Source organism: Gymnodraco acuticeps, unplaced genomic scaffold, assembly GCF_902827175.1.
Source record: "Gymnodraco acuticeps unplaced genomic scaffold, fGymAcu1.1, whole genome shotgun sequence".
NCBI lineage: Eukaryota > Metazoa > Chordata > Actinopteri > Perciformes > Bathydraconidae > Gymnodraco > Gymnodraco acuticeps.
Genome location: NW_022990631.1, coordinates 4,998 through 77,086, shown reverse-complemented (window position 1 = coordinate 77,086; position 72,089 = coordinate 4,998). Strand labels below are relative to the sequence as shown.

At 41.3% G+C, this 72,089-nt stretch overlaps 1 protein-coding gene across 1 annotated transcript; it reads left to right on the top strand.

Annotated features, from left to right (window-relative positions):
* Positions 1–17,296: 17,296 nt before the first annotated feature.
* LOC117554709 (gamma-aminobutyric acid receptor subunit alpha-2-like) lies at positions 17,297–59,943 on the top strand. Its single transcript, XM_034229194.1, is given in 13 exon segments — positions 17,297–19,026; positions 19,399–19,504; positions 21,690–21,805; positions 32,112–32,179; positions 41,727–41,869; positions 41,871–41,926; positions 41,929–41,944; positions 43,088–43,170; positions 43,979–44,025; positions 44,027–44,123; positions 54,520–54,672; positions 56,031–56,233; positions 56,986–59,943. Coding segments are annotated over 12 exon segments (1,362 nt in total). The 5' UTR covers positions 17,297–19,026; positions 19,399–19,433; the 3' UTR covers positions 57,295–59,943.
* The last annotated feature ends 12,146 nt before the right edge of the window (positions 59,944–72,089 follow it).

The window sequence follows — 72,089 nt, the reverse complement described above, 5'->3', positions numbered from 1 at the left end:
ATTACTCGTTTCCATTCATGTCAATTGCAGATACATGTTTAGTCTTCTCAAGCACCAACTATCAAATATCTCTCCTGATTGTTGGCACTTGACAATCACCTTCCCTGAATTTTACTCAGGTGTAACTAAAGTCTGATTTAAGGGTTGTTTATAATTCACATCATTAATCAGAATCTGCAAAGTAACTCAAATAAATGTAGTGGAGTAAAAATACCAGGTTAACCTCTGAATTGTAGTGGAGTAGAATTACAAAGTAACAATGAGCTGTCATGTGTGTATATTAATGCTGCACATTATGGACACAAGCGATTTTCACCCATTTATTAATTATATGTTTTACATTACACCAATGTGTTTAATACTGGCAACTTCTAATTGTGGGAAAAAACGAAAACGTTCAGTAGAGACGTCCCATAGAACATTTTGCGAAACACAATAGCCAGCATGTGTAGTTCTGGGGGGGCGTTCGATTCCAGTTTTGGATAGTCTGGCGTGGTTTCGTTCCATTTCAAACAGCTGTTTGACGCTCAGCGTAACATTGGCGCACTGCCACTCCAACATCCAATCTGAGAGCTTGAAGATTAATCACGGGGACAGTAGTCCTAAATGATAGCTGGGGATTATGGGTAGTGTAGTTTTTCGGCCATCCTAAACTCAGAAATGTTTTTCGGATTTGATATTGCATTAACACCATATCCCTACATGCATTGCGGCTAAAACATCCAATCAGCGAGCTTAAACCATAGCTGAGGATCTTGGGTAATCAGTTCAGTGGCTGTGTATCGCAATGATACGTCTGTTTCCGGTTATTTTTATTTTGAAATTCAGTTCCTGACGGACGCCAAAAAAGCCAGAGATTATGGAATTAAACAAATAAATAAAAACAAGGATAATTGTGTGTTATTGGTGAGTAAATAACAGTGTGTTATTTAGAAAAGAATAACAAATTAGAAGGAAAAAAAGATTTTAAAAATACAGATTTCAGTATTCTGAGGCTCTGAGCCCCATTTATTTTCCTCACTGATGGCAAAAAAAGTCCGACATTATACATTAAAAACAATAATCGTGGCTTGATATTAAGTAAGAACATGTTTTTATGAACCCCACAGCTTCCGGTCTTCCAAGACCCGAACGGACAGAAAGACGTGCTGCAGGCACGAAACATACTACCAATAGAAATACATCCATCCATCCATCCATCCATCTTCTCCCGCTTATCCGTGGTCGGGTCGCGGGGGTAGCAGTTCCAGCAGAGAGCCCCAAACTTTCTTTTCCCTGGCGACATCAACCAGCTCTGACTGGGGGATCCCAAGGCGCTCCCAGGCCAGCAAAGAGATATAATCCCTCCACCTGAAAAATACATTGCTTTTGAAATTGTTCTGTGTGACACGAAAAAAGGGGGAAAATTGTGTTGGTGAACACGAATCAATAGATTAAATGTCGTGACTATAACACGAAATGCCATGAGACTGGGTTGGAGTATCTGAGGTTTTTCTTAAGGTAAACACAAAAGCTTTGGATCGGTTTATAATGAGATGCATCTAATTTGTATTATACTTTCAAACATGTGTGAGTCAATTAGTTTGAACTCAAATCAAACACAAACAGCGCAGACACTTTGAATGCAAATAGCCTTGTGAAATGACATAATATTTGTGTACTCCTTAACAATGCCACGTTGAGTTTATATAAAGGCTGAGAAAAAACTATGGTACTAACTTTACGTTGTCTCGACTTGAACTGGTTGTCATCCTCTCAAGTTGTTACAGTTACAATATTTGCTGATGATAGTATTTTTGAACGATATATTTAATTAGTCCTTATCCAATGCATTGTTTTAAAGAAACATAATCAAACAGTTTAAACAAATCCTTGTTTTACGTTGTTCATTTGGAAACAAATGTACTGCAGACATATGGGAGCCCATTTCCACAATGTTAAAAATATCCTGTTAGTCATTATAACGATGTTGTATCTCAATAAAACAAATGAATATCCCGAAATAACGACTTACTTCAAAAATAATGACTAAGTACCTCAAAAGTCATTATTTTTAGATATCGAGTCATTATTTTTAGATAATGCATCATCATAGTAATGAATAACCAGATCTTTATTTGTCACATTGGCAAAAATGAGCTTCCAAAGATTTCTATATGTCACAAGCAGGAGACGCATACCAGGTGTGTGTATGTAAAAGTTATTCTCTGGTCTGTTTAAGTTAGCTAACATGTTAGCAAACAGTTGCTAACTACACTCATACAGCAGACACTGAAAAACGATATCATTCTTGGGTTTCTTAAAGTGGCTCTTGAACGTTTAATATGTATTCTCCCTTTATCTCTAAATGCTACAGTAAATGTTCGCTTCGTTTATCAGCGCTAACTTACTCCGTCTACTGTTTGTTGTTCGGCAGCTAGCATACATTTAGCTTGTTTTCATCAGCTAAATCTTTGCTAACATATCGAGTTTGCTCGGCAAATAAACGTTTAAATAATTAATTAAAAGTATATCAAAATGACAATTAAGTCTGATGGTTATAGAAGACTAGCATATCCATAGAACTTTGAGGGAAACTGCAGCGTTGGGTCATACATCTTTATAGACAGTTATATCTCTCAGAGGCTCCGCCCTCTACTGGACTCTATGGGTACTACCTTATCATGCAAGCATTCACCTACTGAGATTTCTATGGACGTAGCCGGCCCCGGGGCATGCCTACCTGAATGTGTGCGCATCTCACTTCCGTATAAAAGGAGGCCTCGCCTCCTGACCACCATCCCTTACTCTTCAGCGAGCGGAGGTGATAGCCTGGGGAGAGTGAGGCGAGAACGTTTGGCAGTCATCCTGGTAGCACCGGATCGCGTCGGGGCTCCGTGGTACTCAGAAATGACGCAGATGAAGGTGGGCCAGCCCTGGGCGATTCCCCAGTTCTGGGGGGCGATGTCTCAAGAGGCAGGTGCAATCGGGGCGTTACCCACTCTGGGCCGTCCTCTCCAGGCTTGGCTCCTCAGAGGGACAGGCTGAGACAGGGTGGATTGTCTGATAGCGTTATTCAGTCTATCCAGGCAGCTAGAGCAGGATCCACCACAGCCTGTTATAGGCCAGGCCAAAGTGGCTGGGATTCCAGCGATGGTGTGAGGAGCGGAAAATAGAGCCCCTATCTTGTGAGTTAGGCTCTATTTTGTCCTTCTTACAGTTATTGGTGGACAGAGGACTTGCTCATTCTACTATAAAAGTGTATGCAGCAGCCATCTCGTCCTGTCATGAGGGATTCAACGGCAGGTCAGCCTTTTCTCATCCACTGATGTTGCGGTTTTTACAGGGGGTCAGGAGGCTGCGCCCAGTAGTGTGCGCCTCCACCCCACAGTGGGACCTGCCGCTGGTGCTCGAGGCTTTGGTCACAGAACCATTTAAGCCTCTGGAGCTCTCCTCCCTGAAAGCACTGTCGTGGAAGACAGCATTGCTACTTGCCTTAACGTCAGCCAAAAGAGTGTCCGAGTTAACCGCTCTGTCGGTGCACCCGAGCTGTTTACCGATTCGGGGTGACCGGAGCGGGGCGACACTCAGACCGAACCCCTTCTTTGTGCCCAAGAGCCTAAAAAGTGCATTCAGGTCGAGGGCTATTCAGTTGGGGGGATTTAGTCTTCCCCCCCATGGTGGGGCCAGGGAAGCTAAATTACACCTCCTCTGCCCGGTGCGCGCGTTAGCATGTTATGTAGAGCGCACAGCTACCCTGAGACGCACTGAACAGCTGTTTGTGTGCTTCGGGGGTGGGGTGACTGGAAAAGCTCTGTCCAAGAAACGCCTGGCAGGCTGGCTTTGCGAAGGCATTGCACACGCCTACGAGCAGGCAGGGAGAGCCTGTCCCACGGGGGTCCGTGCGCACTCCACACGAGCTGTGGCTGCATCAACAGCCTTATTCAACGGTGCGAGTGTGGAGGATATATGCACGGTGGCGTCTTGGTCAACGCCAGGTCCCTTCATAAAGTGTTATCTCTTGGATATGTCTGGCTCTTTCTCAACATCTGTGCTTGCTGGGGCAACACAGGACTGGTGAGGAGGGGGGGGGCTGTTGGTCTGTGGGCATCTGACCCTCTCCCCGGGCGTAAAATGCCCTTACGTTTCTCCGGACCCCTGGATGGTCGCGGGGGACGTGGGGTGCTCTGGGCCCTTTTCAGGGCTGGAGGGCTCCCCTCGCCTGCCTGGGGGCAGGAGAGGGAGAGCCCTCCATACTATAGTCCCTACACACTCTGCACAGGGTCAGTGTTTGAGTGTGGGGACATAGGGGGCACTTGCATTCTCCCCGTGCTCTTTAGGGACTCAGGAGGGAGAGTGCATAGTGAACCCATACAGGGCTGTTTTTTCCCCCCTGTCTGCCTATAGGTGGACGCAGGGGAGCCCTCAGCACTGTTTTTTTCGAGCACACTTTTTTTTGCGAGGCAAGCGCGTCAGGGTGTGCTCTATCGGCCGCAGCCCAGACTTCTCCACGGTTACAACCAAGGGAGAGGTGAGTGAGGCGCAGTGGCTGCTAAAGCCGGTCAGGGACAGTGAGGTGGAACGGTGTGCTGGACGACAGTGCGTGCATACATCGGGGCTCCGCCCACTGTACCCATAGAGTCCAGTAGAGGGCGGAGCCTGTGAGAGATATAACGTTGGGTTACGTATTGTAACCCTTGTTATATTAGCACAGGCGGAGCCCTCTACCTTGGGGCACTGTCTGTCCTATACCGCTCGCTGAAGAGGGGTGTAGGATGGTGGTCAGGAGGCGAGGCCTCCTTTTATACGGAAGTGAGATGCGCACGCATTCAGGTAGGCCCACCCCGGGGCCGGCTACGTCCATAGAAATCTCAGTAGGTGAATGCTTGCATGATAAGGTAGTCTTATTAGGTGTGCTAATATAACAAGGGTTACAATACGTAACCCGACGTTTCATTACTTTAAAGATCCCTTTTCACATTAGGCTACATTACAGTGTGATTTAATATACATTTGATTATTAGTTTATCTTTAGAGTTGACACTTGAGAGAGTGTCATATCAAATGATCATTAGGAACTCCAGAAATTATTTTGCTTGAGAGAAATATCCACCATATGAATCTCCAGCCTGCTGCATTCAGGAGTGTCTCAGCAGAAAGTAGTCATCTGAAAATGTGCCAGCAATGTTAGTGAGACAGCTGGAAGCTCCGTGTCATCATATAGTGATTACATTAAACTATTGGCTGCTCTGCAAGAACAACCGTCAGATAAGCTGCTTGCTGCATTTAGCTAAAAGCATGCAGGATAGAGGGCTAATCTGATAAGTGTTCACAGGGAAGAACAAGTGCAGATGTAAACGGAGTTAAATGCCTTTCTTTTGAAAGTTGATTTCCTTACTCAGGTGGTGTTAGGGTTCACATGGAAGGCAGCAAAGCTTTCAGAGGTCAAAGGGGCTACATATGTCAAATTGTACTTGACAGTAGGCCTATATGTACACACAGCTAACATGGCCACTTAGAATTACGTATTTTTTTGGCCTCGTTCTCAGCATAAGTGCTAAGCAACAATGTTTTCTCCATCGATCAAAGTCTCAAAATGCAAAATCGAGACAGAAATGTTAATAGCAAAATATAAAAGTGGACGGCAAGATGAGAAGTCTCTCCTTCCCCCTTCTCTGCCATATGTTCATGGAAAATAGCAACTGGTGGGTTTAGTTATCTTGCCAGTTTTGTGTCACAGCTCATCACATGTGAGGCTGGTGACGACTGTTGGCTTCCTGCCGGTAAAATCTGCATAATGAAGAAACCTAGCTTTAATATCTGTCTTGTGACAAATGGTTATGTTAATCAAAGATCACATTAAAGGGGTAGGACATACTGGACTCAACAATTAGACTACATTTAAGCAGCTCATTGATGTATTTGCGCTAACAAAAGATGGCGTGAAGGAGAGGAGAATTATCATCCGTCTTTGTTGTTTAAGTATCTCTCTTTGTTTTGGCATGCATATTTACTGCTTTGGTTCACTCTTTCTGCTCTTACCAAAAAGCCAAAAATAAACCCACTGTACACACTGCATGCTCTGGACCAAACTGAAGACGTACAAAGTTAGAAGATAGCTGGTAAACAGAGGAGAGTGTTTGACAATTAAAGAGCCAGATATTTCCCTCAGGAGCTGGAGGAGATTTCCCTCATGCAAAACCAAGCTAAATGGAGATTGAATATTGGACTTCATCTAATAGATGTATCAGGTATAGCCTACAGAAATGTGGCTCCAAATGACTCTTGTGTTGCTCTTTCAGCCTAATGTGTATCGGGCAAATATCTGCTAACACATTAGCAGCAACAACCTTGCAAAGGGATAATATGTACATGTGGGTGTTTACAGCTTGTTTATCTTCTCAGATGCAATGTTACTGCTTCTTATCGACATTTCCATAACATAGAGGAGTAGATCAAGTCAAACATTTGTGAGTAAAAACTGCTTATTGTAAATAAATCAGCAAATCAACTGCTAGTTGGTCATTATAGATACATTGGTCTGAAATGCAGTTCAAGACACTTTTGTCAGCATTTTTAGCTTTATTAGTTGGATGTTTATGTTTGTATCAAGTGGTTTTCTGAAAAGCTCATACAGATGCAGACGTTTTCACAGCACAGGTGTAAATATCCAAATTGGAATATAAACTGTTCTCATTGTTGTTGACTGACCAATTTTCTATGCAAATACAAATATGTTTTGTATTTGAGAAATATTAAATCAGCCAAATTATAGTTGTAATTAAGATCTGTTTAAATTTCAATTAAGCCCTATTGGATGGGAGTTGTACATTATGGAAAATATCACTAACTGATACATAGAATAGTAGAAAATATTAGAACAATTATTTTCATAAATATAGCATTTTACAATAAAAGTGGGAAGACTTGACATCTTTTTTTTAATGCTTTGATTTTCTGGTTTTCTTGTATTTATTACAACATCCTTTGATGACAAGGGAATTACACATATAACGCTTTAATTTATAAGACATTAATCATTCTTTACACTGCATTAGAAGGATGGAAAAACAATAATATAACAGGCAGAAACAAATGAGAAAACCAGGTAAAGAGTGAGAAAACGTCAATAAAAGGAGGTCACAGGTCACAGAGGTCAACAGACATGCTTTGTATTGATGGCATGACCATCAATGAAATAAGGATGATTGAAATCAGAGATGGATGATTGAAGAAAAAAAGTGTGCTTAAATAAAAACACATACACAGTAAGCGGTGCATTTACTGTGCTTATTTAGAAGCACAGTAAATTAAACAAAACCAGTGTGTTAAACCTTCTGTGCCATCTAGTGGCTGTTTAGACTGTACAGCAGCAAATGGCAAGATACTTTAAACCTCTACTATTAATATTCCTACTACTACTACCACTGTTATGTATCCTTCATCTTCATCCCCCTCGGAAGTGTTTAAGTGCTGAATAACAGTAAATGTTGAAAAATTCATACTATTATTTTCCTTAACTTTTTGTGTTCGTATACATATCTTTATTTTGATGTATTATTTATATTCTGATTATTTAAATTTCCTTCCTAAAATGGAGCAACTGTCACAAAACCCATTTCGTCTGGAATAAGCATTCTGATTCTAATTCTGGATCATAGTCAGTATTGTAGAAAAAACTCAAGTTATTCATCTTTTTTGTTTTTGTTCAATAACTTCTCATTTATATGCATAGGAAAAAGTCAAAGCATGATTGCCATCATAAAGGCTCTAGAATTGAAACCCGTAACTAGAACATTTTGATTTTGTGTTGGCACTTTGAAAGTAGTCAAAAGAGTGTTTTAAGTTTAAGACGCAAGAATGCTAACGTTGCTCCGTGTCTGCTGTATGCAAGGGTGTAACTTTGGTTTGAGAAGTGGGGGGGGACAAAACAGGGGGTCCTTTTATTTGTTGGTGGACCTCACATCCTCTAGGGGGGCCCGGGGGCCTGCACCCCCGGGAAGATGTTTTTCTTTAAATTGAAGTTAAATGCATCAATCTGGTGCATTCACTTTAAATACCATTCATTAAAGAAAAGCACACACACTGTTTCCTCTGCTCTCCCTCTTCTGCATCGTGACAGTGATCATGTGACAGCGAGCAGCAGGAAGCAGGTGTGAGCCCACGGTTCATCTCTCTGCTGTTTGTACACTGGATCGGCGGTTAAATATAGCCGTGGATAAAAAGGGAATTATTGTAGAAACTCAAGAGCTGAAGATGGCAGACGAACCAGCCAAACACGGAGCACTGCCGAACAGCACTCGCTTTAGTTTCCTTGGTAACCTGAGGGTAAATTAGCAACAGCGTGTGTGCAGAATACTCCGACTACACAAATAGCATTGGCAACGGTCAGAAAAGCGACCTTTTAATTATTATAAGCTAAATGCACCTGTGATTCATCTATTGAGTTATATAAGAGTGGAAGAAAGGTAGAAGAAAATATGTGTTTTGTAACAGTGAGATCATCTGGCAGCTGATACCATGAACTCTAAGTGAACTTTTATTTGTCTCAATGTGTGCCGCTCGGGGGGCCAAGAGCTGAGGTGTTCCTGAGCTGTCTGCACCTGTCAATCAAACTCAGGTCTTCTACTTCCTGCTGACAGGTTTGAAGTTTCTGTTTGTGCCATGTTTTGGCTGTCAGTTGAATTTCTTATTCATTTTTGTATCTCTTTTTTAACCAGAAGGTCCCTATTTAGATGCAATGTGTCTTCGGCCAAGGAGCCGTATACGCTAACATTGCTGTTGTGTTTCTATGGAGAGAGCTGTGCCGACCAATCAGGCGGAAGCGCTACCCTCGGCGTCGCACATTTCTCAAATTGTCACAGAGCGCTGCGCTCAAAGTTCTAATTATTTTAACTTTGACCTTATCTACCGATGACCTTTCGACAAAACCCAATAAGATGACATCCGTATGTAGCATCTCAAGCTAGCAAGGGAGGTAACCATAGAAACAAAACTCATCTAGTTGTTTCTACTGCAAGACTCTGGCGGTGAGCAGATTGTGTATCATGTGAATGCAACTAAAGCTTATTCTAAGATTCTGGACATGAAAGAAAATGTCAGATTTACCCAGCTTTGTTTGAGAGTTAATTTGAAGGTTGATGCTAAAGTCCTTTCTTTTTATAAATGTAATTCTAAACCTCACATTCTTAAACATGTTGGGACTGTCTTCACAGAGGTATGGAAGACATATCTTTAATATGAAATGTTGGTTGAACTGTCAAATGTTATATCGGAAATAGCGACCAAATAGGATGGCCATTTGTTGGGGTTGAATTTCAAAATAAATGTAAAGTCAAAAAGTGTATTTTCATAAGAAATATGTATTTATATTTCCCTTTTTATTACATTACATTACATTACATTGCATTTAGCTGACGCTTTTATCCAAAGCGACTTACAATAAGTACATTCGACCAGGAAGACACAACCTTGAAGAAAACAGAATCATATAAGTACATCAGGTTTCATAGAGCCAAACATTTCAAGTGCTACTCAACTGGCTTTAGATAAGCCAGTCCTTTATTAGTATATAAGTGCTTTGTTAATAGTTCTAACGCTCGAAGTGGAGTTGAAAGAGATGAGTTTTCAGTTTGCGCCGGAAGATGTGCAAGCTATCTGCCGTCCTGATGTCAATGGGGAGCTCATTCCACCATCTTGGAGCCAGGACAGCAAACCCACGTGTTTTCGCCGATGGGAACTTGGGTCCCCCTCGCAGCGAGGGCGCAGCGGGTCGTTTGGCTGATGCAGAGCGTAGTGCACACGCTGGGGTGTACGGTTTAACCATGTCCTGGATGTAGGAAGGGCCAGATCCATTCGCAGCATGGTAAGCAAGTACCATTGTCTTGAAGTGGATTCTAGCAGTTACCGGAAGCCAGTGAAGGCAGCGGAGGAGCGGAGTGGTGTGGGAGAATTTAGGAAGGTTGAAGACCAGACGAGCCGCTGCATTCTGGATGAGCTGCAGAGGTCGGATGGCACATGCAGGTAGACCAGCCAGGAGGGAGTTACAGTAGTCTAGGCGTGAGATGACGAGAGCCTGGACCAGAACCTGAGTCGCTTTCTGAGTCAGCTGGGGACGTATCTTCCTGATGTTGTAAAGCGTGTATCTGCAGCAACGGGTTGTAGCAGCGATGTTTGCAGTGAAGGACAGGTTGTTATCTAGGGTCACACCCAGATTCCTTGCAGTCTGAGTCGGGGAAACAACTGAGGTGCCGATGTTGATTGTTAGGTCAAGAGTGGGACAATCTTTTCCCGGAAGGAAGAGCAGCTCAGTCTTGTCAAGGTTGAGCTTGAGGTGGTGAGCAGACATCCACTGAGAGATGTCAGCTAGACAAGCAGAGATGCGTGCAACGACCTGGGTCTCTGAACGGGGAAAGGACAGAATTAATTGGGTGTCATCAGCGTAGCAGTGGTAAGAAAAACCATGCGGGCTAATGACTGATCCGAGCGAGTTTGTGTACAAGGAGAAGAGGAGGGGACCAAGAACAGAGTCCTGAGGGACCCCTGTAGTTAATTGACAAGGGTCGGACTCAGACCCTCTCCAAGTCACCCTGTAGGTACGGTCTTTCAGGTATGAGGTGAGGAGGGAAAGTGCAGAGCCTGAAACTCCAAGTTCTTGGAGAGTGCGAAGGAGGATCTGATGATTCACCGTGTCGAATGCAGCAGACAGGTACAACAGGATGATGACAGAGGAGAGGGATGCAGTTTTGGCAGTGTGCAGTTCCTCCGTGACAGCAATGAGAGCAGTTTCTGTGGAGTGACCTGCCTTGAAACCAGACTGGTGCGGATCCAGAAGGTTGTTCTGATTGAGATAACAGGAGAGTTGTTTAAAGACAGCGCGTTAAAGTGATTTAGACAGGAACGGGAGGAGAGAGACAGGCCTGTAGTTTATAACATCAGACGGGTTGAGAGTAGGTTTCTTTAGGAGAGGGTTTACTCTTGCCTCCTTGAGACTGTTTGGAAAGTGACCAGAAGTTAGAGAAGTGTTGGGTGAGAAACGGTAGAATATCAGGAGCGATAGTCTGAAGGAGGTTTGAAGGGATAGGGTCCAGAGGACAGGTGGTAGGGCGGGCAGAGGTAATGAGGGTAAGAACCTCACTTGGAGAGAGAGGGGAAAAGGAGGTAAGTGTGTTGGTGGAAGGAGGGTCTGGTGACCCAGCGGTGAGTAAAGGTGAGTCAGAAAAAGAAGAGCGAATATCATCAACCTTTTTTTCAAAGTGGGTAACAAAGTCGCTTGACAGAAGTGAGGAGGGGGGAGGAACTTTTGGAGGGTCCAAGAGGGTGGAGAAGATGGAAAATAGTTTTTTAGGATTGGAATAGGAAGATTGGATCTTATCTTGAAAGAAAGTGCTTTTTGCCTGAAAGATCGAAGCAGAGAAAGAGGAGAGGAGAGCTTGATAGGTTAGGAGGTCATCATGGTGTTTGGATTTCCACCGTTTCCACTCTGCTGCCCTAAGGACGGTTCTATTAGCACGCAGTGCGTCATTTAGCCAGGGAGCAGGAGGGGACTGACGAGCCTGCCGAGATGTGAGAGGACAGAGCGAGTCCAGAGTGGATGAGAGAGTAGAGAGGAGAGTTTCTGCAGCAGAGTTTGGAGGCAGGAGATGGAACGAATCAGAGGAAGGGAGGGCTGAGAGCACCGACGAGGCAAAGCTAGAGGGGGAGAGGGAGCGAAGGTTACGGCGGACAAGTGCAGGATGGGAAGAGATTAGTTTGTTATGTTTGGAAAGGGATAGAGAGAATGAAATGAAGAAGTGATCGGATGTGTGGAGCGGGTTTACAGAGAGGTTAGAAGTAGCGCAGTTCCTTGAGAATATGAGATCAAGGACATTGCCAGCTTTATGAGTCGGTGGGGACGGAGACAGTGAGAAAGCAAAGGCGGTTAACAGAGATGTTAGTTCGTCTATCTTCCCCGTCTGGAGGTTGAAGTCTCCGAGAAGTACAGCGGGAGGGCCAGTTTCAGGGATGTGTGAGAGGAGATTATCTAATTCCTCCAAGAAGTCCCCCAAGGCACCTGGTGGACGGTAGAGAACAACAATGGTTAACTGTATAGGATGGGTTACTGTGACGGCATGGAATTCAAAGGTGGAAGGAGTGAAGTTAGGTAGCTTGAAGAGGGAAAAGCTCCATTTGGGAGAGAGCAGGAGACCAGTGCCACCTCCTCTGCCAGTGGGTCTGGGTGTATGGGAGAAGGAATATGCAGTGGAGAGAGCTGCTTTTATAATCCTTCTTCTTCTCTTTCATTGATCTTCTTACAGTTGTTCAGGTTCAGGAGTGGTTTTGATGGTGACTGTATGAGTAAGAGTTTAAAGAGAGTGCTCAGTGCTGTCGTATATGAAGGCTATGCTTTGGGCCAAAACACATGTTTTGTCAATCTACTAGTGGAAGTAATACAATTGATCAAGAATAATGAAGTCCAAGCAATCCTTTCTTCCTTTTGACTTATTTATCTGGATCTGTTCTGGGGAAAGAAACACATTGTATAATCATGTTTTTGGTTTCACCCACTTTACTCTGCTGTACGCACTGTATTTCAACCTGCCTAAATCATTCATTGCAATCCCATTTTGATGCAACCTGGCACTTTAGACCTTTTATGTTTTTTGTCATTGTGCTTTTACGGTTTGTAAGACATTTTGTCAGTTCTCAAATATATTTTCATGAATATACCAATGTAATACCTAACTTGAACTTTATCACAATATCTAAGAAGTAAACATGTTTAAATGATCACACGCTACTTTATGACACAAACCAACTCTTGTTGTTCTGGATACTCTCCTTGGTACACTGCATGTAGTGCACTGTGGACACTGCTGTGTCCTCCACAGAAATGACAATTGCTGCTGTTAGCTAGCTAGCTAGCCGGCTGTAATGATTTGCATCGTTCGTTGTAGCAAATCATCCCAGACCGCTCAATCACACCAGTGAAATTATAAATGCTTTCGCTTTTAAACTATAGTGGTCCGTGTATCAAATATAGAAAACACACATGTAACTTTAATTTGTAAAGTGTTGTGTTCTCCAGAGAAACCGCAATCGCAGCTGGTAGCACAACTTTTGTTGCGTAGCCAGGATGGCAGGGTCAGTGTTAGAGAGGCACTTGCCCCTGTTAGCCCTCCCCGCTAGAACCGCCCATGATGGGCAGAAGTGCCCAGTGTTCAACACTCAAGGTTTTGACCGTTATGAGTGCATCAGGGTACTCATAGCACAGAATTACGCAAATGAGATACAGCAATCGTCTTTTGTTAATGTTCAGATTTTGAGACCCCTACTGGCAGAACCCTGTCTCTTGACTGGTTAAATGTAACATAGCCATTGTTAGTGTAATTAGCTACCTGTGCTTCTTTGTGTTTTCCCTTTATAATAATAATAATAATAATGTATTACATTTTTAATTAGAGCGCTTTTACAGGTGCTGAAAGCGCTTTACAAGTACATATTACACATATTAGACATGTAAATGTCAATACTGTGGACATTACCCACAGGAGCAAATGCGGGTAGAGTGTCTTGCTCAAGGACACAACGGCCTGACGCAGTGGCGGCCGAGGCGGGTTTCGAACTGGAATTCACCATCGCTCCTTGATCTGATGATCAACGCTCTAACCACTGAGCCAAAACCTCCCCATATAAATATAAATATAATATAAATATAAATATATATATTTATAAATATAAATTATATAAATTAGATCACCTGGCTAACATTTTAAGAAGCAGATAAAGAAAAAACAGTATATTCAAAATATGAATATTTGACTGACATGTTAAATGTGGGTCCCCTTAGAAGGGAATACAGTCAATTGAGCTTTTGTTATCAAGAATACAATTGGAGGCGGGCCATAAGGGTTCGATCTGCAGAGTTTGTGTCAGTGTGTGTCTGTGTGTTTTCAGCAAAAGGATTTTTTAAGGGGTGACCTATCACTTTAAGAGTGTCAGAGCTCCTCGATGGGCTCCTCATCTTTTTTTTCTCTCTCACAACATCGTTCTTCTGCCATGCATGGCTTGTTGCCGAGGTAACAGGCCTGAGACTGGTTTAGCATTTCCAGCATTGCCTGGTGAATCAACTCACATGCAACTGACAACAGCAAGCTGCATGACTGGATCAGGTATTATTTTCGCCCCAAAATGTCAGTGGAGTCAACAACCAGCTGGTGCTGCACTCTTATATCAGGAGCAAGTATCTTCTCAGAGAAATCTGAGAAGATACTTTGAGTGTATTTGTGTGCTGATACTGTCATCTGTTTCCAAATCTACAAGGAGCCAGTTTCTGTGTTTCTCCAGCAGAGGACACTGTGTGTGTGTGTGTGTGTGTGTGTGTGTGTGTGTGTGTGTGTGTGTGTGTGTGTGTGTGTGTGTGTGTGTGTGTGTGTGTGTGTGTGTGTATTTGTGTGTTTGCATGGCTATTTATGCATCCATGTGACTCATATCACCCCACATGTCTGTCAACCATTTTTATTCTGATGTATTTCATTCTATAACAAGCAAAGCATTTTTTGCTCGGGCTATAGTTAGATGCACATATTTCATATTTATTCTGACAAGGAAAATAATTCAATCAGCGCCGCTGAAGCAGCAGCAGCACACTTTCCTGTTAGCTTTTTTTTTGTTGATCGACCAGATCCTTATTGAGCTGCACCCCCACTGAATGAAAGCACATCTGTCAATTCCCGCCTGTCTGAATCTGCATTTGTATTGCTCCTTTGGTATTTCTGGCCTCTTGCAGGTAATGTGGTCAAATTAACGCCAGATTGGAATTGCCATACAAATGGAGAATTACTTTGCATATTTAGACTGCACTATCCTTGAAAGTGACATGAATCACATTATTGTAACATTTACAGTCTTAACACGAGTTTAACATGTTTCCCTTCCACACGTGACTTCTATATGATACTAAACCAGGAGTGACAGTGATAAAGGGTTTTCATTTGTCATTTTAATTAAATATTAACGCTACCTTTCAACCTTGAATCATACCTACCTCCACATGGACCTGATCAATATGCATTGTCACTCATTGTGCCCAACTGGGACACACTCAGGCCTGGCAGTGGAGTCTGATGCAACATCTTGCAATAAGCATTGTGCTGTAAGAGTGTGTAACTCGGAGGCTAACAGCCCGAGTTTAACCCGAGTTTAGCGGGAAACTAAACGTGCACACACAGATTTACAGAATAAAGGAGGGTAGATTTTGTCCTCGATGCCCTTGCTTTTCCGCCTGCAGGCTGCTTCCTACCTGCTTTGTTGGACTTGATGGCCCAGGGGTCAGCGTTATTGAGATGACCTGGCTCATCGATCACCTGTCACTGGTATAGATTAAAGCCGAGATCAATGGGGCAGCCTGTCTGAAGTATAGCAAAGGAAGGCAACGGCTGCTTGATAATGGACCGACCCCTGAGGTCCAGCAGCCTGTTTTGATCCGTGTGTGTGTGTGTGTGTGTGTGTGTGTGTGTGTGTGTGTGTGTGTGTGTGTGTGTGTGTGTGTGTGTGTGTGTGTGTGTGTGTGAGAGAGAAAGAGATTACTCACTTTCTCTGCTGCCTCTTAAATCAGGTCTCCTTAATGCTTTTTGTCCATTTGACCAACCTGTCTCCGCCTCTGCAGCAGTTACATGATTTAAAGCACAGTTACGTTTATTTATATAGCACACTTTATACAACAGGGTGCATTTAAAATATCATTATTGTTATTATGATTTATTTTATCTTCTTTTTATTTCATTGGCATAACACAAATAGTATGGATAAAGTACAAAAATAGAAAAAAAGGATAAAGTCCATGTACGGACAAACCCCCCAAAAAAGGAAAAACACACATAAACATATAAGATAAGAACATATGAAATAAAAATATATGAGAATACATTTTATTATTGAAAAGGTAATTAAAAAAGAATGATTTTAAAATATAGTAATATGTTTTACCCATTAACCACACACTTTAAACCTAACTAAATCCTTGACATATTTGTTTCTGCTTTTACGAATAAACACTGTTTATGATGTAACACTTGCAAATACTACAAATATAACACCTGAAGTGACCATTGGGTGGTTTAAAAATAAATTCTAGGCATTGCAACGAGACGTTTACTTGATGTTCCAAACACACACACATTTTATCTATTTAACACAGCTGTAGATTCATACACTTGAATAATTCATGGCCATATTAACCTGTTAAGAGGCTCTGGGGCAGAAAGTGCCTGCCTGGCTTTCACTCATCTCCTATTGCACACATCTTTTGAAATAAGCACCATCTGAACACAATATTAACTAAAATGATGAAAGTATCTTTTTTTTGTGACCAACTTTTTATTGTTTTTTTTTTATTTGTTGTCCTCACAAATGAAGGGACTTATCTACACAGATACAAATGATATAGACAATAATACACAAATTTAAATAAAAGACAAATACAAAAATATAGGGAATCCCTTTCCCATGCCACCCCGTCCCTCCCCCTTCCCACCCATCTTGCCATTTCACAGACAATCCTACCTGATGTTTGTTAGCATTTGAGTTCATCTATCAATTATATTATATATATTATTTATATTATAGCATAACAATGTATCCACATAAAATACATTCATACCTTTTTTTTCCACATAACATTTCATCTGTTTAAACTGAATTGAGATTGACTCCTAATAATCTACAATTGCACCAATGTGTGCGTATATGTACAAACATAATTTACATGAATGATATTACCCGATCAGCAGCTCTTTGAATAGCCTTTAAAAGTGTTTGTATCGTATTTTCACAAAGCACCCCAACATCACCAAAAACAGAGTGACCATGTTGGTTTTTGGGGACCTGCTGCCACCTTGCCTAGTTGGTAATCTGGTCAAGAAAGGGTTAACAATCCATTACATTTTTTCCAAATTTCAAAGATTTGTTTCCCCCCTGAAAAATATACACTTTTCCTGCAAGAATTCATTTGACGTCTTCCGTTCAATGTCGTTTTTTTATATCACAGAATGACATTCCAAAGGAATGTTTTGGGAATTTGTAGACTTTCTGTTTGTTGGTCTATTTCATAGAAAGTGCATATATATATATAAACATTATTATATTAGGATAAACCAATGGATCCCACACTGCTGTTGCATTTAGAAATGTTGTCATAGACAGAAAAACTAGTTACATGTTAGATGATGTTACAATGATCCAATGTAGGCCATGCAGCGTGTGGTGCTGAAAGAACAGCTCCCAAAGCTCTACATTAAAGCCGGTGACATCATTGTAAGGAAAAGCAGCACGAAGGAAACTAATCTACAATATAATAAGGTGTTTTTTTGCTATTTGTCAGTTTATGATTTGAGGCTCACAAGAGAAATTAGTCTACATGCTGTAAACATTGCAACTACAATAACTGTTAGAAAAAGGATAACAATTTATACCACAACAACAACTGTCCTAGCAACAGCAGTGTCAAGAGGGCCATCCATTCTCTATGTTTCACACACACATAAAACACACAACGAGAACAACGGGTCATCACTTTGTATTTTGGCATTTCATTTGGACTATAGTAAAAAGAAAACACCTTGCCCACTTTAGTATTTTCCTAATTTCACCAAAAGTAATTTGCCTCATTTACGAACTGTAATGTCATTGTTGCCAGCAAAACAAAAACATATATTTCATAGTGATAACAGTTACATATGATACCCTTTTCACCCACAGTTTCTTAAAGAGGTCCTAATAAGCTTTTGGGGGTTTTCCCTTTCCTGTAGTGACTTGTTGTGCATCGTCTCTAAAGGCTACACTCACTGTGTTCCTCCCCCATTCCCCCCTGCCTGAAGCCTTTCCATTGGACTCCTTTTTTTAACTTCTGGACATAGTGACATCACTATGTAACACTTGCACTTATTTTGGCTAGCTCTCCAAAACATTATACTGTACGTGATAGGCTAAGGGACGGGACATCTCTAAGCTGTCGACCAATCACAACAGAGCCGGAGTGCTAACCAATCAGAGCAGAAAAGAGGTGCTGCAGCTCAGGCAGTATGAGAAACATTAAAGCATGGAGACATGTCACAGTAGAGGCACAACATACAAATATGAACCTGAACATTATCATAATAGGGCCCCTTCAAATCCAATCAACGTATACACCAATATTGGCCAATTTGGATAGTATATCAGTGTATACTGACCACAGCTACACAAATAGGTCAACCAAGAATATGTAAGTCAGATAATGATACAAAACCATCATTAATCAGTATTTCAGTGGCGCGTTTTAGTGTCCCGTGGTTCAATAGCTGTGTTGAAGGCTTTTCCATCACCTTAAGTACACATGATAATTAGCAGACCTTTGAGAATGAAATGAAAAGAAACCCAAGGCTCATGAGCAGTTGGTGACACACAAAACAGACCAAAATGGCTGAACCCATGGACTCCATTTCCAAAGGTGCAATTTCCATCGCAACCATGCAACAAAGCCTGGCTGTTTTGCATAATCAATATGGCACTATACATTGGCTGTGAGTGGAAACAACATTCATTAACATCCTCACTGGTCTGCATGCATACCAAACCGTCTCTAGGACCCAGTGGGTCTCCTCCTCAGCCTTTGTAGTTTTTCTGTGGAGAGATGAGGGAGACTGAGATGTGCTTCTTGCTTATCACGATTCACATCGAGCTTTTTTTTTAACCAGCTGAGGGGGGAAGCTGAACAGGGGCAATTTAAAACATCAGGATCATCTCCCGCAACTGCTGCTTTTTTTTATTTATGTTTTACATTTAATTTCCTACCATCTCATTGTTATCATTTTTTCCCATTTTAGTTTTGGGAGGGGGGACACTATGAAAGCCTGTGCATTTCGGGTGCATTCCTGCTGCTGGCTGGGACTATGATTTATCAATGCTCGCAGCTTTGTTCTCATGACACACTTGAACTCATTCAGTCGCATCAAAACAGGAGAGAGCGGTGATTTAACTTTCTTGCATCTTCGACGAATCCAGCTGCAGCAGGTACTTTCTGCACTTGAGGTGAGTGTTTTTTTGTATCTATGTTTTTGTAAATCCCCCTCTCAGACACAAAGGAAACGTTTATTTTGTATTATGGAAAAGATCTTGATCCCACATTGCCTCTCATATTATTGATTATGTTCTGCATGTAATGATTTGTAATCGTCTAAATACTTCTTCAGATCGTTCTCTGCAATCTTTTTGGGTATGTTCAGTGAGTGGAGGCGTGGGACGTGTCAGTGAATACTAATTGCAGCCTGCTTCTTCTTCTCTTATTTTGTTGTGAGCTGAAGGGAATCCCCAGATATAAGTGTTGGATATCATGTCTGCATGTTATATAAAGAAATCCACTTGCATGTCAAGCCGGTTAATTTGCGCGTCCATTCCTTGCAGCGGCTGCCCTGCTGTGTGTAGGTGTTGAAGCAGCCATGTGGAGCAGAGAGAGCGCTCCTCCACTTCTCCTCTGCCTGCTGGCGCTCACTGTTCTCTGGAAAACCAGGTGAGTGCTTTGAATGGGGGGAGACGCCTTGAAGCGATGATAGTGCACGAGCTGAATGCCGGGGATCACTCACCCACTGAGTCTCTGGGGACTGGGGGTCTCCATTTATCAAGTTTTTTAAAATGTTATTATCACGCAGGGCTCATTGTCAGTGGGCACTCAATGCGCAGGAGGCAGGAGAGGCAGTTTACCGCCTTCATATCCTCAGTCTGACCATAAAAATAACCCTTAGGGCATGTGGGTAATTATCTAGCCTATAATACAATTTATAATCCATAGGCTACTGGTTTCCAAGGTTATTTGATATTGCACATTCCAAAGAGCAGCTTGAGTTTTATTATTTAACAGTTATTTGAATGGCCCATTCTAATATGGGATAATTGCTACAGCAAATACAAACCTTGCATTGTAATTGTGTAGCCTTTTTCTCAAAGGGAATACAAAATAGTAGCTTATTAAAAGAAAAATATAGGCCAATACAACAATATACAGTACACTATAAGGTCTAATTAGTTTAAATTATTAAGTCTGATATATGTAGCTTTCATTTTGACTGTTGCCAAGCTCCTACAGTGTTATCAGAGGACATCTCACATTGACACCTCAGGTGTAAAGGTGTCTGTGGATAGCCCATTGGGAGTGACAGTTTGGTTAATTTGAGCGCTCACTAGAGGACAGTTGACAAAAGGGAAAAACTGTCAATGTCACAAGCATGACAGGTAATTTAAATAATCCATTATTCAATAGGCCTGTGTCCCCACTACTGTTGCCTACTAGATTTAAGAAACCTTGCCTGGGGCGGCCACATTGTCCATGCTAGGCTGTAGGCCTTTTTCATGGCAGACATTTTCACATGTTACAGTTAATGCAAAGGTGTAGAAAATACAATGAATCATGTCAGAATCAGATTAATGGATACATTAGTGTATTATATAGACCAAAATGATGGCTCAATGTCACAATCTGGGACACCTGAGTAGAGCATCATTGTGTGATTACAAGACAAAATGTCTGCTGTGAAACATGGGAAGACAAGGAAAACCTTAAACCAAACTTTATTTGTTAACAGGATAAATATGATAACAGTGTTGTGCTTTTCTTATATTAGCTTTTGTGGCTTCGAAGCCATTTTGCTAAAAGTTATTGTCTTAAATTGTGAGGTTTTCAACTTTATCAAACAGGAAGCTACAACACAACATTACAGAGCTTAGTTAACTTCCACAAAAGTGCATACAAGTATCTTTAATAGTTATGTAAGAGCTGAAATTGTTCTTCTTTAGAGAGAAACATGACTATTTCTTAGTTAACTTAGAAGGCTAACTTCCAAGCAAACCTTGAAATCAGCTAGCTTACTCAGCTAGCTTACTCAGACAGCTAACGTTAGCAAGCAAATGTTAACACTGAAGAATACAAATGAATTGAAAAGATATGAATGAACAGTTTCTGGGATAAATGTAAAGGTTCGCTCTATAAAATCCTCCACCTTGTGTTTTCTACACATGCTAATGCAGATTGATGATTTATGAATTGGATATGCTAGCAGAGTTTTAAAGTGGGCTAGCGGTTCTAACCAGTAGATTTAAACTGTGGTAAAGTAGCCTAGCCTACTGTTGCTAACATACTGTACTTAAAGATAAGAAATACATTATTCCTAGTCTATTAGGTTATCACATAAGAAGTTGGCTACATTAACACTTTCTCAGATGTTAATGAGAGAAATATGATAACAGAAATCACCCAGATGTGTAAAATGATGACTATTGTAGACATTCCTGCTTAAATTGAATAAGCCTCAAAACCTGTTTGTTACATCACTAGAGCTGTTGGCAATGGTGAATATGTCAAGCTTTAATGTAGGCCCTTATCTGAATTTATTTACAATGAATCTCTAGCTCTGATTAGATTTGCATATTCAGTTGTGTTTTGGCTTCAAGATCAGATGGCTCACAAATGTTCTGCCTTGAACTGGGTCATCCATGTGGATGAGAAACAATGTGTATGTGTGTGCGTCTGTGTGGGCATGTGTGAAATCTCTGCCAGATAATAACGACCCCTTTTTATTCCCCATAAATCAGGCCTCTGTGGAACACAGAGTTATGACTCTGAATAGCTTTAACATTTAATCAAACAAATTCTTGCTTGTTGAAGTGTCTGCTCATGTTCTTGTTGTTTTTCCGGCACCCAGGTCAGTGAGCTGCGATGCCCAATCCGATGCCTTTAAAACCAACATCACCCTGTTCACGCGCATCCTGGACAGCCTGCTGGATGGATATGACAACCGTCTACGGCCAGGTCTTGGAGGTAAGGAAATCATCTTCTATCTCTAGATGTACAGAACATTATCATTTCACTTTCAATCCAAAAGTATGTTTATCATCCAACATAATCATTGTACATGCTTAGAGCTTCGACTTGTAATGATATAGCACAGTTGATGGCTCATTTGGAGTGAAAACACTTAAACATCAGATTTGTAGTGCCTTTAGCAACAATTCCCTCAGGAATAAATTGACAAACACACTTTTTGAACAAAAAAAAAGTTATATAATGCTCACTTCACTTCCTGGAAAGTCACAGCAGCCAAACTGTCCACATTTAACTCCGCAGAGGGTTATATCCTTGCTTACATTTTTTTGGGAAAACGCCTGCTGAATGAGTGGGCGTAGTGTCAGTTCAGTTGTGCTGCATGGTGAACTTTTGGAGAATCTAACTGGATCTGGATCGCTCTAACATCCTGGATCCATCCCTTCTTGGATGATACATCTTTAAAAGAGCACTTTGAGTGAAATGTGGCATTCAGTAGATTTTATTTTACAATAAGATATGACCAGATAATACTGTAGCAATTGAAATATTTGTCTAGTAGAGATGTTTGCACTTTCAGGTCTGAAAGCCATAGCGTGTCTGTCATTACTGGCATGATGGTTAATGTTGATTCAATGGAAATCTGCCAAGCCACCACTACACTCTAAATCATCTGTGTCAGTCTCAATTTCACTAAGTGCCATACTCAGAGATGAGGATCACATGAAAGTCCAGCCATACACTATAGTTTATTGACATGCTTTTAATCGCAAGAAAATAGCTTTCATTATTTTGTTCGTTGTCCTGTAAGGTCTTCTCTAATACAATTTTGTCCAAATAAAAATGTAAAAAGTTTCTTCGCCATCGTAGTATGTAATCAAGCTAAGAGAAAGACTATGATTATATTTCTACATGTGGTTGACAAGCCAATGGTTGTTTGTGAAATCAAACAAAAATAAAAACAGCTCTTAGTTCATGTTATTCACAATTCTTAACAGACAAGCTTCTGGCATGTAGTGTTAATTTCGTCAGCTATTTTTTTATTTAGTTTTAGTCTAAGTCCTGTGTTAAATTTCCTTTTTAGTTTTAGTCATATTTAGTCACCTTCATCCTGTTTTTATTTAGTCAAGTTTTAGTCGACTAAAAGTCTGAGCATTTTAGTCTTATTTTAGTCAAAGAAAACTAATTATTTTAGTCTACTTTTTGTCAATGAAAACTGTTGAGTCTTTTTTAGTCATCAGATTATATAGAACATTTCAGTCAAACTGGTCTAGCCAAAACCAATAATTTGTCATTTTAGTCAAACGTATTTCACAATAAGATTATATCTTGTCCTTATTTGATGAAAAACACAGGTTGAATGATTAAGAAAGCAGCTTTGCAGAGAGTATCTGGTCAGGTTTGTGGTGTTTTTACCAGCTGTGTTATGGCCACATTGCTTCCCTTCTGATAAAACAATGCATTCGCTTTTTTTCTCCGCCTCATTGTAGCGAAAATGGGCCCAAATATCACATCGTTTCTTTCTCCCAAGCAGTGGTGGCTTTAGACTTTTTCGTTGTCAGTCATTTTGACGGACAGGATCGTAACATTTCCGTCATAATCCATTATTATCCGTCGAGTGCACAATTTATCACTCACTCGCGCTGACTGTATTCGGTTAACGCGAGTGCGACCACTGCTCCCAAGCCCTGTTGTTGCCATTTTATTTTCTGTTAAATAAGGTTAGTTAGACCATGAGTTAGAGCCGAGTCTTCCTGACAGTTCATATTGTGCCGCTGCCCGGTGTAATTCAAATCTACCGCCGCGCGCACCACAGACACACAGCTGCTGCCCAGCCGCAGCACCGGAAATGGAACTGCTGGGAGAAAAACTGACTATCAGAGATGTAACGTTATCTTTGATAATATTTCGTCTCCTCATTTTTCGTCAACGAAAGTAAAGAGAGATTTTGGCATAGTTTTTATTTAGTAAACTACATTTTCGTCTCGTCACTTTTCGTCAACGATATTGCATGATGATTTCGTTACAGTTATTGTTTACTGCCGTCGGTGCCGTCTCGTCATCGTCTCGTTTTCGTCATGGAAAAAAAGGTCGTTGACGAACATATTTCGTCATAGTTTTAGTCAACGAAATTAACACTACTGGCATGCAATCGTCTGCATATTAAACCCTTAACCCAAAACTTCCTTATAGCCTACTTCAAATAATTAAATATAATAATATATAATAATAATAATACATTTATTTTGGGGGGTGCCTTTCATAACATCCAAGGACACCTTACAGGGCATAGGGGCAATATAGGGAACAATTAAAACAGTGGATTTAGTGAAGTATATGACAAATAAGAAATATGACAAATCAATGGATGAATGCTATTTAATCTCATATATTTTCACACATCCCCTGACATATTATATCTGATGCAAGTTGAAGTTTATCAATTCTTCTTCAGGTCCAAAAAGGCAGGGCCAACATTCATTAAGGACCTAAATTCATATTTTATAAATCAAAATGTGGCTTGAAGTACTTTGAATATCACACATGTGCTTTAAGTGGTCAGAGAATGTTATTGCACACCTCAAGCTAGACAAATGTAACTAGCAGTAAGCAGAATTTGAAAATAATTATATTTTTTGTTTTGGTATTATGTGTTTTAATATGAATATATCTACAAGTTTGAAAAGTGAATTATAAATAAATAATAAAATATATATATATATAACCATTATTTAATATAATATATAATATTGAAAAGCATTTTCCTCAGCTTTTGCGAGTTATGACACATTTCCAGCCATGTCATCACGATAGGCTTCAATATGTATCCCTCTCAGCAGAAGACATGTTGTGCCTTCTGTGTGTCTTCTCTTGCGGCCACAGCCTTCCCTCTCCATCCTCACCTCTCTCATTTCCAGCTGGCCCCTCACCCCAAAGCTGAGCTCCTCCCTCAGGATTTGGTCCCATTTGAATTTCCAATTCCTGGGGCCATCAGCCGGAGCTGCCATATGGGGAACAGATCTCCTTTAGCCTGGCAGCACTCAGCCTGTACCACTGGACCTATAATGGTGCAGCTATCTTATGTAGACTGTTGCGTAAGTAAAGCATAAATGTTCAAATAAAAGACATTTCAGTCAGACAACTCACGTGTTTCTTTAGCATGTTTATTAGAAGCAGCATATAGTTGAGTTTGGCGTCTAGGCTCGGGCCTCATCCCTCCACAGATATACATAGCACGATGAGTGATGATTAAATAACTAACCCCCCAGCCTACAGGTGGAAGCTGGGGTGCTGGTGGGGCAGGCAAGCAGCAGTGACGTGGAAGTAGCTGCAGCGATAGCAGCAGCAAGCAATGCACGGAGAGAGATCTGGCAGGTTAAATAGAGCGGCATATTAAGGAGACTCTGTTTGGTTGGTTGTAGAGTGGAAAGGGGCGTTATGTATGAATGCAGCATAAGTGCTCAAGTTGCCTGAACTAGCTCGCAGGCTTCACCCCATTTCTGTACATTAAGACCCATACTGTACCCATGAATGTACACATGGGCTACTTCATGGAGCAGTCACAGTGACATCAGATGGAGTTTTCCACATTGTAGACACGTTACAGCTTCATGTCTCATCTGTGGGAGAAACACGTTAACGCTTAACTGAACCTAAGTTTATAACATGTTGTTTGTAATGCATGGAAAAGCACCTCAACACAGCTGCAGGAGGGTGTTCACTGAGACATACAGTATATTCTGGTAAACAAAATGTGTCCCTTTTATAGTTTTCACGGTTCAAGTAGCATGTGTCTAAAATATATTGTATGCCATAGTCTCTCTCTGTGAACCCTGAAATAGTCAGTCTTTTATTTACAGCATCATTACACATTGCCTTCATACATACAGTGTATTTTGAAATATATTTAACCCGATAGTCATTGGACTTTCCTTCATGATAATCTGAGACATTTTTTAAAATTCCCTCCGAAGAAAAGAGCAGTTCAACACGGCTTTGCAAAATGGACAAAATAACAGGAACACCTGTGTAATGTAATGCAGTAAATCCACTAACAACTGCGAACTATAGCCTAAAATTATCTTATACAACATATATTTCCAATTAAAACATTACAAAAAAGCTTAGGGTAAAATCAGTAACCGAGCTGTAACCATTGACTGTAAAGGAAATGGTAGTTCTCCTATATCAAAGTGGAACATTGAGATATTGTTTAGATTCCTTTTCTCAAGGTGCGGGACATCTGTAACTTATCCTTCTGTGTCAACAAGAGATGAAACAGTTTACCGCTCCGATTGATAATCAAATGATAAAGAAGAGAAATATGAATCTAGGGCAGAGGTTTTCAAGATGATCCCACGTGTTCCCTCGAGGCTACTAGGTTTCAGGGGAGATAGAAAAAAAAACAGCTGCTGTAATCATTTCTACAATGAATGAATTTCCTTGTGGGCTTAGGGTGCACATTTCTCTTTAATTTATTTATAGAGAATAGAGTATAACCACAGAAATGGCTGTCTATACATGGCTATTGGTTTTTGAAGCACACACATACCTTGCTCCTTTAAAGAGCCCATCATGTAAAGACTGTGGACTGATATGTAACCCTACCTTGTTTTTATCCAGCATTTCTTTACTCTTAAGTGTGGAAGTAATACCAAGCTGCTTTAAAATATAGCATCTGGTTTTATTTCACTTTCACATGAAATCTAGCCAGGCTGCAGAGTGGATGAAAGCACAGTAGCTCCCACATCACCATTAGTGTGAGTGTGAGGCAGCTCACTTCTGCTCATATTCACACTACTGCTACTCATTTGTTTTCCAAACCAAAAACATGTCATCTTACTACAACTTCACCCTCAGAGCAATGCATTATGTTCCAGCTTTAAAGCAACATCTTTTATGTCAAAATGTAACGGATGTCGGAGTTGTTGGGAGCTTTGAAAGTTGTTGGCTAAGGTTACTTTTCCAATGTGAGCTGACAACTAGAGAGCTTTGAGAGAAAAAGGTACTCATGTCTTAAAGCATTCCAGGATATCATGGTTATTACATCCATCCGCCTTGACAGGAAACAGTTTTATATAACCCTTAAATAGTAAATATTTAAACTGTAATTATTACATTTTTGGTCAAATATGAGTAGATGTTATCTAATTGACACAAAACAACCTAAAAAAAGCGCATTTTACTACATTAGGTTTTTAGTAAAGGTTCTTGGTATTGCTTAAGCATAGGTCAGATTATACGTAACATTTTAAAATAAAACAATGTTGATGTTGAGTTTGATGCTTGTTATTATTGGCGATCAAAATCCACAGAAATGGTAACAGCTGCTAGAAAAAATATACAATGCAAGACAAAACAGACAGATTTAGAGATAGATGGGTTCCAATTTTGAAATGATTCATGATTCTTCCAAAAAGACCTGCTTTCCTGAAAATCACAACACAGCCGTAAATGTATTATGCATCCCATAGTATAAATAAACCTGAAGCGGAAGCTAAACTTTATCATTGTGTCACGATTGGTAGGAATTTGGTTGGATTGGTTACCTCTGATAGTTGACCACATAAGGACGGGTGTGTCCAGGGGGTAATTGGCCTCTACCAATCAGAGGGTCAGTGGTTTGATTCCCAGTAGTTCAAATGTCGAAGTGTCCTTGGAAGATACCTGACCCCAAATTGCTCCAGTAGGCTGTCTAGGATAATGAATTATGACATATAATGTAATGTCAGAATGTTGGTTGTTGTGGAAATTCAAATTCCCTGAAAAGAAACTGATAAATGATTAATGGACGAAGTTGTTGTATTTAATAAAGTAATAAAGAAAGTCAAATACAATTCAAATTGATCTCAAATGCAAAACAGAGCAACTTCATCCTCAGAGGTTCTGCACACCGAACACAGCTTACTATATAGTACAAAGAAAACAGCCAACTGGTACTTCCTATACATTCTCTTAGGCAATTCTAAACATCCCATTAAACCATAAAACCATTCACCGTTTGCATATCCACCTTTAACACTTCCTTTTGCCCTCCTGGAAAGTAAATCCTAAACATATGTCTCTGTTAAACACATGCACGACTACAAATACAATTTAACAAAGTAAAAGGCAATCAGAGTATAAGACATACGTTCATATATTTTAAATGATTATATGACACAACATTGGTATGCTGCTCATACAATAAGATGAAAGAGCTAGCTAAGCTAACTATACACAAACATCAAAGCCATTCACCGACAGCACAAGACATCAGGTGTAAAGACATTTCCTCTGGAGTTATTTCCTTCACTGTCCCTGTCCCATCCAGCAGTGCAACTTCTTCTTCTTGCGGATGCTTTTGGTCTGAAGCTGACCTTTGTGTAGTCGCACGGCAGGATGCGCTGCCCCTTAAAGAAGAGAGGTTTTTTTGTCTGACCAATTAAACATGGTTCAGCAGGCCCATCTGCACCATGTGATGCTGAGTACAAGAGCACATGTTTCTGGCCGTTCTTGCTGAATAAATGAACTTTGGGTATTGTCCTCGTTCCTTTAAATAAGTGTCCTGACGTCCTGGGGCAATAAATGCACTCTGGATATTTTTAAATAGAAAACACGGACTTTCCCCGAGGGCTGTGCTTTCCTAGGTTTTCTGCTGCGAGGATGCATCATTTGTGCAAATACGGTTAGCTTTGCCTGTGAGTTTGCTCCACTCATGCAATGCAAATGGACTCGGAACTTCATTGTTGTGGGTTCTTTTCATTGATACTGATTGTTTCTGCTGGCTGCAATATCACAAAAAATAATCCTGAACACGGTCGACAGTGGTGGATAAACTAATGTCAACAAACCTGCATTAACTGTACATAATATCTCATATTACATGTTAAACGCTTTTATCCAAAGCGACTTACATACTCAATACTGTGGACAATCCCCACAGGAGCAATTTGGGGTGAAGTGTCTCAGGGACACAACGACATGCTGACTGCCGTGGGGCTCGAACCTGTGCTCCCTGATACGAACACAAACGCACTAAACCACTGCGCCACACGCCTCCCTCATATACTGTATACACACAAAAAACAGCTAGCCCATGCAGTAAAAGGCCTTTCTGTCAGGGTGTGTGGAAAATGGGACCAAAGTGCAGTTTAAACAAGGACTAAAAAAGGTAAGGTAACAAAAAGCGAGCTTTATTAACAAAAGCCGAAGGCAGGAAAAAACAAGAAACTAATTACCAGAAACTAAACCGGGGAGAACGACAGACAGGAACAAACTTACGACGGGAACAGGCAGGAGACACGGACAAGCATAGGTGACAGGGACATGAAATGACGACGAACAGACTGGAGCACAGGGGAAGACAAGACTAAATACACAGAAGGGTAATCACAGGACAAGACACAGCTGGCAGTGGAGGCAGAAACACAAGGGCAACAGGTGAACACAATGAGGCACAATCAGACACAGGAGGGAAACTAACGACAGGAAGTCAAATCAGACAGACACAAGGATGAAAACATGTCAAAACAAAAAGGTGGAAAATTAAAACAAAAATCCAAAACCATGACACTTTCAAGTCAATTCCCTCCAAAAGATCCAACAAAAATGTATAAATAAGTATCCAGTTAAAGTAAACTAAACAACATTTTAAAACATCAACTTTAAATATCCAAAAAGAGCTAACAGTGCAATTCTAATTTGAATGTAAAGAATACAAATAAAAAAAGTATAAATGTGCTGTACAATAAGAAGCAAAATACAATCAATATTTGTTAAAAAACATAGGAAATCTGGACGAAGCTTCTCAAAAAATACAACTACAAAAAAAAGTTGTTCTGATAATTGACGACACCATACAATAATACTTTATGGGTAGATCAAGTCTGAAATTGTTCTTCCATCACAGCAGCTCCATTTGCAACATCAACATGACACATTTGTAAGACAAGATACGAGGGAACAGCCATTTCACTTTACATCACAAGACCCTCTACACATTTGACCGTGGATTTATCTCTGAATCTATAGGATTGACTGGTGCACCAAAGAATGCTTCAGTCTAACCAGATTAAATCCTGGGAGCCTGTACCTCTGATTTGATGGTAACAATTCATTTTCGCTGTTCAGGACATGGTTGGGGTCAGGGATAATGTTGTTTGCCTGCCTCAACATGTAATTGTTGCAGGTTTTCCTCTCTAAGGTTGACCTTCATTCAATCTTTGAGCAGATTTTCGACTGGCGGAGCAGTGTGTCTTTAAAGTGGTGGACAGAGACTTGTATCATGTGGTATTGCAGTACTGCTGAACAATCAGAATCACACAGAATTTGTCTGCCCTGAAAGACCTAAGAGACAAATAAATCATTTGATTTAAGAAATGTCCAAAACACGATACAATGGACTGTTAAAAAGAACCCATTTCAGTTCCCCGTATGAACCTCCAGAACACCACAAAGTATCTTTCTACAAGAAGAAGCAGTGCAGTGTGACAGCGTTTATTCTCCAACACGGCTTATACCGAGATGCTGTTTCACATGTGCATCCACAAAGAGCATCTCCCTTTAAAGAAATCAAACTAACTAACTAACTGTGACTCACAGTAAAACATCATTTGAAATCAGCCTGATTCACATACACAAGTCTGGTTTACATAAATAAATGCGCCCTGGCTGCATGTCTTGCTAAATGGATTGCACCTATTTCCCGCCGACCTGCCACTTCCTCCTGATTTACATGACCTTATAAATAAGAAAGCATTTTCATAATATGGGGCTTGAATGGCGGCGCCACCTTGCCATGCAGAAGAGCACTTTACCGGGGAGTAATAATCTCTTTAGATCTTGTGTGAGATGCTGCTGGCCGTGTAGTACAGAGTGTAGAGTAAAACGTGAAAGCTTTTTGAATTGACTGAGCATGAGAGATGGAGCTTCAGTAATTATTGAAAGACACAGAGTGTAGAGAAAGCAAATGGACCTGATGCTGCGGCGCGGGCACACGTTGCACATCGCCACTTAAACAGGAGGCATACAGTATGAGAGTGTTGCTTTTCCTATCTATCACATCACTGTGAACATTTAAAACAAATGTATACGCTTGAAATCACATCTTGCACGTGACTGTGGCATAATAAATCTTACAAGAGTTTCCTGTGAATTGGCAGGTCGCGTAAAGGTGAGCTGAGTCTGTGCACAGTTCATCCTCGGGATTTATCAGCAACACGCATCGTTGAACCGTATGTGACCTTAGGAACAAAATGACATCTTTGAATGTGAAGAGCTGTTGGTGTATAATCAGAACATGATGTATCAAGTCACATTTATACGTTCTAGAGACATCTGTTTCTCTTTGTTATTAAACAATACTGAGCTACGGAGGCCAGGGGTGGCCATAGAGAGAAAGAGAAATCTATCAAGGCCACAATTGAAAAAGAATTCTGCACAAGATACAATTTGTCACTTAAATGAAATCAAATTGATCCCACCTTTTGATGAATTTGCCAGCACAAATTAAACGTCACATAGTCTTGTTAGCGCACAAGGCCAAGTCATCCAGCTTGAGGCTCTGTACAGTAATAACTCTTTACTTTAAAATGAGCCTGTTTATCAAGACATGCTGACAACACTTGCTCTGCGAGGGAATACTGCTAGTTAAAGGCAATAAACAAGGATATCGTGAGCAATATGCTGACTCGGAAAATGTTATTGACTTTATAGTCGGTCTATTGGAAGACCCTGTAAATCCCGCATGACTTACAATTTAATCAAAGCTTCAACAATCAGAGAGCAACGTTATTTGCTGCATCGTCTAAACGTCTTGTTTTGTAGGCTCATTTTGAAAGAAAGATTGCTGTCAGCGTTTATGCCAAATACATTGCCTTTCCTTTGATTGCTTCACAATAAAAGCCTCCCTGTGTTTTGCCAGTTGAATGTAGGTTAATTTTCATTAACAGTACCGTATCACAGCTCTAATAAGGTTGTAGGACAGTAAAGTCAGTCGTGCGTAGGTAATGTGAATGGCTGACACTAAAAATGAAATTACAATTCATTAAATGGCTGTTGCAAAAAAAAGAAATGACGACCAAAGCTCTTTTATGCTCATAGTAATACTCTTAAATTATTGTTGTTTTCTCCTTAAAACAACACAACAATTAAGCCTTTCATTTATAATGTTCAGTTTTCTTGTTTATACTAAGCATCTGACAGGTCTGAGGAAACATCAAAAACATCACATATTCTCCACTTCAACGACTTTTAACTTTTCTTTTTAACATTGTTTTGATGTCTTAAGTGTTTTGACGCCTTGTTTTTCTCTCTTATTCAGACAGGATAACAGAGGTGAAGACAAACATCTACGTCACCAGCTTCGGACCAGTTTCAGACACAGACATGGTGAGAGCAGACATGTCTTTTATTTAGTTTAAAGGGGCCCTATGATGCTCATTTTCAGGTTCATATTCATGTCTCTACTGTGACATGTTGCCATGCTCTAATGTTCACAAAGCTCTTTATTTCTCTCATACTGCCTGTGCTGCAGCACCTCTTTTCACCCTCTGTCTGAAACCAGAGCCAAGTCTGCTCTAATTGGTTAGCTGGCTGGCTCTGTTGTGATTGGTCAACCACTTAAGCTAAGGGGCGGAACATCTCTATCATGAAAATGTGTTGTCCAATCAGGGCGTTTCAGTGTGTGGGAGAGAAACTCCCTCTGAAGAGAACACTGATTCTAGCCATAGCAGACCATTTACATGCACAGAAACCCTTATAACACACTACAGGAAAGGGAAACCCCAAGAAGGGCATAATACGTTTTCAGCCCTTTTGGCTGTGGATAATATTCATACCTTACACAAAGAAAGAAAATATGCTTCTGCCGTGTTTTTAGTATCATCACGGCTTTCCCTCCTTTCATAATGTTCCAGTTCTCCACACCACAGCACCACGTCTTTTCATCTGATGATTGTCTCCTTATACATTATTGAAAGTCCTCTTGTTATTCCAGTCACTCCTTTTTATTTATCCTGGGCTTTCCTGTTTATCATACTGACATGCGCCCATCCCTCACATCATATTATCAGTGTCCCTTCTGTTGTTGAAGACCCATTTCCCGAGTGATTGATCTATTGATTTAGCAGTTATGCTGTTTGAGTTCAATGCAGTGGCCTCTAAGAGATATGTAAACTAGAGGGCACTCAGTTAAACATGAAACGCCGGGTTACGTATTGTAACCCTTGTTATATTAGCACAGGCGGAGCCCTCTACTGGACTCTATGGGTACTACCTTATCATGCAAGCATTCACCTACTGAGATTTCTATAGACGTAGCCGGCCCCGGGGTGGGCCTACCTGAATGCGTGCGCATCTCACTTCCGTATAAAAGGAGGCCCCGCCTCCTGACCATCATCCTTCACCACTCTTCAGCGAGCGGTATAGGACAGACAGTGCCCCAGGGTAGAGGGCTCCGCCTGTGCTAATACAACAAGGGTTACAATACGTAACCCAACGTTATATCTCTCACAGGCTCCGATGTATGCACGCACTGTCGTCCAGCACACCATTCCACCTCACTGTCCCTGACCGGCTTTAGCAGCCACTGCGCCTCACTCACCTCTCCCTCGGTTGTAACCGTGGAGAAGTCCAGGCTGCGGCCGATAGAGCACACCCTGACGCGCTTGCCTCGCAAAAAAGTGTGCTCGAAAACAGTGCTGAGGGCTCCCCTGCGTCCACTTATAGGCAGACAGGGAAAGTCCGCAGATTTATGCACCCTCTCTCCTGAGTCCCTAAAGAGCACGGGGAGAGCGCAAGTGCCCCCTATGTCCCCACACTCAAACACTGACCCCGTGCAGAGTGTGTACGGACTATAGTATGGAGGGCTCTCCCCCTCCTGCCCCCAGGCAGGCGAGGGGAGCCCTTTAGCCCTGTAAGGGCCCAAAGCGCATTACGTCACCCCGCGACCCTCCAGGAGGCCGGAGAAACATAAGCGCATTTACGCCCGGGGAGGGGGTCAGATGCCCACTGATCCACAGACCCCCCCCTCCTCACCAGTCTTGTGTTGCCCCAGCAAGCACAGACGCTGAGAAAGAGCCAGACATATCCAAGAGATAAAACTTTATGAAGGGACCTGGCGTTGACCAAGACGCCGCCGTGCATATATCCTCCGCTTTTCCAGTCACCCCGCCCCCGAAGCACACAAACAGCTGTTCAGTGCGTCTCAGGGTAGCTGTGCGCTCTACATATCATGCTAATGCGCGCACCGGGCAGAGGAGATGTAATTTTGCTTCCCTGGCCCCACCATGGGGTGGAAGACTAAATCCCCCCCAACTGAATAGCCCTCGACCTGAACGCACTCCTTAGGCTCTTGGGCACAAAGGAGGGGTTCGGTCTGAGTGTCGCCCTGCTCCGGTCACCCCGAATCAGTAAACAGCTCGGGTGCACCGACAGAGTGGTTAACTCGGACACTCTTTTGGCTGACGTTAAGGCAAGTAACAACGCTGTCTTCCACGACAGTGCTTTCAGGGAGGAGAGCTCTAGAGGCTCAAATGGCTTTGTGACCAGAGCCTCGAGCACCAGCGGCAGGTCCCACTGCGGGGTGGAGGCGCGCACTACTGGGCGCAGCCTCCTGACCCCCTGTAAAAACTGCAACATCAGTGGCTGAGAAAAGGCTGACCTGCCGTTAAATCCCTCATGACAGGACGAGATGGCTGCTGCATACACTTTTATAGTAGAATGAGCAAGTCCTCTGTCCACCAGTAAAAAGGACAAAATAGAGCCCAACTCACAATATAGGGGCTCTAATTTCCGCTCCTCACACCATCGCTGGAATCCCAGCCACTTCGGCCTGTAACAGGCTGTGGTGGATCCTGCTCTAGCTGCCTGGATAGACTGAATAACGCTGTCAGACAATCCACCCTGTCTCAGCCTGTCCCTCTTAGGAGCCAAGAGAGGACGGCCCAGAGTGGGTGACGCCCCGATTGCACCTGCCTCTTGAGACATCGCCCCCCAGAACTGGGGAACCTCCCAGGGCTGGCCAACCTTCATCTGTGTCATCTCTGAGTACCGCGGAGCCCCGACGCGATCCGGCGCTATCAGAATGACTACCAGACGTTCTCGCCTCACTCTCCCCAGGAGAGGGAGAATGAGACGCAGCGGTGGAAAGGCGTATAGCAGCATCCTTGGCCATGGCTCGTGTGCAAACGCGTCCACCGCTAAAGGCGGGTCGTCACTCAGGGCCATGGAGAACCACAGGGCACAGTGGCTGTTGCGCCGGCTGGCGAACAGATCCACTTCCGCTCTCCCGAACTGGGCCCAGATCTGCTTCACCACCTCTGGGTGAAGCGTCCATTCGCCTGGCAGGGGGCCGCCCCTCAACATGAGGTCGGCCCCCCTGTTCTCCAGTCCCGGGATATGGAGGGCTCTCAGAGATAACACCACCTCTGAAGCCCATAACCACAGCCTCTCCGCTGTGGCCAACAAGGCGGCAGAGCGGACTCCGCCTTGCCTGTTGATATAAGCCACTGTGGTGCTGTTGTCGCTCCTGACCAATACATGTCTCCCTTGAATTAGGGGCATGAAATGCTGGAGGACTAAGACTACCGCCCGTAGCTCTAGGAGGTTGCTGTGTCGTGTTTCTGTTAGAGACCAGCGCCCACCTATAGCCTTCTTACATTACATTACATTACATTGCATTTAGCTGACGCTTTTATCCAAAGCGACTTACAATAAGTACATTCGACCAGGAAGACACAACCTTGAAGAAAACAGAATCATATAAGTACATCAGGTTTCATAGAGCCAAAACATTTCAAGTGCTACTACCAACTGGCTTTAGATAAGCCAGTCCTTTATTAGTATATAAGTGCTTTGTTAATAGTTCTATTGCTCGAAGTGGAGTCGAAAGAGATGAGTTTTCAGTCTGCGCCGGAAGATGTCCTGATGTCAATGGGGAGCTCATTCCACCATCTTGGAGCCAGGATAGCAAACCCACGTGTTTTTGCCGATGGGAACTTGGGTCCCCCTCGCAGCGAGGGCGCAGCGAGTTGTTTGGCTGATGCAGAGCGGAGTGCACGCGCTGGGGTGTACGGTTTAACCATGTCCTGGATGTACGAAGGGCCAGATCCATTCGCAGCATGGTAAGCAAGTACCAGTGTCTTGAAGTGGATTCTAGCAGTTACCGGAAGCCAGTGAAGGGAGCGGAGGAGCGGAGTGGTGTGGGGAAATGTAGGTAGGTTGAAGACCAGACGAGCCGCTGCATTCTGGATGAGCTGCAGAGGTCGGATGGCACATGCAGGTAGACCAGCCAGGAGGGAGTTGCAGTAGTCTAGGCGTGAGATGACGAGAGCCTGGACCAGAACCTGCGTCGCTTTCTGTGTCAGCTGGGGACGTATCCTCCTGATGTTGTAAAGCGTGTATCTGCAGCAGCGGGTTGTAGCAGCACTGTTTGCAGTGAAGGACAGTTTGTTATCTAGGATCACACCCAGATTCCTTGCAGTCTGAGTCGGGGAAACAACTGAGGTGCCGATGTTGATTGTTAGGTCAAGAGTGGGACAATCTTTTCCCGGAAGGAAGAGCAGCTCAGTCTTGTCAAGGTTGAGCTTGAGGTGATGAGCAGACATCCACTGAGAGATGTCAGCTAGACAAGCAGAGATGCGTGCGACGACCTGGGTCTCTGAGCGGGGAAAGGACAGAATTAATTGGGTGTCGTCAGCGTAGCAGTGGTATGAAAAACCATGCGGGCTAATGACTGATCCGAGCGAGTTTGTGTACAGGCAGGTCCCTCCCCATCCTGTTCCCATGAACACTGTGATGTAGGAGGTTACCCGTCCCAGTGGAGACCCCCTCCGGAGGCGCCCGGGAGACCCCCAGAACCAGAGGTTGCCCTCCACTGAGGGGGGGATGGTCACCAGCCGCCGTTTGTGCCTCTTGGGATCCAAACGCAGGCTGGAGAACCACCTCTGCAGGAGCATATGCAGTAACCCCTGCGGGACCACAATGTGAGCAGACGTCATGAGACTCAAAGTCTGCATGACAGTTAAAGCTGTCACTGTCGCCCCCTGTCGCAGCCTGTGAACCGCCCGGAGAAGGGACGCACTTCTGCTCCCTGACAGGGTGGCGCGTAGCGCGCCTGCATCGGACACCACTCCCAACTACAACGCCTGTTGGTGAGGTATGGGGGTGCTCTTTTTTCAATTGATCGCAAAGCCTAATTTGGTTAGTGTGTGATCAATTGTGCTGTGCAAAGCATTGCCTGTTCCCTGGACCCAGCCATGACTATGAGGTCGTCTAGGTAAAAGAAAAAACTCTCATGCCGTGGGCGCGCAGCGGTTGAAGCGCTGTGGCCACACATTTACTGAAGTGCGTGGGGATAGGGAGTAGCCGAACGGTAATCTGTTGTACTCGTAGGCTATCCCCTGGAAGGCAAAACGCAGACACTTCTGTGCTACGGAGCAATTCCACAGCCCAATAATTGCCATGCGGCCCAATAATCGCCATGCGGCCCAATAATCGCCATGCGGCCCAATAATCGCTCTGACCTGGTGAGGCGGGGGCATCTCTAGCAATGAGCGAGTAGCCCACACATCCGCCGCCATGATCATCATCCAGGGAGAGTACAGCCCTGGGCGGTGGACTTCCATGGACGCCGGACTCGGAAGGAATGGCAAACGTGAAATGGCACCGCCTTGGCCATATCCTGGTCCCCCAAACACTCGAAGCAGAGGTGGTGGGGATTGGCGCCCCGCTTTTTAAGCCAGGGCACGATTTCAAAAAATACTCATTTTCTTTCTTTCTCTTTCTTCCTTTCTCTCAAAAAATACGTCTCGGACTCAGTGCTAGGCTATCACCTCCGCTCGCTGAAGAGTAAAGGATGATGGTCAGGAGGCGGGGCCTCTTTTTATACGGAAGTGAGATGCGCACGCATTCAGGTAGGGCCCGCCCCGTGGCCGGCTACGTCTAGAGAGTGGCGAAGTCACGCCCATCTACTTCTGGTCCATGGGACCTTATTTCGGAAAAATTATGTATTGAAGTCAATGGAGAGAGAAAACTTATCTTTCGATCCCGTTTGAATTGTGCCATGAATTACACATATGATGGAAATAATTTCCATGTCAAAAAAGTCACAGTTTGTCGTAAAACTGTTGAAATATAAGACTATGAAAAATACGCAACTAGAAAGACTACAAATCCCAGAGTCGCGTAAGTGATGTCACAATTGTTTTCCTCCACTAAGAGATAGCTAAGATCAGCGCCAGATATAATCTATCTATATTCTTTCACACACACATACGGGTTTTGGGGCCAAGGGCGACACCGTACTTCCGGTATCCGCCATTTCACACGAGGTGCAACCAGAATATCATAGTCTATTGCCTTAATCAATATAGTCAACTCTAAAATACCACATATATGCATTGGCATGATAATATTATTGTGACAAGTGGGGTATTCACCTGGTGTTTCCAGAAGATAGACGTAGATGCTGCCAAAAATCGACCGAAGGCCAACTTTCGAGAGTCGTTTTTCCATACATCTGCAGGCAGTCTGTAAGGGCAATCGGACAACCCACACAGCTCTAGTTTTACGCTGGTAACGACCTAGAGCACACCCCTCAAGTCCAGAGATGTAATCCGAAGACATGCAGGTCGATTTCTTCGGTCGTTAATTCAGAAAAAAAAAACCTAGTGCGCTCTGCCTGGCTACGTTAGCCCCTCCAGGGAAAATGGCGTATTTATATATATATATGGCGCACGTTGCATTGTGGGTAGCTTGTGACGTCTCTGTGTGTGAAAGATAAGATAACTTTAACAAGATGCCTGTGTGCTTAGTACCAGGTTGTTATTATACCAGCAATGGGTCTTGCTCGTTCTTTCGCTTCCCGACTGATGAAAGGACCAGGAGTGGCTGGATTCAAGTTAGCTACCTAGCTAGCCACGTTAGTTAGCATTACAGCCTTGTCATTTTGATTAGCCTTAATATGAAGTAACATTAAGTAACCTAAAATGTTAAACAGTAAGAGTAGTAGTCATATTTCGTGATCATTCTATAATACACAATTTAAGCACGGGGGAGAAATGCTAACACTAGCATCGGCGATCGCCGATCTTTTTTACTTCATGCTATCTGCACAAATGGTTGACATTAAACATTAAAAAGACCAGGCAGTTCAGAGAGAATCAAAGGAAGGCAGGCAGGCAGCTTTGCATTACATTCGTCTGGACGTGTTTCATTGTGGTGATAGTGAGGGTAGTCAATCGTTTTGTTGACAAGACAGTAGTGACGGCCATCTTGGTGACGTGTGTTGTTCTGCAAGACCAGAGATTAGTTCATTGAGCGGTTCACACAAACAAAGTGTTACTTCACAGTTTGACGGCACCTTTGTATTTTTTTGACTTGGAAATGATCTTTTAAATTGACAAACATCATGTGTTTAATTCGTGGCACAATTCAAACAGGATGAAAGATAATCTTTCTCTCTCCATTGACTTCAATGCAGACTTTTTCTGAAATAAGGTCCCATGGAGGTCCACCGGAAGGGGAGGGACTTCGCCACTCTATAGAAATCTCAGTAGGTGAATGCTTGTATGATAAGGTAGTACCCATAGAGTCCAGTAGGGGGCGGAGCCTGTGAGAGATATAACAGCACTTCTGTGGACCAGATCAAATATACAAAATATGAAAACGTTAAGACTTAGACATTCAAATGATTTCTTCGAGGAAATCCCAGGTCACCACCTACCCGAGGGTGATCCCTACGCTACATTTCAGCCAAATGGTTCCTTCAAAAAATCTTGAAAACAAGCAGATGGACAGAGTTGACAAGGTGAAAAACATCCTTCAGTATCACTGGCAGAGGTGAGCAAGTTACCAATATGACAGAATGAGAAAAAATATCTATGGGATAATGCCTCTTATTTCATGTTTTGAGAAAAGTATAGAATTAGCAAAATAAGGCACAAGGCTGATTACATATGATTTATTGCAGTTGTTGATATTGCACACTGCACAGCCTGAAATATATTCTCCTTTGACCTGATTGATTGATTCAAATACTGCAAAGCAATTCATCTGATTGCTGCGGTGGGCCTCAACAGATTTATAGGAGGACGACTGACAGCCAAAGCTTAAAAATGAAACAAGTAAAGAAGAAACATCCTGCATTAGCTTTCAAAAGAGCATTAGCTAAACAAAGAGGGCCAAAGGTAACTAAGCAAATAAAAAAATATCTATTGTCTTTATGCAGATTTATGCAGCAGAACGTACTAGGTGTGGTCTGTGTGGTGACCGTGCATTTAAGCATAAATCAATGTCATTACAACGTCGGAAAGGGCAGGAGTCACAAGCAGTTGAAGCGATCAGACAGGTTTATCGGCTACAGTAAGTCAAGAGACGTTTTTTTATTGTCAACCAACCACATGAAAGAAAACAGATCTTGAAAGTGTTGTAGTTTCCTGCACCGAGCCCTAAGACCTGCATCTATACAAACAGGCTGTATTTAAATTATTTTGAAAGGCTCGGTTTCTATAACAGTTATCAAATATTACTCAAATGGTGGAAATTGTGCATTTGTATTGGGGACTATCTCCAGACGTGGATTTATACAAACTTGGCCAGTGAGTGTAATGGCAGCATGATGTTTTATGTTGGACGACTCAAGATAAACAACATCCGATGTTCACCATATCGAAGGGACATGTTGTCCCAGTGCAGTAGTGTGGCTAATTTGAGCCATTTCTGGAGCAAATTAGAGGTTAATACTTGTGAGGAGGATGTGAAATGTGAAAGCAACTGTAAATTATGTAAACATTGTCATGAACTGTTTGTTTCCTGTTTTATTTTTAAAATCCTTCATACACTGTATTATGTTTGTTTGTACTTCCTGTTTGTGTTGTTCCCCTCATGTTTGATTACCTGATTGTGTTCACCTGATGCCCCTTTGTTTTCTCTGCCTTCCCAAGTTGTGTCTTGTCCTGGTGATTAGTCCTGCATGTATTTAAATTCTGTCTTTCTGTCATTGTTTGTTGGATCCCTGTTTGCTGTGCATCAAAGAGTATTGGTCTGTGTGTTTAGCCTTGCCCTGCCTTATTATTTAGTAAGATCGTGAACGTCCTGCATTTGGGTCCAACCTTCATTGATCTCAAGTGACATAAACAAGTTGTTTTATGTTTATGTTTGTTGTTTTATGTTTGTTTTATGTTTGATTACCTGATTGTAAACAACTATCGAGCTTTAAAAACAACTTCCTGCTTCCATTTTACTGTGTTTACTTGTGTGAACAGTGACTGAGGGGAATTCATTTAACTTCTCAAAAATTGGCTGTAAATTATTTGCTACACAGTTAGCTTGTTCTCAACTTGACAGCTGACATAGCTTTTTCGCGTTACCCATATCCCAATTAAGATGTAGAATGTTATGATGACTAATACTAAAGCTGTCCATTACGACAAAAGGAAAACATTTTAATAAACCTTTACTGTAATTTATTGTGTAGACCCGCCATTACGTTTTGGTTTCAGTTGATCTAAATGTCAGAGGCCCTTTCAACTGTGACCAGAAAAATACACTCTGGAGGAATCAGTCCCACTCAGTCCTTTGCTCACTGCGCGCTCAAATCGCACAGACACACACAGTGCTCTCACACGAACACACATTTCACAGTGCAGCGCTTTCTGCCCTAAATCCTCTCTTGTGTGTGTTTCTTGTGACAACAGAGGATTGTAGGTCAAGGGGTTGTCTCGGCCTCAGAGCAAGCTTAGAAAACACCCGCTTAGAAGAGCTGAGGGGGAACACAGAGACACGGGCCTCACCTTGATGGAGCTTTGACAAATAGGGAGAGCCATTCAGCGCCTGAGTTTTAAAGTGGCAGGTGTAGTCAGCATTTCTTAAGCAGAAAGTACTTGATGGAAAGTTACAGCATCAAAATGATTATTTACTCATGTATTCCCTACAGGAGTACACCATCGATGTCTTTTTCAGGCAAAGCTGGAAGGACGAGAGGTTGAAATTTAGCGGACCGATGAATATACTGCCGCTCAACAACCTGATGGCCAGTAAAATCTGGACTCCGGACACCTTCTTCCACACGGGAAGAAGTCTTGGCTCATAACATGACCATGCCCAATAAACTGCTGAGGATCAAAGATGATGGGACCTGCTGTACACCATGAGGTAATTCAAGGAGCATGGTCCAAAGAAAAGCCACATATGTGTTTAAAGGTATTTCTCGACTAGTAGGTGACATTCTTATAAGCCTTTCTTGCCTTGAGGGATACTGACACCACTGCATGTATTCACGCTTATATAAACTAGTCTGGGACATTTCACCCTGTATCATCAAAATTTAGTTTGTACTTAAATGAATAAACGTTAACGGCTGATTATTTTTATATTTGACTAGCTAGGCAAGATTTTCCCAATTTTTTTGTACTTTGCTAACAGGCTAGTGAGCTGTAGCTTAATATCCGTTTAAACAAACTTTGAATGTTATCAGCCCATTAAAGGCCATTATCAGACACCTTCCCGGGAGTATGTGCGTTACTTAACACATTGTTTAAGTAGGCTAAGTATGTGACTAAGGTTGCTATATAAAACGACATCAGTAAAAGCAAGAGGGCAAGAATAATAGTTTATGAATATAGTAGCCCTCCCGTAGAGTTATCCCATCACATCACATTAGCCCCGTTCAAAGACTGAAATATCACAGTGAAATAACTACAGACTTCATGATAAACCCTAATTAACTTAATTTGGTGTAATCTGCTAATACATTTTAAAATAAGGGCCATGCTGTACCATATATTCATTGGATTAAAACGAATAATGAACATTTGAAGAGGGTGCATATTGAGTGTACAGACATGAAAGTGGTCTCCATCCTCTCAGCAAACACTCTTTTCCACTTTGACAGACCTAACTACTGTTCAAGAATCAATGTTCAAATGTATTCTTCATTGCTCCATTGTGTATGCCACTGATGCTATATTTTTTGTCCAATGCCTTTCTTCATGAAAATCAATATGAATGAAAATCTATTGCAAGTTATTTTCACGATGATTGAATTTCTTATCCAAGCTAACGTCACGTCGCACAACGTTTGTTTATTTGATTTCTGCTGCAGCACCTTGTTTACTTTGCTCTGCTGTTTACAGTCAAGATGCATACTTTTATTCCACGGCGTTACAGATGGGAAGTGTCTTGAATAGTGCATGAGGCATATGAGTTTTCTTTTTTATTCGAGACCGTGCCTAATCTGTACTGTTTACTTTTCATGCATTTGGAAAGTCTCTTTAATGTTCTGTGAATTGGATGCAGGTTAACTGTGCATGCAGAGTGCCCAATGCATCTGGAGGATTTCCCCATGGACTTTCATTCCTGTCCACTCAAATTTGGCAGCTGTGAGTACCTCTGATGATGATAGGCGCCTGAGGGACCTTAAGTAAAATGCTATTGCTTTTTTTTTTCTGCTCACTGGTTCTTTAGAAAGACAGGCAGCCTAAGAACCGTGAAGCTGGATTGCATGGCCTCACTTTTCCGGCATTAACCCTTCACATTTTCACTCAATATGCAGCAATTAAAAGATACATAAAGATAACTGCCAGACTGAGTGGGAATGTCACTGGGAGATACGGGTATATACAAATCTCATCCAAATACTTTATTTTTTCCAATTTATACCTGTTTTTTTTATGTATATTTCATTTCCATGGCTTCTTTAAATTTGGATGAGGATTTTCGCTTTAAGCTGCTTTCACAATATTGATCTAGAAACAAGGAATTGTAAAGTATAATGTCCTATTTTCTGTACAACACCACAATCTGAAGCATGACATGATTGGCAGAATATTTCAATAATGTATATAGAAGGGGAAAAAAATCTGTTTTTCTGTTTCATCAGATATTCATAGGTTAGCTACAAGCTTTCAAATTCCATATTCAGTGTACGCTGTGCGACTGATTGAAAAGGGCAAATGCCACTGGAGCATCAATTGCTTGTTGGCAATTGTATGAATTCCATCTTTCAGCCACAGAGAGATTTTTTTTCTCCCTACAGTATCCCTTATTTTCTAGAAACACAGCTTCAAACACAATGTAGTGGGGGCTTTTTCATTTGGGTCAGTGAAATATTTTCTCGTGAAATCATCGATAGCTGCAGCTGCCCCACACTTATCCCCTATGGGTTTATCCCTCTTCTCTTTTTTTTAGATGCCTACACAATCTCAGAAGTGACTTATGCTTGGACTCTAAATGCCCTCCGACTCTGTCGTGGTGGAAGGAGAAAGCTCCCGCCTTAACCAGTACGACCTGCTTGGACAAACGGCGGTCAAGAGCCTATCAAATCGAAGCACAGGTAAGCTATTATGGAGGTCTCAGTCGTAAAGTCATACAGGGATATACAATCCATCAATGCTCCATCCTCTGCAGTAAAATGCTCCTCAAGCTATAGAAAAACAAAGAAACCCTGGATTTGGTATTTAAAAATCCTTAAAGTGGACCTATCATGCTATATTTGAAACATATATTGTAGGGCCATACCTATATAAAGTATATAACTATATATATATTTTCAAAATACCAAACAGATCCTGCATTTAGCCATGCCTCATTTCGCTCTATTTGCTCTTTCCAGCCCTGTTTTGCAGGGGGCTTGATTCTGTGAGCTGCAGCTGACCACGCCCCCCTGCAGGAGAGGGGAGTTGGCAGTTACTTTGGCATTAGAGGGCAGGGATATCTAGATACTTTCCAAGGTTTGACATAATGATTGTGCTACTTTTAAATCAAGCAACGATGTTTTCAAATCTGTAATCAAAAAGCTCCTAAAAAACACTATTGAAGCAGTTCCTGCCGTTGCTACGTTAGTTCAAACAGTAACAACGGACTATTTTTCTTAGCGGATGCATGTCAAATTTAATCAATACATACAACTATTTTTAAATCAATAAAATCATTTTCTAAATCCATAAAAGCAATTTCAATTAATATTGGGAGTCATGTCGTTAACTTTGTCGAGAATGTGGCCATGTAATAAGCGGGATATGTGCACATTGCATAATGTGCCTTCATGCCGATCTAGATCCCTCTGCTTCGCGTCGGGCTCCTGATCAGCCTGTCGGTGTTCTTTTCCCCATAATGACCGCGTCGCTGCAGCATTATCCCTTACATATGATTATTAAGAGTCATTATTCATTTTTTTTTAAAGCAGGAGGCGCAAACGCTTGCCTCGGGGAGGGAGAAAAAGAGCCACAGCGGAGAATAAACAGAAGAGCAACCATGCAAGGGAAGTCTTCTCATGCTTTTGGGCAGACTACAGCGCCACTTACAGGCCTGGCATATGTACTACGGCGTCTCCAGCGCTTTCGAGCAGCAATGGCCGGCCGTGGCCCAACCTCTCATTCCCCTGATAGTGGAGAGAATTGACCAATAGCCGTAGCGCCACCGTCCTGACGTCAACACAGTGTTCAAATCTGGATCAGTCTGTACAGATCCGTTACAGCCCCTTTTTTTTAGAGATTTGGGTATGGAGGAAAAGAGAGAGGGTTGTGTTTTCTGACACTTGGTGAGTTCCCTGGAACACCGGGGACACATATTTCATGTAATAAAAAGACGTACAAAAGTGCATTTTTGCTATGATAGGTCCCCTTTAAATTATGTAGCCACATTACTAAAAACCGTCCAGGTTACTACATAGTTGCCAGCTGGCATTCAAGAATTCAACCACAGTGTGAAATGAACATAGTTTACAGTAAAGGGACAGTGCAGATATAAGGCAAATGCACTAAGTCAGTTTAACATGAAAAATACAAAGGCAAGCCCACGTTAAAGGGGCCCTATTATGATTTATGTTTTTTCCCTTCCTGTTGTGTGTAATAACAGTTTTTCTGGATGTAAATGGTCCGCAAAGGCTAAAATCCCAAAGGGAGTTTCTCCCCCCTGCCGAAAACGCCTCCATTGAGCTCTTTTGTTACTTCCCTGAGATAGTTGACATCACCATGTAACACATGGGCTTCTATTGGCTAGCGCTCCAACACATTTTAAACATGGTTAGACTAAGGGAAGGGACAGGCGGTTGACCAATCTGAGACTGGGCTCTGGTTTTGGTTTTCTGGTTTCAGGTGAAAAGAGGTGTATGAACCTGAAAATGAGGCAAAATATAACCCCTTTAATAAAAATCAAATAAGGTGCATCCCTAGTAAAAGATATAAAATAGGAATTAATAGCAGCCTTATAAAAGTGTGTAAACGAGATATTAATAGCTTAACCACCCTTTAGCAAATTGTGCTAACAACACTTAGCTTAAACTGTGATGACATATATAGCTTTGAGCTGCTTCTTTATTATCTCACTTACAAAAAGTTTTTGACTGTGAAATTCAATCTTTGAGAAATGTGTGTTTGATTGGGTGGGATGTAAAACTTTTCCACCTCTTCCATGTCGGTCTAGCTCGACTGTGAAACGCTTATAAAGTTTTGTTTTTGTCACCCACTTTCAGCGGCTTGAAAAACACAGAGAAACATTTGATTTGGCTCTCAATGCATGACACACATTTAAAATGGGATTTTGCAGGTTTGAATTCCCTACTTTGTTCTGTATTTTGTAAATCTTAATTTAGTTTAGCCTGGAGACCTGACAGTTGAAGATGCAGCTTGCTTGCTGCTGCTGCTGCTGCTGCTGGGGACAACCCTGTTACACTTTATAACCCCACTTTGGAGAACAAACAGTGGCAGACCTTTAAATGCAGTGCAGTTTCTCTGGATGGATTTCAAATGGATGATAAATAAAGAACTAGACGACAGATGCTGATACAAAATTAGACATAAGGGAGCCGCAGCTGCCTGTTGTAGCTGTCAGAGACACTAATGGCGCATTTCCACTGCAGCGGGTTAGCCCCGTTTAAGCGTCCTTAATCGTCCTCAAACTGCCAGGCCCAGTTTTTGGTGGCCTTTCCATATAGCGCTAGCACCGGCTAGCGGGTACTTTTTTCCCCTATTTTTTCCGGCCCCATAAAATCGTGGTTCCTATCAGCCAGGGCCAGGGCTGAACTAGTGACGTCAACACTCTCGACTGCTGATTGGTCAGAGAGAATCGTCACAAGATCGCGCGAGAGATCATCCCTAGCGTCACATATATATCTAGAAGCAAGCGCTTGCAGCATTTTTATACACAGATTTTTGTAAACGGAGGAGCTACACAAAATGCAACGTCAAAGAAAAGCACAACGTGGTCGACCGAGAGGGTGATGACGTTCCTACATCTCATTGGGGATGATAAAATCCAGCGGGGCTCGACGGAACAACTCAAAATGTGAAAAAAAAGCCGATCGCCCCGCCTACACTGCGTTGCTACCCCAGGTCCTAAACTGTAATGGAAATGCGCCACGGCCTCGGCCGGCCAGCGAGGCAGCCCGAGGCCTGAGTAGGGACGCTTAAACGGGGCTACCCCGCTGCAGTGGAAATGTGCAGCTGCTGGGTTCTTCTGTGATTTAAGTGTCTTACGTTGGTCGGTGCCCAAAGACACATAAATATCTCACAAAAGTGCAGTGATGCTTGAAATGACAAAGAAAATCTATGTTCTGGAGCCCGAGAAGTGAATGAGTCGATGTGCATTGAAAATGTGGCATTTCACTCAAATGGACCTGCAGGAGACATTAGCGAGTGAATCCAACAGCGACAAGCTCGTTAGTGGACGGGGTAATTAACTCTGGTGAGGTCTGGAGCTATAAAACATGGACTTGAAGAAAAATGCAGTAGATAAAAAGGGAGTAAGAAATGTTTTTAGGCCTTTAATTTACTTGGTTATAAAATACAAAAGCAAAAATGTAAGGAACCGAGGTAAACAGGGATTTTTTCTTCTTAAATGTAAACAGTCAGAGTATGCATTCCCAGATTTGTTTTTCATTCCCATCATGTGGACACTACATTTTTCGTTGGTTGCTTTAAAAAGCAATTTACAATAGCACATTACGGAAGCAATTTCACAAAAGGATTGCAAGGCAAGTTAAATGGTCAAAACCTCTTCCTTTAAGTGTTATTTTTACAGATTTAAGGGGAAGTTGTGTAAAAAACACCTCGTAAAAGCTTTGAGAAATATAGTAGTCAAGGAATCCACCAGACGTTGTCTTGAATAATTATTTGGCTCTGTCAGGGGCCTGTACAAAAATAGAAATACGCTCTATCCTAGATAATCAGATGTCTCATTTAGGATTTATAATTCAACAAGGACATTGTTTTAAGTGAAAACACCAAAACAATGGACACAAATACATCAAACAGGCTATAGTGTAGAAGAAATAAATAATGAGGGCTAAAAATAGGACTAACAGATTTCATGCAAACATATCAATGCCAAGAAAGGGGGCAAGCACTGGAGTGTGCATACACAAGTCTTAACGTGTGGCTGTGTGTGTGAGGGTGAGATGGACACCATTGCTGTCCAGAGAGTAGACATTGAGGGGAAATAGCTTGAACGATGAAATAAAATAAATTGTGTTAAATGAATTGGCTTTGAGTCCAGACTTGAGGCTTCTTCCCCTAGGGATTAGAGGTGGTTGGCAGCTGTTTGCCTTTACATGCTGGGAGTGACAAGGGATGTGACACCCAGTGACGGGAGATTATATGATGGCAGTAAGCAAATCACAGAGGAAGGCTGTGTAATGCATTGTTAATTGGAAATAAGAGTTTGTACATACAGTACGTGCATGCATTGATTGTGAGCCACCGGAAAGAGAGTTAGGCCAAACGGTGGTATGTGGTTTTCTGTATGCAGGTAAAGAAAAATAAATGATACAATTTAACAGATTGGAACAACTAGTCTGGATCAAAGATATGTCTTACAATCATGTGCATAAAAATATAAAAACGGTTGTCTAATATGTCAGATCTTTACTGCTTAAGAGAAGAAATATGTCATCTACCTTGCACTGTTCAGGTTCCATGTTTTAAGCTTCATTCTGTCATAAAATGGAAATGCTGCAACATGGTGCTCCTGTCAGAAAGGCTCCCTGCTGTGGCAATACGTTGCAGCAGAATGAAATACTTAGCACATTGATAAATAACATGCAGGGACCAGTGCAAATAATCCCCCAGTGGTTATTAACTTAGAAATAAATGCCCTCAGGGCCTGCGCACAAGCAGAGCAGAACCAAAGCAGGTGGAGGCTGAGTGGAGCAGCAGGAACAGCAGCAGGAACACGTCAGCATGCACACTGGATGTGGATGTGAAAGTGAGGCTCTCTGAATAGGTGCCAGAACTGTGCAGCGACATGTGATTACAGAAAATGACGCCTGGCTTGGTCATGTTAGAATTACCTAATTTGCAATGTTATTCTTCATCACAAGGCAAAGCTAAACAAATGTTAAAGGGGGCCTTATGATGCTCATCAAGCCTCGCATCTGTATCGTTAAAGGGGGGAATTCCTCCATAGGGCTGCTCACGACTTGTAGTGGCTGAGTAGAAATCTCCTGACTTCACCGCACATGAAGAACCTCGGATTCTACTGATTTTATTACCCGCAATACAGACTTCACTTCATGAGATTTCCAAACAAATGTGTAATACTGTATTAAAGCATTACTTGAATCTGATCGGAAATTACTTGCACCCTATACCCTATAAAAAGAGAAATAGCCAACAAGGACAAGTGCTGCAAGGTTCAGCGTCTACATGATTGTAGAATGTTCCCACGGCAACGGATGAAACCGTTTTCGGGCTTGTCTATCAGCGGATTTATAGCCTAGGTCCCCAAGTCCACAGGGTGGCCATTTGCATTCAGCGCGGCACGTGCAACCTGTGAAACAGTGTCATTAGGAGAATTTAGAGCCAAATTAGAATTATATTAGTCTGCCAATCTAACCTGTCAGGCTCCTCATAAAGGGAAGGGCCAGGTCGCCACTGGTTTGTTGTTATACAGAGAGCAAGGCCTTGATGAGCCTTAAAACCAGTTTATTCCAGAAATGTTTCTCAAACTAAATGGTGGTAGATGGATTCCTTGAGAATCATGACCAAAAATCCTTAAAAGAGGTTTTGATGGGTGGGTGAAGGTGATGAGAAGATCTGAAAAGCATGCACGATTCTCTGTCACTGAGCGACAGCACTGATCTAATTTTAGCAATACTACTTAATGATGAGAGAAGCTTTGAAAAACAAAACAGTTCCTGCAGGACCATGATAACGTTGATCATAATAATGGTGAGAAATGTGTGGGCGTGCTATAATTACCAGGAGACTGTTGTAATCCCTGGTGTATGCAAACATTACTGCACAACATCTTTTAAAAGCGGGGTATCTTTTTGGATTGCTGAATGTGTTTTATTCTACTTCTAATTCAGACAGTTTTGTCAGTTTGGTAAATAAGAGCAGAAACTTTAAATCTGCTTTGGAAAGGTGTGGACTGGAGTCACATGGCTTTGACTGCAGTCAGACTGAAGCCACACATTTGATGACGTTTGACTTAATCACAAAAGGCTTGCAACTCAAGTTGGACTTAAAGACCAATAACTCAAGACTTCAGTTTCACTTGTGCCTTTTCAATTGAAAATACTTGGTAGCTTCCCCCAAAGTCCAAAGATAAGTTGGCCATAAATCCATTTTTCATACCCAGCAAATACTGACTTAAGTAGTTTGAATTTGTCTGACAATCGATCCAATCAATTTACACAACCGTACCATCTGTTACTGAGCACCAGTTGAAAAAAATATATTTACCAAAGATAATGTCATTCGCCAACATAAACCACTCTGTGGTCAACAAAAAACTAAACGAACTAAGGCACATTATGGCTTGTTTTGGACTAAAAATGTTGGACATACCTTGGGTCTGAATTCAGGGCTTTACAACCTTGTCTTGGGACTACATTGCAGAAAGCTCCAATAAACTCCTCCAATGATCCCACCTTTAGACAAATGGTCACTAATCCAAGAGTCAACCAAGTGGTAGAAATGTAAATGAGTATCATGATTTAAGAGAAAGTAAAGAATGAGTTTTGATGATTTTGGAAGAGTTTGAGAAGTTGTTGCTGGTGGAGAATATTGACCTCAGGGTTAAGGGCCTCCAGTCTTTAGCGGCAAAGTCAAAGGAGGAGGGGACTGTTTGCAAAGCATCTCTGTTTAGATACACATCTTCTTTATGCGTCCAAGCAAGTCTTCTTACTTAAGGGATCCTATTTTCATTCTTGGAACTTTTTTGTTATCACAATAGAAGCATGCAGAATCCCTAAGGTATTTATAGGAACTGTATCCTGATTATGCATTGACCACAGAAAAAGAGACTTTAATAACTGCATCACTGTGCCATACGGTCCAACACTACTTTCTGCCTATAGGTATCATTTACCGGTATAGTGTTTCCCCTGTGACTGCTTTCTACTATCAAGGGAATCCCTGCCACCGTTTCATTGAGTAAGACTATGCTTTCATGCACTGAATGCTCCTATCTAGGTTAAGTGGTCTATGATGCCTCGGTAGAAGGCAGAATGCCTGCCAGTGACTGTTTCTGCTGTTTAACTAGTCACTCCACATCTGATTGGCTGACTTTAAATTAATCATTCATTACTAGTGTGTCAGTGTTTGGTGTAGCGTACTTGCAAACTAGGTCATTTGGCACGAACAAATGTGCTCTCAGGCTTCGAGAACGGACATCTTGCATAAGCCTCCGAACATTTCAACACCCAGTTACGAAAGTCCCATTTTCAGCCATACATCCATGTGTCACATAATCATGTTCAACTTGTTACCTTAAAGCACTTACTGTTGTAGTTGCCATGAACTCACTTGTTTGTATGCTTTTTAACACATTATTGTGTTACAGCATACATTATAAACAAAAAACTCATGATTGAACAGAAATGAATGTAGTGATGTCTTACTTGACACATTGAATTATATAGTGTTTATTGACTTTGTCTGCTTGGGTAGGAATTTCTCATTTATCTGTTTCCATGGACAGCTGCTGGATTTTCGCGATATCACAAGATCACACGTAAATCCCTCTTGTAAGAAGGTTCAGAGCGATATTTTCGCTCTTCAACATACTGGCCTTGGCAAGAGTTTGATTGACAGATGGTTGATCTAATAACCTGCCAAGTATTTTTTGAAAGTGCCTGCCCTTATTCAAACAGTTTCCAATGACGGCTTCTCAGATGGTTCTGTGTAACAAACCGTCTGGAGCGTCAGGTTAATATAGTTCTATCTTATGATATTGCCCTCTAGTGGCCAAACATTTATTCAATGCAGCTTTTACTTTTGGTCTTTTAAGGGGGTATTCCACCAGTTTCTTATAAATTGTATTATTATTTTATCAAACTTTTATTTAACCAGGTTTTCCCATTGAGATAATCGATCTCTTTTTCAATGGAGACATGTCCAACATGGCAGCAAGTATGTTACAATGTGAACATAAAACAACAGATAACACAAAAGGACAATGATACAAATGATACCCATGATGTCATCAAGTAACCTCATTGAGAAACACCGCTGGCAGCGTTCCGCCCAAGGCCCTATCCTCTCCTATCAGAATTGTACACTTGCGATGTGTTTGGAAGTTATACGGTCTGTGTTTACATTAGCAAGCATCACTAACACCCTGAGCTAACGCTGTACTGGAGAGAGTATGTGTAAAAAACGGATTTATAAAAAGATACTCACCTTGTGGTAAACCCACGAGAGAGAAAGCGTTTGAGCTCCATACTGTTTCAGAAATAATCCTTGCTGTGGTTTGGAACATAATATGGCGTTTAATCACGGTAGCGTTTAACTGAGTTTCTGCATGCGGAAAGGGGCGTGGCCAGCAGCAGCTCAGGTTACATTTGAAGCTATGGACCCAGAATCAGCACATTTGTATCAGGGCTGAAATAGAGGGGTATGAGGCATGCTTCAATGCTTGATCTGTTTGGTATTTTGAGAAAAACCCTTCATAGACATGTTTTTGATATATCTGAAACATATAATATAGGCCTAAAAATAGTATAATAGGAGACCTTTAAATCAAATATTTTTCTGATGGCCAGCGACTACACTGGTTGCAAAAATAAGTCAGATTGTATAAAAGTTTATGAAAAAATCAGTTATATTTTACTGACCAGTTCATGGCCTCAATCACTAGTCTAACGTTGTTTTCAATACAGCATGAACATCAGTTATTAAGTTGGTCCTTTAGAGAAAAACATAAAGCAGGATATGCTTTAGGATTTGGCTACCTTGTGAATGACAGAAAGCTGAACGGTCTGGGTGTTTCGTCATTGAACTTGAAACCTCAGTGTGTGTCCAGTTCTACAAAAGATTGGCCTAAAATGCATTTTTAAGTATTTGATTGTATTCACCTTCACCCTTACTCAAAATATGGATACTTCTGGTTTAAATAAACTAAGATTGTGAAGGCCAAAAACCAACCAACCTATCAAAATGCCAAACTCAGGGCATCATAACAGATGCGGACAAACCAATTGGTTACACCTCAGTTACTACATCTTACCTCTCAGTGAAGCGATCACAGGCTCATCTAGAGAATATGTAGCCACCTGCCATTATTGTAAATCCTCCTCCTCCCCCATCCACGACACAGGCTGGCATGCAAATTAAATTACAGACGATATAGAGCTCCATAGGGTACTGAGAGTGCACTCAATTCCACAAAATTCCAGTGCCTGTGTGTGTGTGTGTGTGTGTGTGTGTGTGTGTGTGTGTGTGTGTGTGTGTGTGTGTGTGTGTGTGTGTGTGTGTGTGTGTGTGTGTGTGTGTGTGTGTGTGTGTGTGTGTGTGTGTGTGTGTGTGTGTGTGTTTATGTTTAAAGAGAGAGAATTAGTCCTGAGAGAAATGCTAGAAACCTTGGAATTGACAACCCCTCCCCCCTACCCTCTGCTGAAAAGGACTTTCCTCTTGCCAAGTGGCAGCGTGTATCAAGGCCTTCATTTCAGGATCGTAGCAAATGAGCTATGTTTCTCTGTTCTGTTGCCATGGGTAACACATATTTTTCTTCTCATGTCTAATCTTGGCGTCTCTTTGAGATATCTTCCATTTGCCTGCTGCTGCAGCGTTGGTACTGCCTTGTCAGATACGAGGCTTTGCGGTGCTACTGTTCGATGTATGGATGGATTATTTGATCAAATATGAACTGTAAACAGCTGAAATAGGCTGTTTAATCTACGTCTACGACTGCTTTGGCATCTTAAACAAGCATTCTCATAAAGCTTCACATCTACATATAATGTTCTCCTAAAATAAATTACAGAAGTTTGAAGCACTATGGAGTTGTGTGGCTGCACTGGAATAGTTACATCTTACTGGTAAAATCATCTCCGATGATTATGGGGGCTTGGGGAGTAACAGAGAACATGGAACAATGTTTCATGTATACTTAAAAAAAGATAACTTTTTTCTGTAAAGGTTACAGAAAAAAAGAAACCAACTCTGACGCAAGAGACATCAAGCTTGGCCAATGGAGACGTCATCACTAATAGAAAGTTATGTTAATGTTGACCTTGTGTTTTAAGAGATTTTTAAAAGGACACCCCAGAGTGCATGTAAGAGTTTAACAAAAATAAATCTCCTCTGGATGAGGAAATGCAGACCAACAGCTTTATGTTAAATATTTACAAGCATTCAACTGAAATTTAAGTCAACTACACAGATATTACTTTACATATTAAAATAATAATTTAAATTATTAAATGACTCAAACATCACATTTGAAATGTTATTAGAATAATATGAAATGGTGGTGCTTTAAAGTGACTGTGATTATTTTCTCCGCAGGTGAATACACTGTGATGACGGCTCATTTCCATCTGAAGAGGAAGATTGGTTACTTTGTTATCCAGACGTACCTCCCGTGCATCATGACAGTCATCCTTTCCCAAGTGTCTTTCTGGTTGAATAGAGAATCAGTGCCAGCCAGGACTGTGTTTGGTAAGTGTTTGCCTTTGTCAACGGCCATACCATCTTTCATTCAAAGATATATTTTAACGCAAGAAATCTACCCTCGTGGGGGCGCGCTCATGTGATTGGCTTAGAATTGAGGAGACATCTGATTGGCTATAGATAGAAAAAATTACAAGTACGAATCGGCTGACCGTCAGGGGAGTCTCAAAAAACCCACACACGAATGCACAGCGATCCGTGCACAGGAAGCGGTTTTGTGTTTGCAGGTTCAGAGGATTTTAAACGGGAAAACAAATATGTGAGGATCAAAAATACACATGTAAAACTTTTTTCTGTATTTGGATTTTATTTACATGTATATGAAACGGACGACACATTTGTGTGTCCTTTTGCGGATCATGAAATACAAGTGTGAATCCTTCTGTGTGCATGTGTGTATTATGAAACTGTTCTGAGCTCATATATTTGTGTCCCTTTGTAGTCGTTACACATCTCTTTGTGGTTTTTGTATCTCTTTGTAGCTGTTTATTGTCTGTTAATATTTGTATTGATTATCTCTGTCTGGTCATTTGCGTTTCTTTGTAGTTGTTGTGTGTCTCTTTGTAGTTGTTTTGTATCTCTTGGTAGTAATTGTGAGTCACTTTGTAACCATTTTGTGTGTCTTTGTAGTCATTTTCTGTCTTTTTGTGTTTTATTATTGGGAATTTCTTTGGTGTCTCTGGCTGTTTTGCATCTCTTTGGGATTCATTTAGTCTCTTTGTGCCTCTTTTTTAATAAACTCCCAGCCGGTAGTTGTTTTTAAGTCACATATTTGATGGGACAGCCAGGGGAGCCCCCTGACATTTTGGGCTGGTTCAGTTATCCATATATGAATGGAATTGGTTTATGAATGTGGGATTTCACACACATGATAGCATGAGGATTTTGCTCTAGTTAGTCAAAATCCCTGTTGTCAGTATGGGGGAATTGAATACAGCAATAACAATTGATGACATAGTGGGGAATAGGAGAAAACTAAATAAAAAGGAAAGAGTCTTCAGGGGCCTTTCAATCTCACAGGACAACATGTTTTTAGACTTGTTTGTTAGCCAAGTGGAACTAATGACAGTTATCTAAGACTGGTTTGCTTGTAGAAAGAAAAAGAGGTAGAGAAGTCTTGTCCTTTGGCCAATGATAGCAAACCTGCTGAGCAGTTAAAGCATTACTGACGGTCAGTGGCTCTAAGGGTAGAGTAGGCTAATAGTGACCTTATACTGTTAAGAACAACGGACAGTAAAGACTAATGCATATTCTTAAAAAGGTCAAACAGTGGTTACAGTGTTATGTATGTATATTATATAACACAATCATTTCTTAATGACTGATTTTCTTTTTTCCATTTCTAGGTGTAACCACTGTTCTCACAATGACAACACTGAGTATCAGTGCAAGGAACTCACTTCCCAAGGTTGCCTACGCCACTGCCATGGACTGGTTCATCGCAGTCTGCTACGCCTTTGTCTTCTCCGCTTTGATCGAGTTTGCCACTGTGAATTACTTCACAAAGCGCGGCTGGGCTTGGGATGGAAAGAGTATTGTGACTGAAAAGGTAACAAGTTGAAAAACTATTGGTTTGACAGGATACATTTTCAAAGCGAATCTATTGGCATTGTGACCACTGTACGTTGAAGAAAGTAATGCTTTTAGATTGGACAATGGAGTGCTGAAACATTGACAGTTCAAACATATGGTTATCGTTTGGAAAGAAAACAAAACTACTCACTGTAGTTGAGAAAATGGTTGTGGTTCGGGTATATTTAAGTTTATTACATAACTACAGATATGTACATCAGTTAGGTATACAGGTCAAAGTATCTTAAGTAAGTTACGCATGTTAACAATTTTCTTTCCACGTTGAGGAATGATAACAGCCTACTGAGCCAACTAGGTGGTAAAGCAGGGCTACACCACCTCAAATCTAGGATTCCTATTACCACTGACAATGGACATTAAATGGGCTGATTACATTCAAAGTTAAAAGGTTCTTACAAATATCACTTCCTGTGTGACCTCACCCTGCATCCAGTCCATGTCAGTATTAGTCCACCTGTGCTGCCAAGTTTCAAACAACCTCGGAAGTAATGGAAGGCAAAAAAACGTTGAAAGTTACAATGCATCCTTGTAAAATTGTTGACATATTTGGCCTTGGTGTTGATCTATTACCAGAAGACATCCAATGCCATTTCGCTGCTTCATTTACATGTCATTTAAATTCATGGATAGACTGTGACAAGTGACAGGTTTCAGGGTTGCATCTGTCTTTAAAAACGTTCACATCTAATCCTTGTGGTCTTTCAACAGAAAAAAGAGAGGGCTTCTATCGCCAAGAAGAATAATGCCTACGCTGTAGCAGTGGCCAACTACGCGCCAAACATCGCCAAGGACTCCAGCACACTTCCAACTATCGCTAAAGGTGGAGCTATGGATCCTAACAAGCCCAGAGCAGACGGCAAAGCACCAGATAGCAAGAAGACATTCAACAGCGTTAGCAAAATAGACAGGATGTCAAGGGTTCTGTTTCCGGTTCTCTTTAGTAGCTTCAACGTTGTGTACTGGGCGACCTACTTAAGCAGAGAACCCGATATAAAGGACATGGTCCCCTCCACTTAGAGGCCAGTTGTAGTGCGTTCTGGTCTGGGGTCCAAGAGACGAACCAAATACCTCCAGCAACTGTGTACATATACCTTTGCAGAGTGAAGTCCTGGATTGCAGTGTGATCCTCTATCTCCGCCTGTTTTCTACACTGTCTGCAGCACTTTTGAAAAGCCCGGCTTTTGTAAATGTGTATGTATATTTATATTCATGGTTTCATGGTGACATATCGTGTGATTACTTCTATTAGAGTGCATATTACCTTGAAAGTATGTTTCCAGTTACAGTATGTGGCCACTGTACATACAACTCAAATGAAGAGTAAACAAATAAACGTGAACACATACATTTTATTTACTTCTAATGTGTTGAAGTTTGCTGGTAACGCCCACTCTCTCAATATTATAGATTTTGTTTCTCTTTTGAGTGAAAGGATTTGTATCACATTTAATTACTTTCTTTGCCATCTAAGAGTGGCCTGACTCTTTTTTTTCAAAGCCAATGCAAAAACACATTTTGTATAATATTGTTACAGTGTAAAAGTTGTTTTATTATCTGTGACTGCAATCACACTCTGACCTCCAGAGTTATTGAAACACCTCAAGCCAAAAATGTTGTTAAATATAGAAAATGCATAACATTAGTGTGCTTGTGTGGTATTGTGAAAAAGTAATGAGAACACATTGGGTAGGAAAGAAACAATCAAACAAGAAACAGAACTACAAAACACACATAGTGTTGAGGTGTTGAGAAAAGACTCAAGCATTAGGTCAGTAATGCCTCAAATAAAGTCCATTTTTATTCAGAGCAAATGAAGGAAGCTGATATTCAGTCAACATAAATTCAGAATGAAACAATGTTTGTTTTATATGTTTACACACTAATTGTATGAGGTTAAGTTTTGTTAGCCCTGGCAGAGTTTAAGAATAATGAAAAGGATTTATTTTCAACCTGAATTAAACTATATAGCCTAACTTAAAAACACTGATAATGATAGGGGTCTATGAACTGTATCAGGGATTTGATATGCAACAGCAACATACACATAACCTTCAGAATCTAAATGTATTTATCAATGTTTGACCGCTAGAAGAAAAAGAAAAGAACACAATAAAGAGCTGACAGAAACACATCCCCCTATTATCAAACAAAGTGCCAAAAATGTCTAACAGACACACAGCAACATTATCATCACATTGGACTTTTACATCTTACAAATGTAAGTCCAGTGTTCACTCTTCGTTTAGCTCTATTTTGGTCTCCTACAACTCTGATGCAAATAACTGGGACTTTAGCATTTCATTTGTCTGACTTTCTTCACCAGCCAGCCGTAGCTAACCTTGTCAGATTGACAATTGGTACTGTTGATAGTTGATTTACAGAATACAGTAAATGTAGAGATTTCAAACCAAGAAAAAAAAGCTACAAAAGGCTAAAAAGCAACTTGAGCGCTGCTGAGCGTGACCAAAATGTTCTGTAGGTACGTCCTCTCAACTTATCGCAGACATGATTAGTTCGTTATAAAAGGATTAACGACACAACAATAATAAAACTACAGATAATAATGAATTGCTAAATGTGCAAAGAGTTGAGAGATTGCAAATAAGAAACATGAACAAAAGAGGTGTTGCTGCACAAGCACACTAATACAGACTATTATTTACTTTTTAAATGATTTATTTACCATGGTTACAAATCCAAATTATAATTTTGTTGTATTATTTGAATGCATACAAACTCCTCAGTGTGAAATGTGAAAAAGTCCCATCACTTATTTAAAATGATAATATGGCAGCTTTTTTTTGACAGACCTGTGTTGGAAGTAACTCTGGAGGACAGTGTGGATGACTTGGTGTAGACTAGAGCACCGTGGCACTACTTATCAGCATGTCTGCCATCTTTCATATCCATTGTCTGTCCCTTCACAACACATTTCATGATCACACAAGCTAGTCAAACAAATTGCAGGGATAAAACAGCAAACACGGGACTGTTTTGTGCCAAGATCAACCGCCATCAATCGTTTGTAGACGATAGTCACATTCTTCTACCAGTATTTATTATTTGTAATTTGCCTAAAGTGAGAAAATACAGCCAGGATTTGGGACTAAATTATTTATTTTCTCATAAAATGGTCATAGATTTGTAGCTTCATCTTGTATTTGTATGCAGATTGATTGTCACTAAAACTTTGAATTAACTCAGAAGCCATACAGTCATCATGTAATCCAATTCCATCAGCAACAATACAACAGGGACAACCAATGATTGTACTTTATGAGCATATGACACTGTGGTAAAAAAGATGTATAAACCTATTTTGAAGATATCACAGATGCTGTATATCAAGAAGACAAATCGTGTATCAAGCCCCTATCAGCAGCCATAAGCAGTATGGTACTCTACTGTAAGTTTTTCCTCATAAAGTGATATTTTGCTTCACACCTATATTTATTTTGTTTTTGTTTGTTGACTCAAACTTTGCATGAAGAAAAAAAACCTAGCTTTTTTATTTTTAAGAAATTATGTTGTCAGTTAGAAATTATTTTTAATTCAAATTCCACATCCTGAGAGAATCTTAAACATTCCAGATACAATTATTGTTCAAGATGTGGATGCTTGATTCGGTGCACAGTTTCTAATAAAACACATATCATTTCAATTCTTTATATCTAGTGCGTGCCATGTTTTTTTAATTAGAGCCTGACTGATGCCAGTTTTTTTAAGATGTAATACAAATGGTGGCAGACAGGCGCAAACACACTGCAACGGCCCAAAACCTTTACATCACATGAAACATGTTGCAAATATGAAAACACAAATGTGCCATGTTGCAAAACACAACAGAAACAGGGAGACTAAAAAAGTGATGCACATAGCAGCATGGGACCGGAGGGCTTGTTGACATTAGTTTTAAGGCCAACAACCACTGGAAATATACCTTAAATGTAATTTATTGGCTTTTTTTTAACAATGTGATGATTCCTTCCAATATTATTGCAGATTTGCTGTAAGCTAGCTAGCTAACGTAGCTAACCTAGTAATTATAAATATACCGACAACACTCTTACAATTCTGAATCAGACTAACTATTCTAGAGAGAGATTTGTACAACTTTATAATCCCAGAATGTCAACAAGTACTACAGTCCCAGCAGTGTCCCCGTCTCCGTTGTTTTTGTAGCTTCTTGCAGCTTCTAGCAGCATTTTGTATTTGCAGCGCTTTTGGTAAACTTGTAAATTATTTCTAAATGCTGAGCAAGTTGGTGAAGCTATTTCTTAATTTGCACGTGTTTTGGCACATTTGTGATTTTATATATTATTGTTTGCATTAATGTAAATGTTTTGGGCCGTTTGTTGCCACTGTTGGCCACCCTCATTAGCTGATACATATGGCGATACGTTTTTTAAAAAGTGGGGTTGTATGAGGGCCCTTTGCATAGACATGAATAACCTACAGTGGATGGCAGTCACCATGCCCTATAGTTTGGAGAGACAGACAGAAGTACCAGCAGGAACCTATACTGCAGTGGAGAGGGGCAACAAAAAACATATTTTCGTTCGGGGAACTAAAGTCGTTATCTATGCTCTCTTCTAACCACCGGACACCATTGACACAAAGAGTTGATGATGTAATGTTTCATTGATTGGCTAGTGTGTTTGTGTTATTGTGTGACTATGGTGTTATTAAAGGGTTATTTTAGATTCAACAAAATGACATAAAAAAAGTAACACATTAAGGCAGTAGTGGTAGATGAGCAACTCAGCCTTCTTCGAAAATGACTGCCTTTGTCAACGGAGTCTTGTGGCGTGAAAGAAAGTATTAACGGATTCAGTTCCCCGTCCAAAAGGCTGTCTGATGGCATGGTAAGGCAGTGAAAATATACTGTACACTTAAGCTGACATTGAAGTTTTGCTGTATGTTCCTCCAAACAATGGAGGAACATCCTTCAAACCATCCCAACTGTCCAATCTTATCTCTGAATAACCCCAAATTCCCAGAAGCCCATCAGATCATGGGAGCGTGAGCGAGACAACTCAGCGCCTCTTTAGCAGAGAGGATACTGTCACGAATGCTTGGACGCTGCCAGTGACTGTCATTACGAGCGTGTTGGTAAAACCAACAGAGAAAGCCCTGTGGCACTGAGCTGTAATGCAACGCTCGCTGAAGTTTTATTTTCTGGCCGGATCTTTCCACCACTCAAGCGCGGTGTGAGGTCTCCTCTTCTTCAAGCTCCATCGCCTCAGACCACAGCCGACCCTGGTCATCCACTCAGAGGCTGCCTGACAGAAATCAATCCTGATGGATGGGAGGTGTCTAACTGCACGGCAGAGCAGGGATTATTACATACATGTCCTAGCATTACATTTTACATTGATTCAAAGTGTCGGATCGGAATACTAATAGCATGCATTTTTGTAGGGTTCAACTCTTGAGTTCAACTCTTAACAGAAAGTCCAAGTGAAGAGAATAAGTATTGTTTTCAAGCTACTGCTTTAAATTGGACATTGACTAAAGACCTGAAATCTAAATTTGATTTATTTGTAGTAACAAGAGAACAGGCCGTTGTACTCCTGGAGAATTAACATAGGAAAAACTAAGCCTTAGAAAGGTTATGTGGAATCAATACACATGATTACATTGTTTTGTTTTCAGGAAACTTGATCTAGAATGCTGCTGTCTGGCAAACATTGCTTCACTGCGCAAAGCATGAAGGAGGCAAAAGTCATCCCAAAAATTGGGAGATCGGTTAGGATGGATCAAATAAACACAAGTCTTTCAGATTACTTTTCGTGCCCCTTGTTAATCCAAAAGTCAGCGTCGCCGTTGACAACTTCTTAGTTGTAAAAGATCATTGGTAAAAGTAGGTAGGTTTGTATACGCAAGGTAGTTAACGTGATATATGTAACATATTTTACAAGTAGGCGACATAACTGAAGTTACGTAACAAACACACAGTAGCTATTTTAACCCAAACCATGATCTTTTTCCAAACCAAGCCAGCTAGTTTTGATTCTCCCGTAGTCTTTGAAAAAATATGTCATTCATCGTAATTGTGAATGCAGTTTTGTTGTAGGCCTACGCGTAAATCAAATTTAGAAGGATGGGTTCTTCTAAATGTGTCCTCCGTGAGCTTTTTTATAAAGGAAATCAAAAAGTCTGAAAGCATATGGAGTCCACCTACAACACTTCCTGCTGTTTTCAAGACTTTTCAAGATTCCCCAGACAAACAAACGGGGGGTGGGTGCTAGTGAATTAATTTAAGTTTTCCGCACTCTCGCGGGAAGATAGAGATTATTATCTAATATTGGGGCTGCATAACGTTTTTTTATTTTTGTTTTTGAAAGAAATTTGGGGGAAGCTGGGTTATTCGGAACATGAGAGTACACAGGTACAGACAGACAGAAGGAAGAAGTAAGTTGTCCCCCGACAGTCTAAGCCTATAGCAGCTAAACTAACGTGTACATGCACTCCCTTAGGATAGGTTGAGGGAATGGGGTAGCAAGTAAAAAGTAAGGAACAGAGGTGGAGAGGCACAACGTGTCTACCAGTGGCGGCCGGCCCATAGGGGCGCTAGTGGCGCCGACCCCCCTCTTCCCACATTAAAAATATATATTTTAAAAATATTTGTTTTTATTTATTTTTTATTTTTAATAAACAAGGTAAATATTATATAATTGGTATCAGTAAAATGTATAATCTACAATAAAATCTTGTTTAAAATTGTGTTACGATGTCTAAAGTTACTGATAAGTCACATGTTTCCTGCCTGGCCTTGCCCGTGTATCATTACCCTCTCTCGTCTGGGCGCTATGCACAGCGCCCAGACGAGAGTGCAGCAAGTGCAGCAGAAGCCAACTGTTGCTATCTTTAAACATAATTTCAGCCAATCAGCGTCGTCAAATCTGATGGTCACAGGGCGCCTACGTCAGCGCCCGGTGCAGTCCGTGAGTTGTTTGGACTCGTATCCAAGTCCCTCCCCTTCCGGTGGACCTCCATGGGACCTTATTTAGGAAAAATGATGTATTGAAGTCAATGGAGAGAGAAATATTATCTTTCGATCCCGTTTGAATTGTGCCACGAATTACACATTATGATCTTTGTCATTTTGCCAGTTAAAAAAAAAAAATGTGTCGTAAAACTGTGAAGTAACACATTTTTTTGTGTGAAACGGTCAATGAACTACATCTCTGGTCTTGCACAACAACACACGTCACCAAGATGGCCGTCACTACTGTTTTACAAGGGATTGACTACCCTCACTATCACCACAATGAAACACGTCCAGAAGAATGTCATGCAAAACTGCCTGCCTGCCTGCCTTCCTTTGATTCTCTCTGAACTGCCTGATCTTTTTAATGTTTAATGTCAACCATTTGTGCAGATAGCATGAAGTACAAAAGATCGCCGATGCTAATGTAGCGTTAGCGTTAGCATTTCTCCCCCGGGCTTAAATGGTGTATTATAGAATGATCACACCCAGGGGCGGACTGGCCATTGGGAATACCGGGAGTTTTCCCGGTGGGCCGGTGCTGTGCGTGGGCCGGAGGGCCAACAAAAAAATAAAAATAATAATAATAATAATATATTTTTTGGCCTAAATCCTACCGGTTACTAGGTTGGCAGGGAAACGGGGTTCAGGGGGAGTGGCTGTACCCGTAGGATAGAAAAGGGGGAAGTGAGGTCTGACTCAGAGGTCGCGCGCTAGTGGAGAAGAACGTGTTCTGTTACTGAGTTTAGGCTAGTTAGCTATCAGGTTTATTGTTTTGGGTGCAGTCACTTTTTGCCTCCACTTGCTGTTCAAATAAATGTTGAAAGAAAAAGTAAATCTGTTTACAGTTCTGTTTCATATGGGTGTTGAGAGATGTATCCATAGATTTAGTCCCTAATGTTGCTCTCAAAGTGCACCAGATTGATGCATTTAACGTCAACATTTAAAAGGAAATCTTCCCGGGGGAGCATGCCCCCGGACCCCCCTAGAGGAGGTGAAGTCCACCACCTGCCCACACCCCCTGTTAAATTGTCTCCCATTGAGGATACTTCCTACGCCCATGTTTTATTCCATGCGTCAAGTCAGGCAAATTGGGTCCAAATGTTATTGCATCAATGATCTGTTAACATTAAAATAAATAAATATATGCTGTAACTATTTTGCTCTAGGGCTCAGGTAATGTGATTACCAGAGGTGGGACCAAGTCATTGTTTTGCAAGTCCGAGTCAAGTCTCAAGTCTTTGCGCTCAAGTCCGAGTCAAGTCTCAAGTCATTGTTTTGCAAGTCCAAGTCAAGTCTCAAGTCAGGATGGGCAAGTTCAAGTCAAGTCAAGTCCTAAACTTTGACAAAACAAGTCTTTAACAAGTCATTATGTGTTTTTCACCAAATGTAATGACATCGATCAACAGAATAATACTTAATAATCAAACTGCTCTTTATTAGTCACATTAATAATTTAATAATCCATTTTCTCTCTGCTGGTAAAGTAACGTGTGTTTTTCTAATTTAAGAGGGATCAGTAAGGTAAGGCTACCATGACGGTTTGATTCAGAAGGAGTTTAATGTATAAGATCCCTGATGTTGAGGTGACCAGAATGTTTATTTCCACTGTGTACAACATGTTATAAGGGACCCACAATCTATCTTTATGCAAGGGATAATGTGCAGCGAGGCGGTCTCTATGGGGAAAAGAACACCTGAATCTAGATCCCTCTGCTGGTGGTACTTTAACTATATTTTGATGCTAATACTTTTGTACTTTTACTTGTAACATTTTGAATGCAGGACTTTTTATTGTACAGGGTTCCTGCAGGTTTCGCCAACTCAAATGTAAGACTTTTTAACACCTTTTTAAGACCACTTTGAATAGAATTTAAGACCTATTTCACGGCAATAAAGTATGAAGGAAAATATATATAAAGAAGAAATACGTCCCATAATCACTTACAAAGTAAATGTATTCATGTTCAACATAAGAACAATGACTGAACACAACAGCGTAACAGTACAGAACTGTGTTAGCGTGTTAGACAAAAAGTGTGTATGTGTGTGCGTCTGTGTGTGCTTGAGTGTGTGTGTGTGTGTGTGTGTGTGTGTGTGTGTGTGTGTGTGTGTGTGTGTGTGTGTGTGTGTGTGTGTGTTAGGGCTGTGCAATTAATCATATGTTATCGCAATTACGATTTTGGCCTGCCACAATTACGAAAACAACATAATCGGAAAAAAACGATTATTTTGCTTTGCTAGGTTGTGACAGTGCACTACAACATATTTGATCTAATGAATTTTTTAGTAATGTATCATTTATTTAATTAATTTTTGTATTGGTTTTTCAGTTGAATTATACGTTCAGGGTAATCAACAGTTAAAAAGATACTGTTCAAATTATTATTTGTTTTAAAGTTCAATAAATTGATGTTTTCAAAGTCAATGAATAATCATATTTAATAATCGTGATATTAATTATTGACCAACATAATCTTGATTATTGCCATAATCGAGCAGCCCTATTGTGTGTGTGTGTGTGTGTGTGTGTGTGTGTGTGTGTGTGTGTGTGTGTGTGTGTGTGTGTGTGTGTGTGTGTGTGTGTGTGTGTGTGTGTGTGTGTGTGTGTGTGTGTGTGTGTGTGTGTGTGTGTGTGTGTGTGTGTGTGTGTGTGAGAGAGAGAGTGACAAGAGCTATATTCAGAGCTCTGCTGCCTTGGCTACACTATTTCATCGTTGCTGTTGTATGATTGGTGTTTAGCTACGGTATTTAGCGTCTACAGCACCTCCGCTTTTAGGGTTGACGTAGACCCAAACGTCGCCCGGAGGTCCCCCGGTGTTGTTGCGGGAGCTGCTGCATTAGCTGCTGCTGCACTAGCTAACACTCCACTAGCTAACGCTACATTAGCAAAACAAACACTAATTTATTTTGCAAAAGATGCAGCGGGCTTCAAACACGTTCCCTCCACTGGTTTCAACCAAGCACTAAATTAGATGTTTTCCAACCAAATACGGTTGAACTTACACTTCCCCATATTTATTTGTAAGTAGATTCGAAGATAGGCTACATGAGCTGAAGCTTGGTTGCTAGGTTACTAGCTGGGTGTTCTCCAATAAGGGGCCGGGGGAAACAAAGTTAGTGATTACTGGTTCCATGTTGATTTAATTCAATACAAATTGTTGGGGGGAACTGAAAGGCTATTACCGTACTGGTTACTTTGCAGCCCGGACATTTCCCCCAAAACACATTTAGACGCTATCGCAACATAGAAGTACCTTTCAAATCCGATAATTTTGAAGACCTTCTGAATCATATTTAAGACCTTTTTAAGGCCTTGAATTCTGATTATAAAATTTAAGACTTTTTAAGACTTGTTAAGACCCCGCGGGAACCCTGATTGTAACTTTTTTTAATTGTCTGAACTTCTCCCACCTCTGACAATAAATCCTGAGTGGTTACCAAAAAATAACCCTGCTCTGAAGGTTATTTTCATTTTACAAATCCTGCACTCAGCTTTGCTTTCTCCAATATCATTGAAAAGCAGCCAGATGCTGCTTCTTTTTTCGGTTTTCGCTCATTTCTTGACTTTTTCCGACGCGCTTGCATTTAAATCTGGCTCCCCGTCTCCCCGTCGCTCCATGCAGCTGGCCTGTACCACTACACATGCTGTGCCCCCCACCCTTCTTTCACATAATGGTATGATTCTAGTGTGTCCTCGCATATGATTGGCCGCATGGTGGCCCAGCTAAATAAAGACCCGCCCCTGCCTGCAAGGATTCTCAGCAAGAGTAGGAGCGGCTGAAGATTCTGCTTTCCCCGACGGGAGTCTGCTCTTCTAGCGGCAGCTCGCGATCGGCGTGTTGGAGACCTCTAAATTAAAGTAGCAAGTCACCTCAAGTCAGAAGGCTCAAGTCCAAGTCAAGTCCCGAGTCATTGGTGTTCAAGTCCAAGTCGAGTCGCAAGTCTTTTGTGATGTTGTCAAGTCGAGTCTCAAGTCATAAAATGTGTGACTCGAGTCTGACTCGAGTCCAAGTCATGTGACTCGAGTCCACACCTCTGGTGATTACTATATGAATAATGGTCCAAAATAACATTAAATGCATAGGGTTTTTTGTTAAGTAACATACTTTCGTCGCTAGCCGGCCGATACATTAAATTGGCCTGTCTGTTAATTAATCCCCGGGACACTTTTCCCCCCCAGTCCGCCCCTGATCACACCGGCGGTGTGACAGTACTCTTCAAAGGGTTCACGAAATATGACTACTACTCTTACTGTTTAACATTTTGGGCTAATAAAAATGACAAGGCTAAGGCTGTAATGCTAACTAACGTGCTTGCTACTAGCTAGGTAGCTAACTTGATCCAGCCACTCCTGGTCCTTTCATCAGACCATTGCTGGTATGATAACAACCTGGTACTAAGCACACAAGCATCTTGTTAAAGTTATCTTATCTTAGCTATCTCTTATATTTAGCGGAGGAAAACAATTGTGACATCATCATTTGTAGTCTTTCTAGTTGCGTATTTTTCATAGTCTTTTTTCATATTTCAACAGTTTTACGACAAACTGTGACTTTTTTGACATGGAAATTATTTTTTAAGATTGACAAAACATCATATGTGTAATTCGTGGCACAATTCAAACGGGATCGAAAGATACGTTTTCTCTCTCCATTGACTTTAATACATAATTTTTACCGAAATAAGGTCCCATGGACCGGAAGTAGATGGGCGTGACTTTGCCACTCTATCATTAGCAGCTATAATATGAAAACTCCGTTTTTGACATAAAAATTGATTTTTTTTAAAGTGACGGACACATTGGATTAATCTATGGATTAACCTTCAACCACGTTTTTCTTGTTTTTGATCAGAATAACAGCAAAAGGTGAGCATATCTCCGTGTTTTGCTACCTAAAGCTATGTCGTGTGATGTCTGTATTTGCTTCCCCTGTCGCAAGTTCTGATCGCTCATTGATGATACTTATATTTCTAGAATCTGTGGAATCTCAGCTTGTTAGCTAAGCTTGTTTGTGCATATCCGATAAGTATATCGATTGATTTATACCTAGAGTGCGTTAGCATTTTTTTCGCAATGTTACGTAGATGAAAGAATACATGTGGTGTATTTTAAAGTGTATCTAAATCGCATTTTCAATCACATTTGAACTAAATGCTTATATGATCTGTTGTATTTGTATTGTTGATTTATTGTGTGAATGAGGCGATGTAGAGAAGGTTAAGCTGTCATTAGTAGGTTGTTATGTACTGTTGGAGTGGTAAGCACCAGAGATGGGGACTCGAGTTTGTGACTCGGACTCGAGTCGCACTTAAGTCGCACACACAGAGACTTCAGACTTGACTTGGACTCCTGCTCAAAAGACTTCGGACCTCGGACCTCGGACTCGTATCTCGAGCCGGTTTCTCAAACTTACCTACCCCACCTTTAACATTAACATCATGGTAACACCATGGCGACCGGCGGCACACCTGCAGCTGTACCGCTTGTAATTAGGTTCAACTATAAAAACTTCGAACAAAATGCCGGCGGCACCAACAAAAGGAGCGCACACTGCAAAGTCTGCAATATTAAAATCAAGGATCCTGGTGCAACAACGTCAAATTTCATCAGGCACTTGAAAACTCACCCGGAGAGGTCAGTCACATTAACGCATATGGAGGTTAGCAAACATGTTTAGCTCAGCATCAGCTATGTAATGTTAACTTAGCTTGCTACTAGCTTTGTAACTGAATATTTGAAAAGATGAGTGAATGTTTGCTTGTCACACTTGTTTGCGTTGAGTGGCGTTGACATCCAACTCTTGACATGACATAAAAAAGGTCGGTAACGTTAATCATTACGTTCCGCTGCCACCATCTACTGGCTAACGTTAAACGTAGAAAAATACATAGTTACATACATAAATACATCTGTCGGTTTATAGGCAGGTTACAGGTTTATTGTTGACCACGTAACGTTAATGTTACAGGTTTATCAGGTTACCATTACACTGGGTTTGAGTGAGAGGATAGAGCAGTGGCGTACATGCACGTCTGGCCCACCCACAGCCAATCAGCGCTTCATAGCGCAGAGCCGGGAAGCCCAGAAGGAAGTGCCACAAACTGCAGTTCATCTAGTGGCCGACAGGGGATGGATGCAAAAGGAGCAATTCCCATAGACCCCCATGTTAAAATGCCCAACTTTACAGCAGAAATAAACATGTTTCTAGCCTGGATCCAATAAAACTTATTCTGGATATAGCTAGATTCCACCTTCATGACAATGGAATAGGGAGTGCATTTTTTTTACCGTGAGTTTTTATAGCAAGTAAAGTAACTTTTGCCATGAGTGAATGAGCGAGGGGGCGGGGCAGTTTACACACACGCAGCTGCTACATGCAGCAACACACACACACGGAGGAGATGGCGGAGAGAACGCGCTCCGAGGTGTGGTTAAACTATAGCCGTGTCGATGTGGACAATGCTCGTTACCAAAAGTGGAATAAGAGTTTAGCATGTAAGGGCGGTAACACGAGCAATTTGTCTAAACATTTAGCAAAAGTGCTCCACATTCAGACGGAGAAATGCACCGGGTTCCACTGTCTCTCTAGTAGCTCTGTAGCCCCATCCACAAGTAACGTTTCCACGTCAGGTATGTTATGTATGCTAGCAGCAACACACAGAGTTAACTACATTATACAAACATGGGTTAATGATTAGAGGTAACTGAGTTATTTATTTAGTTAAAGTTTCAGCTATTCTGTTTACAATTCTGTCATCACATTATTTAATACGATTTGTTAAAACATTGTTGTTTCTTTTAGTTTTGTTCACAATTTGTTTAGTTAGTTTACCTTATTTTTTTCTCCAAAAGAACCGATAAAAGTAATGTTAAAGGACCGGATCGATAAGACATAGACATAGACACACTTTATTGTCATTTCAACAAGACACAGAGTGTACTATTAAAACGAAATTTCGTTGTACTGGCTTACAGGAACAGGATAATATAAAAACTTGCTAAAATTGTACATATAAATAAATAATAGTGACGTGGTGCTGATAAAATAAAAGATAAAGTGTGCGTTTAATATATAAAGACTTACTATACATATAAATAAAATAGACATACTATATAACAAGTACTCTTTACACAGCGTAATGTAATCTTTATGTTACTGGTCTACTTGCTGTTCAGCAGTCTGATGGCATGGGGGAAAAGCTATTGCAGAATCTGGCTGTTTTGCTCTTAATGCTGCGGAACCTCTTGCCGGAGTGCAGCAGGGAGAACAGAGCACCTCCTCCATGTAGGCCTGTTCGTTGTTGTCCCTGATGAGTCCCACCACTGTTGTATCGTCCGCGTACTTTATGATGTGGTTGGTACTGAACCTGGAGCATAAACATAAACGCTATCGATAAAAGTAGTAGTACCGTTAAAGCCTTAACGATACCCATCCCTATGTGGATGTCAGTTTTACACACATTCTGAGGCCGCCGTGCCTATTTTTTTTGTTTTCACTGCTAATTTATGCTTATGTTCTATTAGTGCATTAAAAAATCATTAATGAAGTTTCAGCTCAGACCCCACGCTTAATATGTCTCCCCCTGGCCCACCTAAATTTCTCCAGGCCCACCCACACAATAATTCCTGGCTACGCCACTGGGATAGAGAAATATGTTTATTTATAGTAGACTTAAAAGATTTAATTAGAGACCCAGTGTAATTAAACAATACGGTTGCAGAGGTCAAATTTTAACATTTTTGTCCACTGGCCAAATGGCTAGCCTAGTGAATGTTGAAATGTTACCAGCCACTCAATAGATTGCCATTGTTATTTTTGGCTGGTGCGTGCAACATACAGTACCAGCCACTTGCATGATTTACCAGCATTTGGCTGGTAAATGGTGTTAATGGTAGATATCTCTTTTGGAACAGGTCATGTTTTAATATCACCAGTTCAGTATATTTCAGATACAGTAAATGCTTTGAATTTCTTAGATATAGCTGTGCAGTATTCTTAATAGACTGGATAGCAGCAGACAATAGAAGGCTTATTACAACCAGAAGAGACATGAGACTTTTATTTTTAGAGACTTGAGACTTGACTTGGACTCGTGACCAAGACTTGAGACTTGATCAAGTCTCACCCCACAAAGACTTGAGACTTGACTTGGACTCGTGACCAAAGACTTGAGACTTGACTTGGACTTGCAAAAAAAGACTTGTGAACATCTCTGGTAAGCACTGAGCAGGCCTATTGTTTTTGGATATTTGTGGGGTTAGGTGCATGGCCCGTGAGTGTTTTTTTATTGGTTAAGTGGTCCTTGGTATGAAAAAGTTTGAACTGTTGTGAACGATTCATCTCTTGAATGCTCTTATGCTGACGTCATATCTGTCAATTTGTCAATCACACAGCTGGTTCTAATAAAGGGATCATTGCTGGCTCACTCGGAGAACTCAGTCAGTGTCATGTGAACTACAATGCAAGTGTGTGGCATCTTTTATTTCTCCGTAGTATTAGTCCAAGGCTATCTAGACCTTTGCTGGTAATGGCTGCTGCGCCAACAGGTTATGGGCCCAGAAATGATTTTGGAAACCGATGGAATCGTTTGTGCTTTGACGGAGATGAGAAAAACTATGAGTTGTGGGAAAACAAAGTTTCTTGGCCACCTGCGTCGACAAAGGCTGAAAAGCACCATATTGAAAGAGCCTGACAGTGGCGGAGGCGAAGAGGACGCAGAAGGAGCCGCGGTAAGAGCCGCAGAAGACGCTGATAAAAATGAAGAAGTCTACGCTGAACTTATTCAATTGTTGGACGATACAAGTTTGTCTCTGGTC